The sequence below is a fragment of the Erythranthe guttata genome, chromosome 5 (genome assembly GCF_056151865.1).
Source record: "Erythranthe guttata isolate IM_541 chromosome 5, IM_541, whole genome shotgun sequence".
In the NCBI taxonomy this organism is placed as follows: domain Eukaryota; kingdom Viridiplantae; phylum Streptophyta; class Magnoliopsida; order Lamiales; family Phrymaceae; genus Erythranthe; species Erythranthe guttata.
Window position 1 is genome coordinate 6101161 of NC_142537.1, and position 72089 is coordinate 6173249.

The following is a 72089-nucleotide window of genomic DNA, read 5'->3' on the forward strand; positions in this document are numbered from 1 at the left end:
TCAATATTAATCAAGTTTTATCTTTTCAAAACCGAAAAAAAATATTATATATACATAGTGATTCTTTTTTTTTTCCATGGAACTCTGTTGAAGCTCTAGAGGAAAAAAAAATTATGTTGAGATATTTTTGAGATTTTTTTCCAGTGGAAATTTGTTGAAGACGTAGAAAATTTAATTTTATTATGTTGATTTTTTTACGTAAAAAACAGAAAACTCAATTCTATTGTTGTAAAGTTTTGTCCACGGTTGATGGAAAATCTTGTTTGTTACCGTTGAATTCGATGTCGGAAAAATCAAGATTGGAACGAGTGCACCAAATGTAGCGCTATGTTATGGACAAGACAGATGTTCGGGCAGCATCTTCTTGATAGATGAAATACAATATTCTATGCAAGATGTCATTTGGCAAATCCGATAACCTATCATTGGAGTTGGAACCGTCTTCCATTTTTGCCTTTTTCATGCTTCTAATAAACCCTAGTGAAATTATTAACTCGGAAAATCAAACCAGTATGATAAATTGAAATATTCTACAGGTATTCTAATATAATGGTTTAGACATTTTGCACACGACCTCCTTATGGTATGAAAATCGGCAAATAACCCCTTGTGGTTTTGACATTTTACACATGACAAGGGCACTTAATAAAGCCCATGACAAGGGCACTAAATTAAAAGAGAGATATCCAATTATTTTGTCTTTCAAATATTTTCATCTCATTCAAACTTATTTGCAAATAAGAAAAACTCTTTTATATATACCAAAATTACCCTCAATTCCTTGAAACCCAATTCAACTCCAGTTTCAAGATTTACACCCCAATTTAGCCCAATTTCACCAACTAACCAATTTTGACCCCAATTTCGACCCGCCACCATCGGAGACCGCCGGTGCGGTCTCCGGCGTTGATTTTTTTTTTTAATTTTCTTTTTTCGTAAAAAAATATTTTAATTAATATTACTGTCTCGGCTGCTTAATTACTGTCTGCAACCGTTATTTAACTGTCGGAGACAGTAATTTATTTGTTAATTGACTTTTATTTTTTTTGAAACTTTATTTTTTCTTATAAAAAATTATATTAATTAATTTTACTGACTTGGCTCCTAAATTACTGTCTCCAACAATAATTTAACTGTCTGAGACAATAATTTTACTGTATTAATTAAATTTATCGTGGCCTGCAATTTTGCTGTCTTCGACCGTAATATTATTGTCTCCGACCATAATATTACTGTCTCATGTAATAATATTACTGGAACAGTAATACTAGTAATATTACTGTTCGGGAAAATAATATTCATAATATTATTATCCCAAACTGTAACACCCCGCGTCTCCGATAATTTAAGTTTTAATTAATTAGCATCTATTTAGTTAACGTGATTTTATCTCTTATGTGCGTTTATTAGTTTAAGATTTTTATTTATGTGATAACCGGTGAAATTTCATATAGAATGCATTAGTCCGAAATAATTTTGGACGAATTTAAATTGATCATATTAGTTGATTATTATATCTAGAGATTAATCATACTCATTTATATTGCTAGTACTCATTTGTTAGGAGAATTTTAAATCACATATTTGCTTAAATAAAAATAAAAAATTCCTCCTATTCATCCCTCAATTTTGACCATGGTACAACACAAGACCAAAATTTTCCTTGAATACAACCCTCCTCTAGGTGAGCCCATGTGTATTAAGATTTTCCCTTTTTTGAATTTCTTTTTTTGGATAGTTAAATAAAATTGCAAAGAAGTCCCTCTAGATAATCCCCAAGTTTGCCTAAATTGCAAAAAGACCACTCCTTAATCATTAAGCATGCAAGCCTCCCACAATTCTATAAATAGAACCCAAGCCTTCATCAATTTTCTCATATTCTCCACACATCCTAGAGATCAAAGATTAAAATCTCTTTCTCCTCTTCTCCCAATTTTCGAAATTATAGTGTAGGAAAGCCCCTAAATCTCTCTTTCAAGAGTAAAATTCTTGGCCAAAGAAAAAGGAAAGAACACCCTTCCAATTTTCTAAGAAGATTAAGGTGAGAATTTTTGAATTCTTGCTACAAGTGCTTCAACACCAATAGTATTTTTCTTCTCTTTAATTTCTTGTTAATGTTCTTGTGGTGACCGAAAACTAAAGGAGGAAGAAAATAAAACTTTGTGTTTAATTTGTGCTTTGATCATCCATGCATGTAAGAATCTAAGCTTTAAATGATATAATCTTGAAGAACTAAGAATAATATTGTAATTTTATTTATGTATATATACTAGACCTGCGTGATCTTAAGGAAACTTCGATCCATGGTTTTCGTAAACCTGCGTGGTCGAAGAAAGTACTTGATCCATGGTTTATTTATAATCTATATGTGCTATATATATAAGTATATGTTTCTATGTGTATATATATATATATATATATATATATATATATATATATATATATTGACCTACGCGGTTGTAAGTGTACTCCCTTCGGGTCGAGGAAGCTTGCAATCCATGGTTTATGATCTATGAGTAATAAGATAATATACGAAGATAAAAACCGAGGACAAGATTAATAAAAAAAATGGAATTTTTTGTGATCGAATTGTTGATGGTTCGAATATTTTGGAAAGAAAATGAAATAAATGAAAATTTGGTGCTACTTGAAAGAAAACTTCAAGTCTCTTGAGAAAGAGGGCTTGAACTTTAATTAATAAACTTGGTGATAGTAATTACAAATAATCGAATGCTTTTAGTTGTTTTGCTATATGTGTAAATATGTGATCTATGTTCTTTGTTTGAGTTGTTGTGTGTCTTACTTGCTTTTGTGATTTTGTGACAAAACTATGTGCCTTTGTGAAATATGTGGAAATATGTGTGCTTATGTGAAAGCTAACTTTGAATATGTGAAATGAAGAATATATACTAACCTCACGAGCACGTTTTTACAGTTGGAAAATCTTGTAAAACATAGATCGAATAAGCACGGGGTATGAGGGACCGGTACCCAAAAAATGAGATGAAGAGTGTGTGGTTTGATTCCACTTATGAAACGGGTTCCAAATAAATGAAGGCTTATTGTCTATGGTTTTACTTTATTTTTCCAAAGGATATCCGAACAAAAAATGTTTTCTCACACATCACACATTGTATGAGCACTTGAATGAATGTGTGTGTAAAAGAATGACGACTCCCTTGTAAGGGATTTACTCTTATTCCTTATGAAATGATGAAAGGAAGGTCTAAGAGGTAAAATGAGAAGGTCTAAGAGGTATCCGAGAAGGTAAAGGCAAATTGGTAAAGTTCCTCAATGAAATGACGATTGAGGTAAAATCGAAATGTTTTTATTGTGTCTATGTGTGATTTGAGATGGGATATATACATATATACATATCATAAATATATGCTTGTTTGCCTATGTGTATTCGGTATTTCTTCGGAATTCTCATTGAGTCCAAAAGACTCATATAGGTGTTGAAATGCTTGTAGGTACTTTCAATCCCGAGCACGAGTCGTAAAGTTGGAGTCGAGTTCGAGAATCAAGGGATGTGTTCATATGGAAGGCGTGTGGAGCTTGTGTGCTCTTAATCTAGCCATATTGTTCTACTTGTATAGTTTAATTTTAAAGACTTTCGATACGGTCTTAGATATCTATCATCGTACTCTTCCACCCCTCGGGGGATTTTATTAGTAAGAACATTGCATCTAATAATAATTAGGATTTTGATTTCCTCTTTTTGCCAAACTTCTATATAATGCTTATCGGTTAATTATATGTTGTGTTCTGCCCTGTTGTTCGATAATCCGTATTAAATATATCTTCTGTTTAGAATTGCATGTAATTTTACAAATTCATAGGAATTTCTGTTAGGTTTATTTTGGTAGGTCTTTTGCATTATTTGGATAAGTTACGAATTTCTTATGAATTAATTTCCATAACTGTGCACATGCTGAGTCATTTTAGGACATGCATCAATATATGAAGTTTTTCTTACTCAAATGAATCCATTTAACTTGGACTATGTTCCTAACTCACTTATCTACTTCGGTATAAAATTTGGTAGTGTTTAGAACAGTAAGGAATTTATAAAGAATTTTCAAAGCTCCGTCCCCTGTTCTGGAATTTCAAACTGTACAGTTGCATGCCTTTAGTTATTTCTCTCAAATGGTTTATGATATTTTAAAACTGTTTTATAGGAGTGATTTAGACCCATATGAGAGTATGTGGTTAAATGTTCAAAGTATGTTCATGAAGGGTTTAAGAGAAATTAATTTTTTAAGTTGATCTACCTAATCTGTCCGAAATTCCTCTAGTTACTCTTGATAATTTAAATAATCTAGTCATTCATGTTCCTTTTTGTGATATTTGGTTAATTGTATAAGATGTGGTATTATGTGGACACTCTTCCTCTGATTTTAAAAGAAAAAAAATTTATGCGTAACTTTCTATTTGTAGAAGGTGATTTTTAAAACGAGCATTCCACACTCATTATTTTCTATAAGTGTTCCGCTAGCATATTCTAAATTACTAAGTAAAGTGTAATTAGAAAAGGGGTGTCACACAAACACTAATATTACTGTTCGAGACAGTAATTTAGCATCCATGACAGTAATATTAATGAAAATATTTTTTTATAAGAAAAAAAAGGTCAACATCGGAGACCGGCGGTTGATCAGCCGAAAAAAAAAGTCAACGCCGGAATCTGGCCGAAAAAAAATTATTTTCATAAAAAAAAAAAGAAAATTCAAAAAATTATTAAAATAGGGGTTAATGTGATATATTTGTTTAAATCCGGAGTCAATGTGTAAGATTGAGGAAGTTAGAATCTAATGGATGAAATTGATAAAAAATATATTATGGATGATATTTTAGACTAAAGACATGGAGATGAGTTTATTTGAAACTGTTTTTTTTTTTTTGGACCAATGTACATTTAAGTTCATTGTGATGTTCTTCCTTGCCATTTGCCCTTGATTAAATAGCAACAGTTAGCAAAATGGACAAACCACTTTCCCATTTCTCATATAAAAATTAGGGCAATGTGAAAATGTACAAATGTGCAAGGCAGTCAATATTTGCAAATTGCAATTTTAAAATTTCTACGGGCAAGATTTTACTTGTTGTAAGACCAAAATATAAATAAATTTACTAAGAGCAAGACTGAAAATTGCAAATATAGCCCCAATATTAATTTTGATATTATTAATTCAAGTTAGGCCTAGTTGCTATTGCAAGACAGAAAAAAATGAAAAACAAGAGGGAACTCATTTCACCAACAAAATCCAACCTCTTCTTCACATTCATTCTACACATTTTCTCCAAAAAATACTCTTTGATATTCTCCAAAAACCTCATCAAACAAAACCCTCAAATCTTCTAAAACTTGCAAATGAGGACATTATGGACACACAAGACACAATATGGATGATTCTAAGGTCGAAGAACGCAATGGGAAAGAAATATTGTACTTTTTTTTAGCTTTGTGATCGTTTTTCTCGTTTTTCCAAAATAATTTCCCGGATTCGACGTTTACATGTCAATATTTAGCTATAAAAACGACATTATAGAGTCAAATTTTTCAGTTTCTGAAAAAATCGACGCCAACATGTCATTTTAATTGCTCAAATATCGACACATAGATGTCGAATTTTGAACAAAAAATCGACACACAAATGTCGAAAAAAGTGCAAATAATCGACAACAACTTATTGTCGAAATTTAGTGAAAATTTTGACACCAGTGTGTCGAAATTTTACAAGGCGGTGGTGGACTTCATCGGCGACGGCGTCGGCAAGGCGGCGAATATGCAAGTGGTCCTCTTCTTTCTTCCCTCCCGTTTTTCAATTGTGTTTTCATTTTTTTTTAAATCTGGCTTTGCAAGAGTAATTGATAGAATTAAGTTTTATTTTGTTTGTATTTTACTAAGGTTATTATAGTCTTATTATGCGATTGCATATAGTCGCCTCCAATGTGCAATTATGCGTAATAAAATATTTTGAACTCACTACCATTGACTTTTAATGATTTTTTCACATTACCTAAATTTCAATTTTAATTAGTGTGACCCCCTAAAAATGTATTAATCCCATTTTACCATTTTCACTACAAACCCTAGCTCACTCACACCATTTCACCCATAACCCTCTGTATCCCGACTCTTCCATTTCTTCAACTCTCTTCTCTTCCATTTGTTGCGCCAAAACTCCTCTAATGGAATATGAATCCCGTTCTCTTTGCCGTCGTTTTGTAGCGAAGACCATGCCTGAGCTCAGGGGCAGACCTAGGGGGTTTTATTGAGGGGGCTGAAATATAGGGGTAATTTAAGAAAGGAATTTTTTTTTTGTTTTTAGGACTAAAGTGTACAAAATGAAAAGTTTGGGGGGGCGAAAGTGCATTAACTAATACATAAATACCAAAAAAAAAAAAACATCTTAAAAAAAATCTTGGGGGGGCGGGGGCCACCCCAGCCACAAGCATGGGTACGCCCCTGCCTGAGCTATGAAGGTGGAGGGGCATAAGATAAGGGATGACGACAGAGGGTCGACGGCAGAGGCACGACGGCGTATATCCATCGAGCGTATGTGTCCAACAACAGTCAGCGGAGTGGCCAAAAATCAAGAGAGAAAGAGAGACGACCAAGGCGCCACTTCGTTGTCGGCCACTCAGCCTCTGTCAGCCGTTGCCGCCAGGTCTTCAACCGCTATCCTCCTCAGTCGTCCACCGTTGCGAGCTAGAATTTTGGTGACGATGCGGGAGGCCTGAAGGAGGCTGGAGCAACGGTATTCAGATCTGAGAGGGCAACGTTGTTGTTGAGTCCTTCGTCCCTTCCACCGCCGTCAAGATCCGAGGTTAAAGTATCCTTCTCTCTATTACTTTATCTCCTCCCGATCTCAGTCTGTTTTCTGGTGTAAAATTCAATTGCAGCCAAAAAAATGGATGATGTTGAAGAAGATGGGCAAACAACAGTCCAATTGGAGAGAATCAGTTCATAGTCGTATGTAGTCATATGTAGTCGTGTGTAGTTATATGTAATTACACGTAGTCATGTATAAGATTTGTTGGTTTTTTTTCTAATGTACATTGATGTTGATGGTTGTTTTAATTGAAGAATTTATACAGGTGATTTTTGGATCTATATTGTTGGCTATTATAAGTTGACTTGTAATAACAAGATTCAAATTACGATTTTTTTTTTCTTTTCTGAATGTTGATTGAATTTTTTTTCATGAGTAATAGGTGATATTCATTTTTTTTTATAATTTGGTAAATATGATTGTACTACAATACGTAATCGGAAATATACAATTTTAAGTTGAAAATATGAAAAACGGTAATATAAAGAATGAATATGACTACAGTTGACTATAGTCAAATATAGTCCATATTCGATTGTAGTCATATTCGACGTAGTAAGTTATCGCAAAAAAAATCATATTTTTTTTAAATTAATTTTTTAAATAAAAATATTAAAATAAAATAAAATAAAATAATCGAAAACTACTAAATACATTCTAAAAATGATGATATATGTTGATTTATGTAAGGGAGGTGTATTTCGGTACAAAAAGTGTTAGAGGGTCTCAGAAAGAATGGATTTTAGGAGTGGAGTAGTTCTATTTCTTAGCGGATTGAGGGGCATATTGCTAAAGGCCCCTAAAAATTAACTTCTAGTATTTAAAATAAATATTGGCAATTTGCTTATATATATAAACCTTGTGAGTTGGTAAAATTGCCCCTCCAGTCTCTCGTGTATAGCTCACGTGTGCAACTCCAAGAGTTTTTTGGCCGAAAATTGACTTTTTAGTCGCGGGTGCAACAAACTAGTGAGGCTAGGTACGATTGCGCAGTTATTTTTTGTTTGGGGGGCAAACCATAAAACAAGCCAAAGTACGTAGGCAAAGTGCACTTAACCCATAATATAATATAGTTTTTACTTTTTAGAGTAAATAACAGATTACCTCCTAAACTAGGCTTAATTCCACTTTACACCCCGCAATATACCATTTTAGCACTTTGTACCCTCAAAACATGTTTAATTATTCAAAGTGCACCCTAGTCTATTTTCTCGACATAATTTTCTGTCGTTTACTTATTTTCTGATCGTCAACATGGTCATTTTTGTCTATTCAATTGATATATTCTTTAGGGTGCAAATTGGTAATGTATGTTCGAGCAAAAATGACTATGTTGACTATCAGAAATTAGGTCAACGACGGAAATTTTGGCCAAAAAATAAACCATGGTGAAATTAGATTAAACATGTTTCAAGGGAGAAAAATGCCATAAATTATTTTCAGGGATGCAAAGTGGTAAAATGGTACATTTTAAGGGTGCAAGTGAAATTAAGCCCCTAAACTAAGGGTCGTTTTGCACTTTGCTCCACAAACAAAAATCTTTACACGGATTTACCTAAACTCATTAATTCGTTCCACGGTGCCCCCTAAACTCAATTTTCCGGCAATTTTGGACGGAATATTAGAACACGTGCGTTGCACGTTACATTTTCGGGGCTAAATTTGTCCATTCACTTGCATCCTTAATATTAAATTATAAATAAATCAACAACAAAAGAAAAAAAATAGAGAAAAATAGGTAATTAAAGTGAACTCTTGTCTTGTAAACAGAATTGTTTCAAGAGTCAATAAATAGACAGGAAAAAAACAAGTGCGATATGTGGCCTATGATCCTAAAAGCTTAGAAATGGACTCACAATCTAGATCACTCCATTGCAATTGAACCTGGAAACGATCAAATTCCGGCAACAATGCAGATTCTGACAAAGGGTATAATCTCGGGAATATGATCTGGCCCGAATTGCAATTATACAACCACAAAAGCTCGAGGTCGGGATTTGTCTTTAAGGATTACATGCAGATCGGTGATTTCCCGAACACTATTTTTCGAAAGAATAAACCAATTCATTATCCGAATAATAATCGCCTAGAAATGCAAAATTCCTCCAAGCACAACCTCTGATCCTAGTGTTGACGTCAAAATTGGAATTAAACTAGTATTTCACCCGTGCGTTGCACGGCGGTCAGTTTCAAAATGAGAAAAATAAACTTATGTGAACGACTATCTCTTTATAACAATACCAATTCAAGTAAAATAAAATGGAAGAAAATAAAAAACATAACCTTTATCATTTAATTTAAAGTTGTAACATATGAAATTAAATTAAATATTACAAATAAGAACATGAAGCACGCAAAACACGATATCAAGATTAAGTGAAATCATTTAAAACATATGGTATAACACTATTGGTTGGATTGCAATCTACTACACCATGTGAATCTTCTGCAAAATAACTAAGGTAACAACAAACACGGTAGCAGAGAAGTAACACAATAGATATTCACATAACCTGCAAATTTATCACTAATGGCAGTCAATTAGTGATGCACATTACTCAAACAACAATAAAACTTATAAATATTGCAAAAAAATATGATGTATACGCCACTACCAGTACTGATACCAATGTTAATACCAATACCAATACCAATACTGTCACCAATAGTGATACTAATTCGACTAATACTAATACTAATATTAATAGTGATACTAATACTAATATTGGTACTAATACTGATACTAATACTAATATTAATACTAATACTAATACTAAATACTAATATTAATACTAATACCGATACTAATACTGATAATAATACAAATATTAATATTAACATTGATACTAATAATAATACTGAAACTAATACTAATACTCATATTCGTACCAATACCAATACTAATATTAATAATAAAACTAATACTAATACTAAGAATAAGACTAATATTGATACTAATACTAATAATAATATTGATACTTATATTGATAATTATAGTGATATAGATACTAATACTAATACTAATACTAATACTAATACTAATATTAATACTAATACTAATACTGACTAATACTAATACTAATACCGATACTAATACTAATATTAATATTAATACTAATACTAATAGTTATCCTGATACTAATACTAACACGCATACTCATACTCATACCAATATTAATACTAATACTAATACTAATATTCATATTGATACTAATACTAATTAATACTAATAATAATACTAATATTGATACTACTACTGATAATAATACTGATACTTATATTGAAAATGATAGTTATATTGATACTAATACTAATACTAATACTAATACTATGATTAAGACTAATATTGATACTAATACTAATAATAATACTGATACTTATAGTGATACTAATAGTGATATTATACTAATATTAATACTAATAGTAATACTAATATTAGTACCAAGACTAATACTGATACTAATAACAATAATAATCATGAGACTCATATTGATACTCATGCTAATATTATATTAATACTAATATTACTACAGATACTGATGTTGACACTAATACTGATACTCATAGCAATATTAATATTAATATTAATACTGATACTAATACTAATATTAATACTAATACTGATATTGATATTGATATTGATACTAATACATATATACTCATACTGATACTCATAGTAATACTAAAACTAATATTGATACTCATACTAATATTGATACTCATACTCATACTGATATTCACAATCATACTGATACTCATACTAATAATGATACTAATATTGATATTGATACTAATACAGATACTGATAGTGATACTAATATCGACATTGATACTGATATTGATATTGATACTGATACCGATACTCATACTGATACTGATACCGATACTCATACTGATACTGATATTGGTACAAATGTTGATAATGGTATTAATACTGATACTGATGCGAATACGAATACTGAAACTGATACTGATACTGATATTGATACTGATACTGATAATGATAATGATACTGATATTGATATTGATAATGATATTGATATTGATACTAATACTGATACTGATATTGATACTGATACTGATACTGATACCGATACCGATACCGATATCGATACCGGTGCCGATACCGATAACGATACCAATACTGATTTTGATATTGATTCTAATAAGTAGACTAATATTAATATTAATATTAATACTAATATTAATACTAATATTAAAACTAATATTAACACTAATATTAATACTAATACTATTACTAATACTATTACTAATACTAATACTAATACTAATACTAATACTAATACTAATACTAATACTAATACTAATACTAATACTAATACTAATACTAATACTAATACTAATACTAATACTAATACTAATACTAATACTAATATTAATACTATTTCTAATACTAATATATTAATATTGTTAATGTTAATGATAATGTACATATTCTAATGCTAATACGAATTTTAATGTTAATGTATGCTGATTATAATTGTAATACTAATATTATCCAAATCCTTATCCTATTCCTAATCCTAACCATAACACTAATCATGATTCTAATCGTAATCATAATTTTAATCCTAAACCTATTTCTAACATTAATTATAATCCTAATAATTTTACTACTAATAATACTAATGCTAATGCTAATGTTAATTCTAATTATAATTCTAATTTTAATTCTAACCATAATCCTAATCATAATGCTAATCATAATCATAATACTAATACATGTCACTAATTGTAGTACTAATCAATAATCATAATCTTAATTATAATTCAAATATTAATATTAATCATAATCCTAATTCTAATATTAATTATAATACTATATTAATCCGAATCCTAATCCTAGTATTAATACTAATACTAATTCCAAGAATATTAATTATAATCCTAATTCTAATGCTAATAGTACTAATCACAATCCTAATTCTGATTTTGCATCAATGTTTTTGCAATTATCTATTATTTTGTATGAAAAATAATTCTATTCAATCTCGTAACTTTTATATCAAATTCCTTATGTGTGGTACCCGAAACATCAAGAAACACATATTAAATATATTAGCAATTAATATTTAATTATATTATTAAACTGACATTAAAATTATTAAAAATAATATAAGGGTATAAGCAAACGTTAAGACGTGAAAAGAACGATAATCGTTGTTAATAGGATAAATTACGAAAATTCTCATGAAGCTTAGGCTAAATTGCGGAAAGCACCCCCACTTATCGATAATTACCAAAATCCCCCAAATGTTTGTTTATGCCTTACACGGCTCCCTTTATGGTGTGATTTTTTTACGGAATCTTTCTTATTCAATGTAATATCCCAAAAATTGTGGATTCTACCCTTGCATACGTGACATTTCTTTTATCTTACTTTTTAAATACAAAAATTACCTTTAGGGGAGGTAATAATAATACTAAAAAGTTGTGAATATGTTATTTAAGAAGAATAAATATTTCGTGTAAAGTCCCCCTCAGGGTAATTTTTGTCTTTAAAAAGTACCGTAAACAAATGTCGTGTGCATGGTAGAATCTGCATTTTTCGGGGAATATTCCACGTAATAAAAAAAATTCGTGAAAAATCATACCGTAAGGGGGCTGATGTAAGACGGAAACAAACATTAGGAAATATTCTCTGGTCATGTTCATGTAAAATGTATAATATCAAATGATTTATTTTGCAATATTTTTTTATATAGATCCAAGGTTATGAATTAAAATACAAAATTGTCGTTACACCATCAATCATACAATTATAATAAGTGAAGATTTTAAATTGAATTTAGATAAATTTAAATTAAATTAATTAGTATTAAAATTAAATTCAAAAATAAAAGTATTTATAGTTTCCAAGAAAATTGATATATTTATAGCATTTTATAAATGGTATGATATAAATATATAATAAAATATTTAATATTTTCTAATTTTGGAAAATGGTGACATGTTTTTTGATGATTTATTTTCACCAATCAATTTGCCACGTGAGATGAAATTGAATACATGTCACCAATTGAAATTGACAAATGTCAATCAATTAGGTGTGGAATTCAACTTTTATATATTATATAGATTACAAATTAATGGCCTAAATAATTTGGTTATTAATTTGGATCTCGATTAACAGTCCATAATAAATTTGGGCTTTTTATTGAAGTCCACACTAAATTTGGGCTTCGCAAATATATCGCATGGGTTATCCCAGAATGAATACTAAATTCTTATTCTTGACGTTAGCTATTTGGGCTCACAAAATATGACCCACATTAAATAAGTTGCAAGTATCCAAGTCCACGGGCCCAAGTTTCAAGTCAAGAAACCCTAAATCGAGCCTATAAAAGGAGGTATCAAACGCCACATACACATATACTAGGACACAAGCATCAAGCAAGGCGTACTTCAAGCATTCAAAAGCTCTCAAGTCTCGAGCTCTTGCCACGACGAAGAACAACAACCGCGGAGGTTATACATCTTCATCACGGCGCCATATCCACAAAGACCTGGAAATCCCCAAATTGATTTCTAGATATCCATATCTACTTCCGCAAATCAAGGAAGGAATCAAGCTTTCAATTCAAGAACAAGATTCGGCCCTTGGATTAAATTTAGGAGAAGAATCATAGGAATCAACAAAGATTGTAACCCATTTCGTTTCGATTAAAATATATTTATTTGTTCCTATGTTTTCTTCTCTTGTAATTTATTTTGCGGACATTTAAATTTGAGGTTAATAAATTGGCACGCCCGGTGGGACAACTTTGCCTCTCATCTCCTCTCCTACGTTGAAGCATATATTCTTTGTTCAAAAATCCAATGGCTCCAAAGAACCAAAACTCTTTAATCCCAAAGGCTGCCGAGATTGCCACTGCTGTTGGTTTATCATCCACCGGGGATAATACAACAACGTCAAATGGCTCAAGCTCCTCAGGCTCGGAAGAGATCGACTCCAAATCTCAAGCCTTCACCACATTGCCGGTCATGGTGGTTGATGCAACTTCCGTGGATGAGCAATTGGCGCACTTGACCCAAACAGTGGCTAATCTTCAAAAAATAGTCGAAGACAAAGACATGAAAATCGCTCAATTAATGGATAAGTTGGAACAGTCAGAGGTTGGGGAGTTTAGCCCGAAGCACGAATCTTACCCGCTTCGTGACGAGAAAGCAAAGCAAGTGGAATAAGCACAGCCCAAGCCGGACTTTGTGCAAGGCGCCGCTCATTCTTCGATGTCTGTTGTCACGCTATATGTTCAACAATTGCAAGAGATGATTGCCAATACCATCAAAGCACAATATGGCGGACCATCTCAAGTCTCACCCATGTACTCAAAGCCGTACTCTAAGCGGATCGATACATTGAGGATGCCAGCGGGATACCAACCCCCAAAACTTCAACAATTCGATGGAAAGGGGAACCCCAAGCAACATATTGCTCATTTCATCGAAACTTGCAACAATGCAGGGACTAACGGCGATCTCTTGGTGAAACAATTCGTAAGATCGCTCAAGGGAAATGCTTTCGATTGGTATGTCGATTTGGAACCCGAGTCCATCAATAACTGAGAAGAGTTGGAACATGAATTCTTGAATCGCTTCTACAACACGTGTCGTACTGTGAGTATGATCGAGCTTACCAATGCGAAACAATGGAAAGATGAACCGGTTGTGGATTACATCAATCGTTGGCGTGCACTGAGTCTAAATTGCAAGGATAAGCTATCGAAAGTGTCGGCAAATTGAGATGTGTATCCAAGGGATGCATTGGGGTCTTATCTACATCTTACAAGGGATTAAGCCTCGAAATTTTGAAGAATTGGCAACGCGTGCCCATGATATAGAGTTGAGCATCGCGAACCATAAGAGTGCACTCCCGCTAGATGGTAAAAAGGGGGAAATAAAGGATTTTAAGAGAAACGAAAAATTCTCTAAAACTTCGACCAAGGAGTCAATGGCCATAAAAACAGTGGGTTTGAAAATTCCTTCGAAGAACGAAGATGACAAAACTGGTGAACATCGAATATAAAACGACACGCGTCGACCCACGTTGAAGGAAATGCAAGAGAAAAAATACCCTTTTCCAGAATCGGACGTCTCCCATATCTTTGATGAGTTGCTGGCAAGGAAATTGATTGACTTGCCGGAACCAAAACGGCCCGAAGAAGTAGGAATGATGGATGACCCAAAGTCAACAAAGATTGTAACCCATTTCGTTTTGATTAAAATATATTTATTTGTTCCTATTTTTTCTTGTCTTGTAATTTATTTTGCAGACATTTAAATTTGAGGTTAAAACCTAGTATAGCTGTAAATACATAGAATCTAGGATTATACGACGTTTAGGAAGTTAGCTGGTCAATAAGTAGCATAGCAAGAGTCAAGAGACCTTCATAGATTTAACATATGTAAGTGAAATTAACTAAATTAAAATAAACTAAATTAAAAGGACAAAGCAAGAAAGCAATTTAAACACGAAGATTAATCAAAGTAAACAAGCCTAAGATTTTATATATTCTTCCTCCTATGTGATTATTAATCCCCCAATTTCTTCAATTATGCAAGTAATTAACCCGGATTATTAACCTGAGATGCTAAATTAATCATAACCCGCTTCCGCGTGTATTATGATTCTAATACTCTAGATTCAATCACTGTATTCCTACGCAATTAATTTTAGAACACAACATTAAGAACAAATCTCAATAATGGCTACCTAAGAGATTAACTATATTCCTATGTTAATACCACAAAGGCTCTTCTACCACAGGTCTAATTATTAACCCGATCTTCCGATTCATGCGATTAACAATAACATAAAAGCACATAAGGTGATCAAATTCATGCATTTAATAAAACAAGTAGAAGAAATAATCCGGAATTATAACTTGCATAAAATCATAGAAAAGCTAAGGGTTCATAAATCCCACATACGATTCCAAATAAAATCCTAGAAATAAGAAAATTAGCTACTCATGATTAAAGTAAAAACGCAAATAAAATAAATCATAAACGATAAAATCTATGCTTGGAGTCTTCGAATTCTCCGTCTTCGTTATTGTTTTGTTGCTCTTGAAATTGCGTAAAAGATGGATCCCCAATTGTGTGCTTGGCTTGGTCTTATATAGGGTGGAAAATTTGGAGAAGAAGGTAGTTTCCTTGTGCATTTAGGATTCCTTTACTGCGCCTTTTCGTCATCACGGACGACCGTCCCGAATTTTGTACTAAAACTAGGACGGCCGTCTCAAAACCAGAGACTGCTTCTACTTCTCAGACGGCCGTCCCAGTTTTAAGTGTAAATCTGGGACAGCCGTCCCGGGCTATAGTTCTTCAGATTTTTGATTTCTTCACTTTTGGGTTTTGGCCCATATTTTCTCCAAAATTGCAGTTTTTACCCCATACTTTTCCAATTCTTCAATTTGTACCTAAAATACAATAAATCAACTTTTTAAGCACCAATTATCGTTAAAACACACCAAAAGCTCCAATTAAAAGGTACGATAAAGTGTAAAAATATACACTTAACAATAAACAAAACAAATGATAAAATAAAATAAAAAATTAGAAAACCGTGCTATAAAAAATAAGATATATTATTTGACGGTTTGACTCAAGTTTGTTTATTTATGCATGATCCGAGGGAATCACATACGGCTGCTCTCAGGCATATCCTTCGCTACACTCGTGGCACTCTCGACCACGGTCTTCTCCTTTCCTCTACTCCGGACTTATTTCTTGTCGCTTACTCCGACGCCGATTGGGATGGATGCCCTGACACTCGTCGTTCGACATCAGGCTATTGCGTCTTCCTCGGCAACAACCTCATCTCTTGGTCTTCCAAACAGGAGGTCACTACTTCTTTGTCTAGTCCAGAGGATGAATATCGAGTTGTTGCAAATGCCGTCACCGAAATAACATGGTTACGGAGTCTCCTTTTTGAGTTGCTCTAACCTCCTCCGAAAGCCACCATCGTTTATCATGACAACGTCAGTATCGTCTACATATCCAACAATCATATTGAACACTCTCGCACGAAACATATGGAAATTGATATCCAATTTATCCGCGATAAAGTTGCTTTGGGACATGTTTAAGTCCTCCATGTCCCATTCGCCTACCATTATGCTGATATCTTCACGAAAAGCCTCTCAACCAAACTGTTTCGAGCAGGGGCGGAACCATGAAATTTGAATAGGGGGGACAAATTTATATGAAATGATACAACGTAGGGAAATTAAATTTTTAGACTAATTCATAAAGAAATGAAGCAAAAATAAGTAATATTTTATTTATTTAACGTAAATATGAAAAAGTATATAAATTTACATAAAAGAATAAAGAAAAAAAAAAGGAAGTGTCAAAACTTATATTTACACAAGATTGGGGACCAAAACCTATATTTTAAAATATTACTCAAAATTACTAAAAAAAATTAAATCTTTGGGGGTCCACAGCCCCCCCCCCCCCCCCCCCCCCCCCCCCCCGCCCCTCTTATGTTCCGCCCTTGGTTTCGAGAGTTTGTCTCCAGTCTTGACGTCCTTTCTATTCCCGTTTCGACTGCTAGGGTGTATTAGCCGACTATTGTTATTATTATTTATTATATTATTTTTGTAGATATATAATGTAATCTTCGCATGTATATTTCTCAGTTACCTTGTGTAATTGGTTAGGGTTTTCTACATGTAACTATATATATGAATAATATACGTGAGAGACACAATCCTCTATTTCTTTAATTTTATTCTTCCTATATCAACCGCATTAATATTACTGCCAACCACAACAATATTATTTTTTTTGGTTTTTTTTTATTATATTTACCTTTGATGTCTGGTCAACATAATAATATCATTGTATTACATAATAATTTGTTATGTAATATAGTGATTTTGTTAATATTATTGTACTAGATAGTAACATAACAATATGACTGTGTTAAACAGTAATATAGTTAATATTACTGTCAACTACTGTAATATTACTGTTTTTAATGGGGGCCAAAAAATGTTCAAGAAACAAATTGACAAAATTAAAAAAATCCGACGCCGTTGGAAACTGACGTTGACCGCCGATTAGTAGCGGCGACAACAGGAAAAAAAATTCAACACCGGAGATTGGGGTTTAACGGCGGCGGCAGACCGGTGGCGACAGTCAAAATTGGAGTCTAACTTAGGTGGTAGTGGTCAAAATTGAATAATAGATGAAATTTGAGATCAATTTAAGGTTAAATTGGGTTGAAGGGATGAAATATGAGTGTATTAAAAAGTGATGGGGTATTTTAGTCTTTTGCACACCTCTGAACTTTGTGTGGACTTTAAGAAAAAAGATTTTGGCATGAACCTCCTTATAAATAAGTAGTTCATGATGGGCTTATTTGTAATAGTCCCTACAAATTAAATAATGGAAGTTTGTTTTATTCTTCTTATAATTCTTTCTACTAGTTATAATTCTTCTTTTTTATCTGCTACCATCTATATCTTTTATGAGTTAGTGATAAGTGATGATATGAAATAAAAATTGTCAATTGTTAATACATTACTCATTTTCTATAATATAATTTAAATGTCCACTCTATTTTCATATAAAACAATATCTATTAAAAATTGATAATTAGTTTATACATGAAAGTATTCATGTAAAAACAAGTATATTTCAAGATATCTCCGATTGTGATATTAAAATAAGTGATCACATGAGAAAGAGTCTTTTCATATTAAGTTGAGTATTGAGCGTGTTTGATTTAGCTTATAAGCTATTCAAAACATCTTATAAGATGTTTAGAAGTTTATAAGCTCTTAAAAAGTGTTTGGTGACATTTTTATGAAAGATCTTAAAAATTCCAAAAATAAGTATTTGTAGATCTTATAAGTTGTTTTTCAAAAAGTACGTACCACCCACCTTTTTTATTTAAGATTTTTTGGTTTAATTACTTTAGCATTCAAAATACTAAAATACCCTCAAATATTTTAGCATATTACCTCAACACCCTCCTTCGTATAATATATATCGTTAAATATTATTACAGACCAGCGTAATATGTTAAACTTTAGGCAATATTTGACAAGAAATATTTCAACGCCATTGATTATTTCCTGTTAAGTACATGAGATCAGTGATTACCAGTACAAGTATTTCAACCTTTCGTTTTGTTTTGGTCGCACACTTTTCATGAATTTTATTGCAATCATAACATGTTTTTATTACTGATTTGAAACTACTTGGATTCTTCATTTGAATCTACTGGCAAATCATACGGATCATCCTAATAATTAAACTACTGGGATTTTATATTTTATATGTACGATTTTTCAAGATGATACGTTGCAATTTGTTTCGATATTAGTTTGATTTCTCTCGATCTTAGGTCCGAAATAGATTTTTTAATTTATTTGAAATATAAATAGATTTTTTTAATTTTTTTATCGTAAAAATAGAAGTTGATTAGAAGAATAAAAATATGGGTTTGTGTGTTAAAATTTGATTCTAGTTCTCTTCTACTGAGATTGAGATGAAAATGTACGTTGTTAGTCAGATTTTTTTATATTTTAAAGTAGATATCAAGAAAGAACAACTTCATGAGTTTTTATGTCCTTTTGGTCATTATGAAATTTAAAAAAATATACTAAACGAAACACGAAATTTAATGTTAACAGTGGGATTCGAACCCACGCCCTTTCGGACCAGAACCTTAATCTGGCGCCTTAGACCAACTCGGCCATATCAACATACATATTATCTTTAATTACAATATTTGATTTTAATTTTCCTTTTATTGATAATCTATACACACATTTTTTTTAATTATAAAAAATATATAAATTTCATAATATATTAAGTTGAATTTGAATTTCAAACATTAAAATCTATAAATATACTATATTTGCAAGAAATTATAATAAAAGATTCCAATTAATATGATATCAAAATATATGGAATGATTTACTTTTAATTAATGATAAAATATGATTAATATAAGGGGTCTTAAAATATATGTCCCTGTTGACAAAACTATTTAGAACTAAATGACAAGTAAAACTAAACTTTTGTTTCACATCATTTATTAAATTCATTCCAAAAATTCCCTTTCACTCATAAATTCAAAATTTGCATTAAGTAAAATACATACTGCATTTATCATTTTTTTATTATGCATTTAATATCTTATTTTTTTTATCTAACATATTTTATTTTTACAAACTTTGTTATCTTTATTTTTTCGTTTTCCACTCTAGCATTTTTACATTATTATAAACAATTTAATATTTTTCCTTATTTTTAACATTTTATTGAAAATTGCGATTTTTTTTTACGTTTTGTACATCAGATTTTAAACATACTATGGTATACTATAGTTTATTGGAAAATATGAATGTTTAAAAAAAAAACCGGTCGTAAACACTAGTCGATACCCATTCGCAGACACTAATAGTAATCCGTAGACACCCGTAGACATAAACGCTCATAAAAAAACGAAACCCTAGATCTGCAATCACAGCCGCTAGCCATAGCCATCGTCTTACATATCCCATACCCACCCCCCATACCCGACAACCACAACCACTCTAACCGCCTCTATACCGGTCGACTCCATAGCCGTCACTAGACCCGCCATCCATGATAACCGCCTTCATACCCACCGTCGCCATAGCCACCGCCGGCCAGGTCCACCACCCGTCACAGCCGTTTCTATAACCAAGCAAAGATCCGTCTCAAAAGAGCACACCAGTCGTGCCATTCACCATATTCGACTTTATAATCAACCCACCGTACCCTCCACCGCCATTAACACTCGGATCTGTAAAAAAGATAATAATAGAGAAAAGGGGAGAGGGGTTGGGGCGGCATTAGAGAGAGGAGAGAGAGAGAATCAAACATAGAGAGAGAATGAAATGGTGGGTATGGTGAATTCAAAGAGAGAGAGAGAAGGCGTGGGGTGGGGCAGCGCAAAGAAAAAGGAGAGGGAAAAGAAGAAGATGAGAAAAAAACCCTATTTCTTTACTAGTTATATTAAGGGTATTTTCGGTTAAACAACAATCAAAGGATGTGGGACAAATTTTATTTAGAAATAATGATTTAGTTAAAATATTCCATTTGAGGTTGTCATTCATATCTAATTAAGTTTGAATTAAGGGGTGTGAAACATATTACCCCTTAATATAATTTATATCAATCAACGATATACTCTCTATTTACCAACCCTCATTAAGAGAGTTGGTTCCTAGCCTTTACCAATAGGGTAAATGTCTAGGGTTCGAGTCCTCCCCTCCCCTACTTCCCCTTGTAATGGATTTGAATTTACTCAAAAATAGAAAATTAAAAAATGATATACTCTGTATTTGTTTTCAGTTTCATGTATGTTGATAAATTAATTTATTGATAGATTCAATTTAATTATTAATGATTTGTTAATAAAAAAAATTGGATATAAAAAAAATGTTAAAAAAAGTTTGTTTAATTTTAAAAAATATAAATTATTCAATTTGTATTCGGATATTACAAAATGTTGAAAAAAAACAATGGCTGTATTTTGAAAATTATTCAAATACACTAAAAAGTCCATAAATTATTCAAATGTATATTCAAATCATAAATTTATTAACACAATTATTTAAATTAAAATTTCAAATAAAATAATACCAAATTAAATAATTAAATAAAATAATAAAAAATAAATAATTAAACAAAATATACAATCAACATACTACGGTTTTTGGAAAATTAATTAAGTAAAAATAATATTTTATTGACTTTTTTAAATATAAAATTCATGATAAATATGTTTATGAGGTAATGAATATATATATATATATATATATATATATATATATATATATATATATATATATATATATATAACTAAAAATAACAACTAAGCAATTTAGTAATACATATAAGCAATTTAATGTCAATTAAGCAATTTAGTAAAATCACATAGGAATTTGACACATGTCATTAATTGAGGATATACATCATCTTTTTGTATTATATATGACTCTATGAGAGTATCTTGTGTAACTTGCAAAGGAATTTATTTATATCTAATCAAAATATAAAATCAGGGGGTCTTGCTAAGATGCAAAAAAAAAAAAAAAAAAAAACATGGGCTTGGAGAAATGTAAATGTGTTTTGAGGGGTCTTCCTAATTAACCCTTCAATAAATGTGTTAGAATGTGAGTTTTTTGCAAGCACCACCCTGTGTAATTTAGAATTGCCACATAAACCCTTGTATACAAAACTTTAGCAAAACTCCCCATAAAATTTAATCGAAGGCATTAAGGCCCATGCGAGCCGATCATGTGCTACATTCGCCGTATATGCGAGCGAGGGTTCATACTTTGATATGAAAAGATCATATTATATTAGTACATTGATGACAAAAAGGTCATTGAGGTGAAGTTGGTTGGTGGCAATTAGCGTGTTTTTTTAATATTTTAGTTTGAGACTTTTGTTGAACTGGTTTTTTATTAAAGATATTAATTATTCTTTACACAAATATATATATTATAAATCACCTCAGAACCAATAAAATACAAATCGAAAATACACAAATATATACATATATAACTACATGTTACTATATGTAACTAGTACTGTATACAGTCCTGTTGAACACTGTAATTTGAAGCAGATGTAACTTCAACCAAAAATTTTGACACCTTCAAGGAGATGATCAATGACTTTCATTAAGCTGCAATTACAAAATCAAGACAAAAAATTTATTTTAGTGCAAATCAACAAAAATAGAAGAAACATCAAAACACTCAAAAATCAACAAACACTAAGAGAGAGAGAGAGAGAGAGAGAGAGAGAGAGAGAGAGAGAGAGAGAGAGAGAGAGAGAGAGAGAGAGAGAGAGAGAGAGGCCATAGCTGCGAAATGCTGCGAATTTTAGACCAAACTGCCAATGATTCCTCACGCCAAACGCCTTTTACCAAAACTTAGCCGCCGCTAACCACCCAAGGTTCCGCGCTCACAAATGAAAAAAAATACAGAAATAAACTTGATAACATAAAAACGAACGAAATTGCCATCAAAATATAGATCTTGACGAGAGGAATCAAACGGTCGGCAACCTGTCAAATTCCGACTGGCGAAATACAAATTACACCTTCGGCAAGACCCACCGTTGTCGAAATACGCGCCGAGTGAAAAACAATTGTAGAAACAGACTCAGTGCTCCAAACTGAATGAGATCACCACCAAAAGAAAGAGCTCGACAAGAGGAATTCAACGGTAGTTAAACCATCGTATTTCCACCACCGGACAGAGAGTTATGACTCCGGGAAGCAACATCACCGGTTAGAGACCTTGGGGGGCGGGATTTGGATCTGAGAGTTGAGAGAGGAAGATAGAGACCGACATGAGTTGGCTAGAGTCTAAACTAATTTAAACGAGTATTATGGGTACTTCAAATCTGCCGAGGGGGGTATGTCAAATTATTATCCAAATGGGAAAAGGTTTGCACTAGAGTGTAAACAACATGGTGGTTAATTATATATATTTTCAATATGAGATGGGTCTCCAAAATATCGCATAGATTAATGGTATAATAGTGAAATATAGTTACCTTTTATTAATGCAAGACATATTAGATTTATCGTAAAAATGCAAATTTTTTTGGGTTTATTGCAACTGCACATGTCTAATGAAGGGTTTTGTCAAATAATCCCTTAAAAAATATATAACAAGATAAAAACCCGTTCACTAATTTTCTCGTTATTAGTTACACAATTTGTTAACGAAGTTTGATGTTCGAAATAATTGAAGGATAATCTGGAGAAAACTAGAAAAAAGTAAATTAATTAATCCATCATTAAAATTTGTAGGGTATATTACGGCCACCTCATGAGATAAGGTCTAATTACGAAAAAAAACCCCTCATGTTTGGGTAACTACAAGTCTACAACTACCCCTTCAACTATAAATCTTCTAACACATTCACCCTTATGGTTTTAAATTCAACATAATCTTCTAGATTCCGTGGAATATTCTCTAGTTTATACTCTGTTTTGTTCAAAAATGTAGTTTCGTATGCACCACAATCTGATATTTACAAGTTAAAATACACATATTATTTCAAAATATGGAGCTCGAATGAGATAAAACCGGGAACAAACTGGAGAATATTCTACATAAAATCTAGGGGTGCATTTGGATGGAGGGATTTCAAATCCATAATAACAAATCCCTCGGACTTGTTTGGATTGAGGGATTTGGAGATGGATTTCAAATCCCCACCCCTCCTTTTTAGTTGATTTTGGAGCAATAGTGATGGATTTCAAATGACTCCAAAATCGGAGTCATTTCAAATCCATACCCCAAATCAAATCCCTCCCCAAATCCCTCCATCCAAATGAACCCTAGAAGAATATCCCACTAAAATAACTTTTGGAATTTTTTGGATGCAAGAGAATTTAGTTAGGACTGTTTAGTAATTTCCATAAAATAAAAAAAAGATGGTCCCAAACCCTGAAAAAACCCTGCCAAGTGCAAACCGGACTACAGAGAGATCCCCCGCAGACTCGGTCAGTCAGTTCATTTCTGATTGCTACAATTATTATTTACCCTTTTTCACTTGTTCCTCTCTCTCTCTCTCTCTCTCTCTCTCTCTCCTCCTTTACACTTGTTCCTTCCTGAACCACTGTGTTTCCTTCTCTCTCCTTCACACCCCACACGCCCCGCTACACACATATAATTACTGATTTTCACTGTAACTTATTTTTTCTCACAACAATGGCGGCGATAACGAATCTACCTAGTGGGACGCCTGCTTTCACTTCTCAAGTTGATCGTCTTTCTTCTGCGAAGAATATCAGTGGCTTGTTTATCAAATGCGAATCGAGGAGGAGCCGTCAGAGAGTTTGCCTTACTAGATCAACCAGGATTACCAACAGCAGCAGCTATGGCGGCGGGGAATCCAATGCCGTCGACACTACGTTCTGGCCAAACGGCTCTGCAATATCCGCCGTAAGTTATTCGTGTAATAGACTTCTTTCAGATGTGAATGTGTGATACTCTCTGCCATCTCTGTAGAATCGGATTTGTGTGATGTTTGCTGCTTTGGGATTTGGATTCGAATTGTATGGTTAGGGTTGATTCTTGTGTCGGATTTGAAGAATTTCACTAATTGGATTCCATTTTGTGGAATGCATGTCAAATGAGAATATTCTTCACTAGTGTAAGATATGTAAGATATTTGAAAAGGAAATAAACATGCTTACTGAATAGAAAGTAACCTAATTTGCATTAATCTGATAAACGTGGTCTGTGTTAGTGTCTTATTTGGATTTTAAGAGATTATTTCAGCTACATGTTCGATCGGTTCATATCTCTTATTCCAATAGAGTTGTTGAAATGAACTAGCTACTTGTCTATCACTCATTTATTCATTGCTTGCTGGAGAAAACATACATTGTTCGTTGTCATATTTATCGTTCTTTTGATCGAAAAGTAGTTCTCTAGCCTCTACATCTCATTTAAGTGCTTTTTCCTTAACGTTATTTGGATCTCATTTTTCCATTTTTTTGTGCTTTGGATTTATAAACGAAAGAAAACACTATTGGTTTTTCGATTATTTCATTCTTTTGTCAGTCACTGTATGCCTTCCATCTTTAATGTTATGAAGTATATCCTAAAAGGAAAGTGAAATTATTTTAAATTTCAGTCTAGCAACGATGGTTTCCGGCTGCCTAGGGTTCGTGTAAATTCTCAAAGAAAAACAAAGATAGTCTGCACTATCGGTCCTTCCACCAGCTCACGTGAAATGATCTGGAAACTGGCAGAAGCTGGAATGAATGTGGCACGTTTAAATATGTCTCATGGTGACCATGCATCACATCGGAAAACCATAGATCTGGTCAACGAATACAATTCTCAATTTGAGGAGAAGGTTATTGCTATAATGCTAGATACCAAGGTATGTTTTTTTATGGCTCACCATGTTAGTTCTAAACCAACCTGTTTATACAGGATTTCACATACTCACATACACAAAAGGGACAATTTCTTACAATTTTTTGTTTCTAATTTGGGGATTGCATTCGTTTTTTGCCCCCAGAGAAAAATACTGTACGATGGTCGATGGATTTGAATTATTATGGGGCATTATGATTCATTTCATACATAACACCATAAACTTATGTTTAATTTGCGTATGAAAATATCTCTTTTACATTTTTCATCTCCATCAGAGTGTGGCACTTAATAGTTAAATTAGCATTAAACTGTGCTACAAAAGACCCTGCAGAATTCCATGCACTTGTTATCTCTAGATACAGTTCTGGAAGTGGTTATGAAATTAGTCATTAAATCAAGTTATGGTTGCATACTGTTCTACTTTCATCTTTCTCAATGACTGTTGAAACCAGCTAATAAGGCCCAATAACGTCGATCTACTGGCATTTTTATTTGCAATAACTATATTCGGATTATACTCATCCTGGTGTTTTGTTACTTGAGGTTGTTCCTTACTGTGTCTCTCTCCGTGTTGTGTGTTGGGGGGGGGGGGGGGGGGGTATTGTTTTCTGTTCCCGTATATTATTAACTTGAAATCTCAATGATTTTCATTTCAGGGTCCTGAGGTTAGAAGTGGAGACTTACCACAGCCAATCTTTCTTGACGAGGGACAAGAGTTCAATTTTACCATTAAAAGAGGAGTCAGTACAGCTGACACTGTTAGTGTTAATTATGACGACTTCATAAATGATGTTGAGGCTGGGGACATTCTACTTGTTGATGGTTAGTGAAAACCCCGTAGAGTAGTGCACTTGTCAGTTGTCAGTCATGTTCTCATAATTATATTCTTTATTAGCATGAATTGTGTTTTTTACATCGCTTTGGATGTGATATCTACTAACTGAAAGTGACTTTATTGAAGTTAAAATCTCCTACATGCTTTACATGCAGACTGTGTGAACACATTAGGTTGGATTCAGTAATTTGAATCTTCTTTCTTACCTCATTATCATCTTTGTCTTCCAGAGCTATCTGAAGGTGCTAATTTAGTTACAAGTATAAAGAGTTTTGAATTACTTCTAAATTGATGCTTTTATAAAGTTGAAGTGCCTCCTTGTTTAAGATCTAATGGAGTAATGGTGAATCCAAGGTCGTTTTTCTGTCATTGTAGCATGCTGTTTTCACGAGACATACAATGCTTGTTCCACCACTTAAGTTTTGATGCAATGTGGCTTCTTTCTGTTACTAACTAAAACTCAGTGAATTAAAATTAACGGGTCGCCATCTGTTATAGGTGGTATGATGTCATTAGCTGTGAAATCAAAGACAAAGGATGTGGTGAAATGCGAAGTAGTTGATGGTGGAGAACTGAAGTCAAGGCGACATCTCAACGTGCGTGGGAAGAGTGCGACTCTGCCTTCTATAACAGGTTGATGGACTTCTCAGTACTCTGATACATGAAATTTCTGTTTATATGGTTTTAACGACCTGATTGGAATACTTCTGTAATTATATTCAACATCCATCTCCACAGACAAAGACTGGGAAGATATTAAGTTTGGCGTGGATAACCAGGTAGATTTCTATGCTGTTTCTTTTGTCAAGGATGCTAAGGTGGTCCATGAATTGAAAGAATATCTCAAAAGTAAGCCCTCTCTGATCAGCTGATCCTTCATTCCGTTTCTTTGTCTGGTTTTCTTCACTGATCTTTTCAAATCTCATCTGCAGAGTGCAATGCGGATATTCATGTAATTGTAAAGATTGAAAGTGCTGATTCTATACCAAATCTTCACTCTATCATTTCTGCATCGGATGGGGTTAGTGTAATCTATTATTCGACATGGCAATTCCTATATTAAGCACTTGTGCTCAGACTATTCTTTCATGAATCAACCAAAAAAACTTAATGATGTGCGAAATTAAGTATAGGTCCCATCACATGAGTGATTGTGATTGTCTTGGGATCATGATTCTCAGGACCTCCAAACATGACCGATACTGTTGAGATGATAAATAATAAATATTTAGTTTAGTAGTGATTTTATGTAAAAGTAGATCAAGTACCGTGCTGCTACCTTATCATGAATACAAACGTGAGTTAGGTTAGATTTTAGGAGATCTTTTGCGAGGATTAATAACTAGATCCCCAGGGGTTTCTGAATAGGGGTTAGTGTGGAGTCATGGCAAATGAGTTCATTAATGAATTGTGGATAATTGTAGGAGATAATTAGGTCTGTCTTTGTTTTGTTTGTTTGCTTTTTAGGAAGTTTTTGGCGCTGATGAATAAGAAATATTACGACGGAGAGGAGAAAAAGTCCTCGAAACATAAACTTGCAAGCTTTAGGAACTCCCTATAACTAATCTTCTTCCAAAGTCTTCAGGACTTTCTTATTTTTCAAATGCCTGTGCAAATGAGATGTATTGCTTTTCTACTCTGTAAAAGTGCTGAAGTTTACTGCAATAAACTTATAATACTAGAACTCACTTAAAACCGCACGAACGACCAGATAGGCACATATCCCTACCAAACCTTGCATACTCCAATATTGCGGGATAGTCTTTCCGAAGATAATTTCATAACTGTTTTGTTTCTTTCCCCCATCTAGTTTTGGTGTATACATGCTATTTGTCAATCTTGAATCAAATAAATTGTATCATATTTTGTAAAGTGTATTCAACTCTTGCAATCATTGGTGATGATAGGCAATGGTGGCTCGGGGTGATCTTGGAGCTGAACTCCCAATTGAGGAAGTCCCTTTGTTACAGGTACTTGATGCTAGAAAATCAGAGTTACCATAATTCTCTTTAAATGTTTTACTATAATTGGTAGTCGTGGACATGATATTCCAATTTTAATATTCTTGAATTTCTTTCTGTCTGTTTGAAATTAATCAACTCTCAAAAGTTTAGAATTTCTTTCATTTAGTGTAAGGCCCATCTCCCGTAATTTCCCTTTGGTAAGCCATGTCAAAACTATTGGGGTTGGAGTTTTCTTGTGTGTGTGTGTGATTGACGGGTTGCACAAGCATCATTTTCCAAATTGACAATCCAGTGTTTGTCACATTAGTGGTTAATACTTCACTGATATGAAGGTTCTTGTACTATTAAGTGCATTTAAGAAGTCCTGTTTATTCTTGTAAACAGCGTGCAAGTATTCTTAACAAATACCAAATTAAGTATAATCACATGCTTGATATTACCTTCGTTTCTGAAATTTGTTGGAGAAACCAATTTAACTATCCTACTTCATTTGTTGTTTGATTAATTGAATTGTTAAATATTATATAAAATGCTTTTATTTTATTTGATATGTAAAAATATACAACGCCTTATATTATATTTTCCCCTTAGGACTCTTGGACCATGGGACCGACCCTACAATTGATATAGTCCAAGACATGAATATAAGAGAGAGGAAACATATCTTGTATGTTTTATAGAATTGGTTATATAATGGTTGTTTGTACGGTCTATGACTAAGTCTACTGTGTAATGTGGTGCCTGCCTTCCTGCTATAATGTTATCTCTAATTTGTATGAGAAACAATGGGTAGGATTCATGTAAGTTAGGCTAACCACAACAGCTCGTGGTGTTTAAAACAAGTTATTTTACTTTTAAACAGGAGGAAATCATAAGAAGGTGCAGAAGCATGCAAAAGGCAGTTATAGTAGCTACAAACATGCTAGAGAGTATGATTAATCACCCAACTCCGACAAGGGCTGAAGTTTCTGATATTGCAATTGCAGTAAGAGAAGGTGCTGATGCAGTAATGCTTTCAGGAGAAACGGCTCATGGGAAGTGAGTTTTCTTTGGTCCTTAGAGTACATAACTGTGACATGGTTAATGAGATATGCTATTGTTGTTTGAAAGATGCTGTTATCTTTTTCTTGACATTGTACCTTGAAGTGAATCTTTATGTCCGAATATTTGTCTTTGTTTGCGCATTAGCTTTCCAGTATTCCTTGGAGCACAAGTCTCCCATTCCGTTAACCATAAATCAAAATCTCTAGAACCATATAGAAGTCACTCAAATTCATCGATTTACCTTTTATTTTTGCCATCCGTTTAGCCTCCACGTACCGTTAATATATTTCATGTTTATGTTCATTAGTTTGTTTGCAAGTAGTTTATGTCTGTTTATGATGATATGATATAGCTCACGCAGACTATGATGACAAATTCTTCATCATAACATTATTTTCTGCATTTGTATTAGATTTCCGTTGAAGGCCGTTAAAGTGATGCATACTGTGGCACTGAGGACTGAGCAAAGCCTACCCATCACCATCAGTTCGCCAGGTCAATCTGCTGTCTACAAGGTGCATTTCTTTTAGAATTCCGATGGCAATTGATTGAGGAATGTTATATCAGTATTAACATATTGCACCTTATAGTTTCTGTAATCGTCATCTTCATCTCTAGCCTCTCCCTGTTAATGGATTTAAATAGAACTTTCCCTAGCCAATCAGAATGCTTGCATGGGGACTTTTTGCTTTTAGAAATATATATTTGTACTTGCATGAACTAGGTTCATTTCTCTGCAAAGATGATGTTTGCAGAAATGGGAGATACAGGATTAAATTTCTGATGATTATTTTATCGAAAAGGATACGTTTCAAACATTTGCATAAAACATTTCAACCGTCAGTTCCTCGTCCTTCGACCCAGATGCATATAATAAATTGAAAAATTAAAAAGAGCTATAAATTGAATATCAATAGATATAACAATTTGTTATTTGGTATTGTTCGGTAAACGGAAACCAAAATCTAACTATCTAGAAGATTGAAATCTAATATGAAAAATAAGTTTCTGTTTGATTTTTGTACACCATATTTTATTTTGGTTTTGTTGAATGACCATCTCATCTAAAAACTTAAGCTGTTAGTGACATGAATCATATCTTATATATCCAGTAGGTTTGGTTATCGAATCATGAACACTCCTAATCCAATTATTCTTGTAGACTTATTTTTCTGAACACTTATTTGTCATCCTAATCAACATAAAAATCCTTGCAACTTACATTTTGTAACTGTATTGAATTCGAAGAAATCAGTAAATCAAGTTGATGATTAAGCTGATATGTCGTTGAATTTTATTTGAGAATTATGGTAAGCTGTAGGCAAGCTTATAGTTTGTAGCGTTACTATTAGCTGGTTTTCTTATGTTTCTCTTTCTCTTTCTTTGTGGGTAAGGATTTCCTTATGCTTCTTTACTTCAATTTGAAATGAATATTAGCTTCACTAAACATTCAAGAGTTCAGGAGACATTTCTGTTTAATTTGGCATTGCGCATATTAATTTTCATGTCAATTATGCTACACTTGCAAAAATTGAGTATTTTACGGCAATATGCAGAGCCATATGGGTGATATGTTTGCTCTCCATGCAACCACAATGGCCAACACTCTGGCAACTCCCATCATAGTTTTCACAAGAACAGGTTCCATGGCTATAAATTTGAGTCATTATCGGCCATCTTCGACAATATTTGCTTTCACAAATGTGTAAGTTTTTATACTAACAGTATTTCCTATCACATGCATAAGTTCTTAATATTTGCGCGACAACCCAAAACGTCATTTAAATTGGGACGGGGCCCGAGGAGTATTTGTTTGTTTCTGTCTGGACGTAGGATGCTGGATTATTTTGATCCTTTTCTTTACGTCACATATATTTTCCTAGCCTGCATATCTAGGTTCCGAATTTGAAATTTTTTATGTGTTTCAGTGACTTTTGGATTGAGTGTGGGGGGTAAAATATGGTTTTTGTACAGTTAAAAAATCAGTTTAAACCAAATGAAATTTTAGCGACATAGTTTTGAATTTCGATATTCCAAACTTTGTGGAGGGGGTGAAGTGTTTTCCATTTCTTAGCTTCTCGAAGGTGAATTGATTAATTCATTGTGATGTAATTGGCTGTTTATATGTAATCACACCTGTTCTAGCATATCTTAATATTTAGTTAAAACCTGCTTTTATTCACAGAGAACGGGTGAAGCAGCGACTTATCCTTTATCACGGTGTTATGCCTATACATATGGAGTTTACGGATGATGCGGAGGAGACCTTTTCACTAGCGGTGAAGCTTTTATTGGTAAAATGATCTTTCTCGGATTTTTCTCATTCTAGCTTGGTTTATTTGTCCGTGATCATGTAATGTTAGATGTTTTTTTTCCATTTAATCTTCAGAGTAAGGGTCTGGTGGTTGAAGGGCAGTACGTCACTCTAGTCCAAAGTGGAGCACAACCCATCTGGCGTCGAGAATCAGCTCACCATATTCAGGTTCGCAAAGTGCAGAGCTGATTTATGTACTAGAAAAGCTTGCACTGTATAAAAACCGTCATCTTATTATTTGCAACATGTTGAACTAAAATTGAATGAATAAAATAGTTTGGATTTTAATTTTATTTAATCATGTGGAACCGTTTGAGGCTTTTGAGGGTTCGATAATGAACCCTATCAGTTTTGTTTCGATATGAACGTACACTAGCGAGAGCGACATTGAGACCTACTGTTTAGAAGTACAAGAAATTAGTTTAAATTTGTTATAGCGTGATTGTGGTTGCTTGCTTCTTTTTCTTGAGCAGTAAACTGAGTCGAATTGATCACTTTCAAGGAAGAGATTAATATTTCACTTCATTTATAATGTCATCATATTTTATAGTTTTCGTTAGGCACTAAATTAATTTCCAGTGTAATTGGAGGTTCTACACTTCCCCATATACTGCAATACCATTAGGCTACGTTTGGATCGATGCAATTGACTTGTTGAAATCCACCGACATGCCTCAAAAAATAACTAAGAATGAGGGCTGTGGATTTGAAATCTATTGTCAAATTACTCGATCCAAACAAATTCAATTGATTTGTTATTATGTGTGTGTGTCTGTGTGTGTGTGTGTGAGAGAGAGAGAGAGAGAGAGAGAGAGAGAGAGAGAGAGAGAGAGAGAGAGAGAGAGAGATAGATATAGATATAGATATAGATATAGATATAGATATAGATATAGATATAGATATAGAAGAATATGGATGAAAATATTAGTTATCTTACATAAAATCTCCCATTAGTACAATAAAACCAATAAAGTCAGGTGGAAAGAAGTCAAGAAAGTCCTTCCAGTGAAAGCTATCCCCCTTGTCTAGATGTTCAACTAACTTCAGTTAGGCAAACATTTCTGAAGTTAAAGATTTTGATAGAAATAGCATTCAGCATTCCTGGACAAGATATTTCCTGTCTTAAACCATGACCTCTCCAGACATAAAAAGTAAAAACTCTCTCTACAAACACTTAAAAAGTCGATCCAAACATCACCTTATTAATTCCTTTTTCGGTACGTAATAATAACAATCACTACACTCCATAATCCTGGTCCTTGTTATTTTCTCCACCCTTCTCTCCAAGCTTCATACTTTTATACCACGTAGCGCACGCAATATAGATAACCAAATCGATAGCTGTCAATCCCGCCAGCAGAAAATAGAATCTGTCCAAATGACCCTTGTTAAGATTCCCAGGTATCCACCCAGGCATATTATCCACCGTCGATATTTTCATAACAATCGACACAAGCAAGCTGCTAACATAGTTCCCGAGAGAAATCGACGTCATACAAAGTGCACTCCCGAAGCTCTTAAGTCCATCAGGTGCTTGTGCATTGAAAAACTCCAACTGGCCGACGTACATAAAAACCTCCGAAGCACCTATTAAAGCGTACTGCGGCACTTGCCAGAATATGCTCAACGAACTTGAGCCTTGGCAGTGTTTGCAGTCCTTTTGAGCATACTTAAGCCTATAGCACTCCACTATTCCAGCTGAAATCATGGCTATAATTGCTATTACCAGACCGATCCCCATTCTTTGAAGCTCGGTGAGCCCTTTGCCTCTGACTCTACGCACTAAAGGGTCTAGTACCCTTCGGAATAGGAATATGAAAAAGGCTACGCTGATTATGTCGAAGCTTGACATGCTTGCTGCAGGTATCCGGAAGTTTGAAATCTTGGTGTTCATCGCATCGCCTTGCTCGACAAAGAGCGACGCCATTTGAGTGAAGACCACCGAGTAGATTATGGTGCAGAGCCAAATGGGGAGTAGCCTCGCTATGCATTTGACCTCTTCGACTTGGGAGACTGGACAAAGGCGCCACGGGTTGTACTCGTTTTGCTTCAGCTGCTCCATATCTTGGGTAGTCAGGTACGCTGCTCTGTCCAAAAACCTGCATTTTTTGAGACGACACTCCCCATCAATACTTCTCAAAAAAAAAAAAAAAAAAAAAAAAAGAAAGAAACCAAAAGAAAACGCGAAATTGTGTTATTATTACTTACTTGAACCCGTGTGTGTGGAGCATTTTCCTAGCACCGGCGTTTGATTTGTCGACGCATTGGTCTTCATCGTACAAACTATCCTCCTCACCGGGCGGAATATGTACTCTGCACTTCTTCGATGCTGAAACTATTACCTGAGAAATTCTTGAAAGTGGATTACCGGAGGGCTTGAAGTGCCTGTACTGTTTGGTACCCCCCAAAAATAGGACGAGTGCCAAAAACGCCGAGGCGGTAGATGCCCAGAACCCAAGTGCCCACATTCCTTCGTCTTCGAAATACCCCAATATAGTATTGGAAAATAACGAGCCGAGGTTCAAAGCCAAGTAGAAGTAGCTGAAGAAGGAAACTTTGGAATGGCTCTCCTTCGAATCCTCTTCGTCGAATTGGTCAGCACCAAATGTAGCTATATTAGGCTGATACCCTCCGTTCCCTAAAGCAACCATATATATAGATACATAGAATAATCCAATCACCCAGCTCGAATGTGGTTTGCATGGTGTCGTTTCGTCTCCGCAGCCTTTTGGTGTAAGCAGGAATATCTGCGTTGCTAGTGATAGCAGTACAAGACCCTGTGTGACGAGAAGCGATCGGAATTAGATTCTTTTTAATTACTTCTAGAATATGTTTTTAAAATAAATAAAATAATGAATGGATGGATACTTACAACGACAAAAATGGCTTGAAAGATGGCGCAGGTTTTGTATCTTCCCCAATAGGAATCGCTAAGGAAAGCGCCGACTAGAGAGAATATGTAGACTGTTCCGGTCCATTTGCTGACACTGTTTGCAGCTTCGGCATTGTCTTGTTGTAGGACCCTTGTTAGGAACAACACCAAGTTTATTCCGACTCCGAAAAATGCTAGAGTAGCTAGACCTTGATTTACTGTATTATCGAATAGTTCAAATTTCACATTAGTTTAAGTGAATAAAAAAATAATATTATGAATTTAGTATAGTTTTGAGTATTAGTAACTATTACGAAAAAGGGCTGTAATTTCTACAAATTACTTGTAGAAAGTAGCTTCTAGCTTCCGGTTTCTTGTTAAGCTACGTGTCTAGAATTAAGTTAAAACACACGAAAACTTAAAAGTTTATTCTCTAATGATTTGATGATCAAACTTGGGTATTCTTACAATTAATCTCCAGAGCTGTGCATATTTTGCAAGTAATCTGTCATAGTGACATGCCACTAAGTATTCAGTGCATCACATGCACTAGCAATACGTTGTTGCATATCGCCATCGAATATTATTAGAGCGAAACGAGAAAGTTTTCGTTTAGCATTTACTGTTCATGTGCAGGTCTTTCTTCCTTCTGAGCAAAGTTTAAATAATTGTATATACTGCTTTTAATTTAGGTACCTGGAATAAGAATTTTTTTTATTTTATTTTTTTTGAATTTTCTTTTTCTCATGTCATTAAATGTTAGCTTAGCTGTCGTGGCACTGGAAATGGCATCTATTTGATTTTGACCATATTTAGATAGGTACTTGATTGATGATTCAAGTTCTAGGAAAAAAACACATTGGTACACCTATGGTATGGATGAAAGTGATCACAAAAATATGGGACATATGTACTGCAGCAGTCAAATCATGTTTAAAATTATTGGAAAAAATATATTTGAGAAGAATAATTTGAAAAAACAAAGTGATTGTTTGTTTGTTTTTTAGTGAAAACATTTTTTTATCGTACTGGTTAAATTTTGTTTACGGTGACAGTCATATCATGTCTGGAGGAGAGATAGACTTTAGAAGTTGTTTTGAGATTTTTTTTTGAAAAACTAAACAAAGACGAATTCGTTTCCTGGAAAGAATAAAAGTGAAATGAAAACAGAGCCAAATACAGAAATGAACGTAGGAGAAAGAAAGGGCATCGATCGTTATGGAAAACCTAACTTGAAATGATTGGTATTCATATATATATATATATATATATATATATATATACATAGGGAGGGCTCTCACAATCAAAAATTAAGGTGACAATTAAATAAGGATGGGCAAAGGAAGTGAGGTATAACTAACTTGGATGAATTGGACTCAACTCCAACTCTTTTTATTAGATCAACAAGAATTAGTGTGTGTGTGAGTTTTAGAGAGAGAGAGAGAAATTTAATTTTCTAAAATATAATTCTTTATGTTTTTGTCTAGGAATGTTCAAAGATTGTGCAATCAAATAACTAAAGTTTTGGCAAGTACTCTATCAGTCTCATACTACATGTGAAGAAGCTCAATAAATATGAATAAATCATGGTAAAATAATATAGTAAATATTCTCGTCATTAATTGTTTTTCAACTAATCAATTAATGTTTCTGAAAATTCTAAGGTGACAAATAATTTTGAGATAAATTTTTTTTCCACAAAGACAAATAATATAGAAAATAGAGAATAATTAATAATGATAAGTATAGTCATGGGTGCACTCATTTTGTGCAAATATAACCCAATAATAATAATAAATAATAATAGTGTTAATTGGATCAACTTGACAAATCATTTTCTACTCATTAGTGTTTTAGCCATTATATAACGTGTCTCATTTTCCATTTCTAGTGGTTAAGAAATAAAGCAAGAATTAAAGCACGAAAATTTTGAAAAAAAGCTAGCCTACCAAAATAAATAAATAATAAAAATAAAAATAAATTAAGAGAGGAAAAAAATCTAACGAGACAAAATTGCCCCCCCCCCCCCCCCCTCTCTCTCTCTCTCTCTCTCTCTCTCTCTCTCTCTCATACATACACGTACAATTTATAGTACTTTGGGATGTTAACGTTGCAATTGAATGTTCTTGTTTTATATCCCACTCATAAATTAAATCACATCATATATTTAATTCATGATAAAAAATAAATAAAAAACAATATTTTATAAATCTAGAATTCATTTAGTAGTCTTTTAAAATACTATTCCGATCAAGAATATTACACCATTTGGTGTGTGTGTGTGTGTGTGTGTTTTATGGCAGCACTTGCATGCATAAAACACTTGTACGCTTTATATCGTTCTTGTAAATTTATTTATATTTTAATTTTTATTATATAGTTTTGCCCACACCAGAAAATCTTTGTCATATTCAAAGTATGTCAAAAATTATATTAATTTATAACTCACAAATAAAAAAAAAAAAAACACCAAGCCAAATACTCGGAATCAAAAAGAGGAGCATACACCTAAATACTATCTGCAACTCTTTATCAACGTCACACAAACAAACACACACAAAAACACACACACAGTAGATACTTACAGAGTATGATTGTTCCAGCTCCCCATTTTCCGGTTTGTTGTCGAATCGCGGGACGACCGTGGAAATCAACACTCCCATCCCCAGTGCATTCTTCTTGCTCTCCCTTCGATTTACGAGCCTAAAAACCGCATAAAAATACATACATATAAGATTATAGTGATATGGAATTAGAGGTTTATGTTTTTTGCATGTCTTGTTTCATTTGCATGTGAAACACATAAAATGATTCCTGAATTTTCTTATGCAAAAATTTGGCTTGAATTTTCTTATACAAAAAATTGCACATAGTAAAGTGTGTTTGTGTGTGTGTGTGTGTGTGTGTGTGTGTGTGAGTGTGTGTGAAGAAACTAGAGAGAGAAAGAGTACTAACATCCTTGGACATGATTTGTAAGGATCCCATAATTTGAAGAAGATGAGAATTTTCTTTTTGTTTATAGTTTTGAATTAAATGCAACTTTGATGGGAGAGTTGTATGTATATGTATATATATAGATATAAGTAAGTTTTATATATGTGTGGAATAATGAGAATCAAGAAAATGGGAGGGTATAGTATATATAGAGGTTAAGGTGGTGAAATGGAGGGCTGAGATTTAAAGATGAAAACTTGGAAAATGAGATCTCAGATGGCCAAATATTTGGATTTTGGAATACTAAAATACAGTTGTTCTTGTCCGTATTAGAGTAGTAAGAGGTCAAGTTCATCACTCGCGCACTTTAATGTATAATAATTTAATAAATATAAATCTATCTTGGGGCTACCTTTTTTCTAAATATTTCATCTCCTATTATATGTTACTATATAAATGGATATATGTATGTTATTATATTATAAAGTGCTCTCTATCCCAATTTTAAAAAAAAAAAATCTCTACCTAAATCCTATTTCCCTTCTATTAACCTTTGACACTCACGAATACGTAAAAGACTCTCTCTCTCTCTCTCTCTCTCTCTCTCTCTCTCTCTCTCTCTCTCTCTCTCTCTCTCTCTCTCTCTCTCTCTCTCTCTCTCTCTCTATATATATATATATATATATATATATATATATATCTATATATATATATATATATATATATATATATATATATATATATATATATATAAATTCAGAAATGGAATTGAAAGTAAAACTAAATGAGTTTCGAAAGAGATGACCTAGTGGTTGGAGACTTAAAGTAACTGCATATGTATCAACTGACTGAGATTCGATTTTCCTTGCCAACAGTCGCTAGGTAGAATTTGGGCTCCTTCGATCCTACACCCGGTGAAAAACACCGGGTGAATTTTCTGCTGCCACGTGTCCCTTCTTTTTTATTTTTCTAAAACCCCTAAAGGTAAACCCTAGCGGGGAATATATTATAAAATACAAAAAGGAGACACGTGGCAGCAGAAAACCCACCTGGTATTTTTCACCGGGTGTAGGGTCGAACAAATCGTAGAATTTGTCATACATAGTTAATCTAGTTTGATTTACGTCTCTTATTTACTTTATAAGCTATTATACAAGAATATATGTTTACTCAGTACGCCAATATCGACTGCGAGTTTCTTTACTATTGAAAAGGGAAAAGAAAAAGATAATAGCTAGTCATGAGTTGGACCCAATTCATTTCAGAGTACCCCACCAACAAATCATACAAAGACCTAATTTTTAATTTCTTTTTATCTCTATTGCATCATTTATGTGTATAATTTGGGTGGCCTCATTTTGAGTCACGAGCCAATTACTCTTCCTAGCAGAAATTCATTATTTGCCTTATGTCAATTTTTATGCATGTAAATTCATCCATGAATATATATTTATATGATTGTTAAAATTAAAGAATGGTATGGGTCTGTTTGGATAATTATCGGCCAATTATCTATCTGATATAGTCACTTGATTTTTGCTGAATATTGAAACTTATTACCGGGTCGATTATAGGTCCGATAATGGTTGGCAACCGACTTTGTTGAATAAAAAATAGGTCGGTTGGAAGTATTATCGACCATCTATTTATTCAACTTTTTTTAGGGTAAATAACACTTAACCTCCATGTGATTACAAGTTTTTGCAGATGACCCCCTTGTGTTTGTAATATCAGCACATAAACCCCTTGTAGTTTATTGAGTGGAACGTCGTGCACGACAGCCAATATAGGACACGGTGATTTACGGTGTTTTTCTTGACGATCTAAGCGCGATAAAGAAGAATAAACACCAAAAGAAAGACGGGTCTACGATGTGCATTCACCGGTTGACATCATTGATTTATATATGGTGTTTTCCGTCTCATTGGAACCGAGTGAAAGATGAAAAACCCCAAAAAATAAGATCAATAATTTTAGGCAAAATTCACTTTGTACCCCTGAATTATGGAGTGTGACGCAAACACACCCCTCAATTGAGGAACGTACCAAATACTCCCTCATGTTTGTATTCCATTTAATTATGTTGACATCACCTATCGACATTCTTGTTTCCTTTTTGTTTTTCTTGATTTACCCCTATTGTGTAATAGTTCAAAGCTTATATGTCCCTTATTTTTTTTACCTTTACTTTTCCTCATTTTTTCCTTTGAAATTGGTACATTTTTGCTCTTTTTTTCCTTAACTTCATTGTTATGTGTAATTCCGGTTGTTATCACTAGTTCAATCTCATATAGCAATCCTATACCATACCACATTAGCAACCGGATACCTAATTTCTTTATATAAACCATATATCTCAAAATAGGAGATTAAATCAGGCTACACATATAACTCAATGTAAGTCAAACCCCCAATATATTCGAACTCCGTAAACAGGTACCCATAATGAATTTTAATTACAAAAAATAATATGGAACTATAACCTACAAAAAAATATGCTCAAATTAATAAAATTAATATAAGCTAAACAATTGCTTAAATAGTCATCCAAATATTGTTTGCAAGATGAATTATGTTGAAAAAAAATGAAGGAGATAGTGACTTATTATTTATTTTTATTTTTATTTTGGTACATTACGTAATTGATCGGTATGGTGTGTTTGCGACACACCCCATAATTCAGGGGTGCAAAGTGAACTTTACACAACAATGTGTGATGTTTTTCTTTACTACGGAAGCGCGATGAATAAGAAGAAACATAAAAAATAGGATTGCAAAGACAATTAAAAGAAATAGTTTATGGTGTTTTCTTATGCAGCGGAATCGCAATGAATAAGACGAAAAAAAAACAGATTGCAAGAAAAAATAAGAGTAATAGTTTAAGGTGTTTTCTTTTGTGACCGAAGCACAAGTTATAAGAAGAAACATCACAAACAAGATTGTAATGACTAAATAAAAAAGATCATTATATTATGATATTTTTCTTGGCCTCAGAAGAGGCCAAATAGGAATAAACTCCCAAAAATCCAACAATATGGCTCTGATACCGTGTTCAGATACTTGGAAAAATATCCTAATACGGTATCATAAATATAATTTTATAATAATAGACTCTTAATCATATATTAATAACAATACTAAATTGGGGCGTGCAAATCTCACACGAAAAGTTAATAAATCCCCACATAAATAAAAAGAATAATTCTCTCTACGCTCTATTTTCTCTGACTTCTCTCTAGGATTTCAAATTAACAAATTAAAAATTAATTGAATAAAAAAAAGAACTTTATATCTTCTTACCACAACCCACGCCCCCACCAAGCCCCACCCCACCCCCAAAACCCTCCACACACCCCGCGTTTGTCATGGACACCAATTCTATGGCAATAGCACCTTCTTCCCTCACTAACCATGACGACCCAATCTTACCGACGACCACTCCGGATGGCGATCCAATTCCACCAGCACCACACAACTTCTTTACTAAAATTTGTTTTCCCCAAAAAATAACCGTAATATAAAAAAATTAATGTTAATTCGAACATAAAATAAAATTAATAGGTAAAGATAAAATAATTACTTTTATTGTAGAATAAATTTGTGAGGGTTTTTTTCAAGTCCGCCTTATGAAGTTTTTATGCAAGCATGAAGGAAAAAGAAGAATTGAGTTGGACTGGTGTTGAGAAACGTTTTTGGACTATAATGCCCTTATTGCAATTTTCGGCCAAACTGTATTCAATATTTCTGGCATGCATTTAGCATTTTCACTGATTTTTTTATTTTTTATTTTCTTAAATATCTATTTTTAATTTCGTATTTTTTATTTATTTTTTTAATAATCGATATGTTTACTGTACTGAAAATAACCACATATAACTGTAATAAACTATTGTCATTCGTAGTTATGTTCTTTCTTTTTACCCCAAATTTTTAGTCGACCAATTGTGTATACACACGAATATTGGCTTATACAAAAGAAATTCATAAACCCCAACAATAAAAAATTACAATTTCGATATTTATATTATAAATCACCTCATAACCAACAATTACAAATAAAAAATACACAAATATATGCATATGTAACTACATGTTACTATATGTAACTAGTAATGTATAGTAATGTACAGTAATGTATACAATCTCAATAACACTATAACTTGAAGCATATGCAACATCAACCAATATTTTGACACCTTCAAGGAGCGGATCAATGGCTTCCATTACGCTGCAATTACAAAATAAAAACAAAAAAAAATATATTTTTGTGCAAATCAACATAAAATGAAGAAACATCAAAATACTCAAAAATCAACAACCACTAAGAGACCGAGAGAGAGAGAGAGAGGCCATAGCTGCGAAATGCTAGGAATTTTAGGCCAAACTGCCAATGAATCTTCACCCCAAGTGCCTCTTACAAAACCCATGCCGCCGCCAACCACCCAACGTTCCGCGCTAGAAAATGAAAAAAAAATTATAGAAAAAAATTTATAATTAAAAAAAATGAACGAAATTTCCATAGAAATACAGATCTCGACGAGATGAATCCAACGGTGGGTAGCCTGTCAAATTTCGACTGTCGGAACACAAATTACTTCTTCGGAAAGACCCACCGTCGTCGAAATACGCGCCGACTGAAAAATAATTGCTGAAACAGATCCATTGCTCCATACTGAATAAAATCACCACCAAAAGAAAGAGTTCGACGAGATGAATCCAACGACAGTTAAAACATCGAATTCCAACCACCGGAGAGGGAGTTATGACTCCGGGAAGCTTTATAGACGATTGGAGACCTTGGGGGGCGGAATTTGGATCTGGGAGTTGAGACATGAAGAGAGAGACCGATATGAGCTGGCTAGCATTTAAAACTGATTTAAAAGGGTATTCTGGGTACTTTAAATCTGCCGAGAGGGTATGTCAAATTATTATCTAAATGGAGAGGATTTGTACCAGAGTGTAAATAACATAGTGATTAGTTATATATATTTTCAATGAGAGGAGTCCCCAAAATAATTCCTTTATTTTACTATGTTGAAAAAAATAAGAAATAATTTATTAACTATTGAACTTTGAATTTTTATTTCTTAGGCATACATTTTTTTGAGTTAGGCTTCAAAAGACTTGTTAGTACATAAACTTTGTTTTTCTAATAATGCTATACAATCTCATATAAATATTTGTAAGGTCGGCAATCAGGCGATATAAGTGGAACTTGGATTAGTTCAAACTCATATACTATCGGACCTCGTTACGATAGGCTCAAGATCACATATCATTGAGCCTCTTTAGTATAAGCCCAACCTTGACTCATGTATTTTTTTTGGATTTCGAGTTTATATTGGGTCTCATTACTATAGAACTGTAATGAGTAATTTTTTTTATGAAAAATAAGTAATAAACAAGATTTACCTCCATTGAAGTCAATCCAAAGAAGCGCTAAACAATCTTTGCAAGTTATTGCAAAAAAAATAAAAACAAGACGGAAATAAGTAAAGAAGAAAAAGAAGAATAGTATCTCTTATTATTGGAAACGTTTTTTTTATTCTCAAATCTAGGTGATAAATTTCAGCAATTGAGTTTGTGTGAGACATGCATTTGATTCATATTTTACCTACTGTAAGTCTGCAACCGCCATCACTCAATTCTTTTTTTTATTTATTTTTATTTTTATTTTGTTTCGAAATAAAATAATCTTATACGGTTGTAACTTGTATGTTGAGCCATATCACTAAAATAAAATATATTATATGTTTTATTATTAACTTAATCGGTCAGACCTTATTTGGGTTGAGCCATAGCATGCTCAAACTCGGCATATAAATAAAGCAGGTTTAGAAAAATTACTCAAACTCGACACGCCTCACTAAAAAATAGACTCGACTCAAATATAACCGAAATTTAGTTAGGCCCGTCTAATTTCTCGGTCCTAAACATTGGCATCTTACTTTATATAAGAATACGCATACAATTTAAAACAAAAATATCTTGCAGCTAATGATTCTTATTTTTGGTAAAGTAGTTTGATTCGGTTCACGTTTGACAAACCATACATATATGTGTGTGTGTAATGTAACATATTTCAGTCTAAAACTTGTTATAGATTGACCAATGCCGTAGTCTAAGTAACAGAGCGAAGCCATAATTTCATCACTGGGGGCCGAATATACATTATAATATAGGGACAATTAGTGAAACCCCCCTCTAGCATTTTTTTAATAAGGATGGATCTAGCCTCTTTTTCTTTATTAGTGATAGGTCCAGTTTTTCTCTTATTCCAAATGTACCCTCCCTACTAACTATCCACTACTTTAATGATTTTATAATTTATTTTAATTATAATTTTCGTTTATTTATTTATTTATCTTTTATATTTATTTAAAAAATATTCTTTACTTAAACATAATTAATCTTTTTGTTTTTTCTGCTGTTGGATTTGCAAATCAATTATAATATTTTCGAAAACAACTATAAAATTTCCGAAAACAACTATAAAATTTTCGAAAACAACTATAATATTTCTTAAACGACTAAAATTTCATTTTAATTTTCCCATGTTTTGGCTATTTTGTTCATAATCAACTATAAATTTTCCGAAAACAACTATTTTTCTTTCTCGTTTTTTTCTCCAAATCAACTTTAAGAAAACTCTAAAACCACCACGAAAAATAGTTGTTTTCAATAGCAAGTTTACCAAATAAGATCAACTAAAAATTACAGAAATCAACTATAAAAAAATTGAGATCACCTTTAAAATATCGAAAACAACAATAAAATGTTGTTTAATGAAATCAACTAAAATTATCAAAAACAACTATAAAATTAGTGAAAACAACTATAAATTGCCAAAATCAACTATAAAATCGAAAACAACTACAAATTTTCAAAATCAACTACAAAGTAAACAACTCCGGTTTTAGAGAAAACTTCTATAAATTCATTTCTTCTACTTTGCCAAGGCCGAGATAGGAGTTTTCTTCCAGAGATAGGGCCAAGGTACAACTCCCATCATATGAGTTTTCTTCCACAGATCTTCGTAGATTTCGAATGTGCCATGCATAAAACAATCCCGATGTCCGCAACTATTTCATACATAAAGACAAACACAAAACAATTCAATAAAAATTCAAATTACAACACAGAATAATATCCAAAATATGTAATATATCAACAAATTGCTGACTTTCTATTTAAACAAAAGCAAGACTCAAATCACAATTTAAACAAAAAAACAAGACATGATAGAAATCGAATCCTACTGTAATTTGACAATTGAATCAAGACAATAACATCATAACAATTAATTTAAAAAATCAATCAGTTGCAAAATAAAAATAATTAAATAATGAAGGAATTTAATAGACAAACCTAAATAATCTCGCTTGCTTCGATCCGGATCTCGTCGTCACCGGCATTACACCGTCATGAAGGCTAAGAGGTCGTCGATGTCGGATCGGAGTCAAGTGACGTTGGAAGTTGTCCCGAAAAAAAGGCGGAGAAATTGATTGGAGAAGAAGCCTCGTCGTCTTCTTCACAATTGCCCTTGACTATGGGATTCGCACATAAAAAGGCTGTTGGGGGAGAAGAAGAGGGATGAAGAAAAATAGAGAAGATCGTGGGACGGAGGTGGGGGAGCGGTGGCAGAGAGATGCTGCATGGCGGAGGTGTACAGGGAGAGAAAAAGAGAGAGATGCGGCTGGTGAAGAGAAGTGAGGAGAGAAATAGGGTTTAATGATAATTAAGGGTAATATAGAGATATCCTTAAAATTCGGATTTATGGTAAATTGAAATATATAATGAGGGGGTTTTCACTAATATGCAAAATAATGTTATATCCATCCTAATATAACTAAATGTATCGGGGGGTTTTCACTAATAATCCCTATAATATAATGTAAAAAAAGTAATGACAACTATAATTGTCATGAGAGTGGCGAGTCTAGAATATTGTTACACAGTTGACTTAAATTTTTAGGGGATTGGGGGTATTGGTCCCAAAAAAACTTAGATTTATTTTTTGGGACAAAACTAGAAGATAGAAAATGGAAAACTTAAAACTTTTTTGCATATAATTTGATTTTAGGTGCACTAAATAATAAAAAATCGTGGAATTAATAAATATATTGGTGTAATATAATAGATTTTTCTCAATTGATTCAAAGTTACAATTCGTAACTTTATGATCCTATTTGTTAGATCCATTTATTATTTTTCTTTGTTTTCTTTGATTCAAAACACTTGATTTTATTTTTTATATAACTAAACTGTTGAAATGTAATAAATTATATATACATTTATAGTAGTAACAAAAAATAAAATTTGAGGGGGCCCCATAGACCCTTTGACTCTACACTAACTTCCTCACTGCTTAGTGATTCTGTTTCTCCCAGCCACACTGGAGTATGAGAAAAGTTGTCGGCGATTTGAATAACTCCAAATGCTTGCATCTAGGGGTGTCGGATGGATTAGATCGGAAGTAGCCTTGTGGGAAAATTTCCAAAAAAATCGGAAGTATAAAATCAAATCCAATTCTAATTCCAAAGATTTCAGATAAAAAATTCATTCTAATTCCAAAAGGCACGGAAATTTCAGAATTTTTGAAAAAAATCGGAAATCACATAAGTTATTATAAATTCAAAACTTAGCGAAAATTTTCTGAAAAATTCATATGTTTTTCATAAATAAGAACATCCACGTCCATAAAAGAAAAACTAATAACTACTAAATTTCAGTTCATAAAATAAAATAAGTAAATTACATTATAATATTAAATAGAACTTCTAACAACAATTTAATATGTCAAAATTCTAAAACAAAACTTAAATCAAATTACCGTTTCATAAAACAAATCAAAATATAAAATAAGTATTATATAATATATATTATTCATAGGTGTATTTATCATAAAAAAGGGAATCTTTCGGAATTAAATTAAGAAATTAAATCAGATTGGAAATTCAATTTTTTTTCTTTTTTGCATAATTCCAATTATATTCCAATCCAAGAAAACGGAAAAAGTTGAAAATCGAAATTTCAGAAGTCGGACTCAAAAAAATTGTTCCAAAATTAGAGCTTTTCGAGTTGGAATCGGCGAAACTTGGAATTTCCGTTCCAACTTGCACCCCTACTTACATCATTTGGCTGCATATTTTGTTATGGTGATTATTATTTAAAAAAAAAAAAAAACTTATTATATATTAAGCTATGCTTGCGTGAGTATCATTTATGGCTATATGTTTTATTTCATAACTTAATTCGGGTCATTACAAATAAGCCCATCAAGGGATACTTATTCATAAAGGGGTCCATATGTGTGTAAAAGATGAAAATAGCCCCTTACATTTTTAATATGCTTCAATTTCATCCTTTAATTTAATTTAACCCCAATTTGACCCTAAATTTCACAAATTATTCAATTTTGACCCAAAACTCAAATTTTGAGTACAATTTCACCGTCGCCGCTGGTCTCCGGCGTTGACTTTTTTTTTTTCCTTAATTTTTTTTTCTTTAACATTTTTTCGCCCCGTTTAAACAACAATATTGCTTTGGTTGGCAGTCATATAATATATATTACTCTTAAACACAATAGTATTAACTATACTACAGTTTAACACAATTATATTATTTTATTAGTCTGTAGCATAACAGAAGTCATTATTATTGTGTAATAGAGTAATATTAATATGTTGACCGTTCAACAACGGTAAACACAATAAAAAGTCAAAAGAATTGATGTTGATGTGGTTGATAGTAATATTACTGTAAAAACAATAATATTACCGTCAACCACAATAATATTATTGTGTTTACAATAATATTACATTAGTAGACAGTAATATTATTACGTTAATCCGTCAACAGCTCAAACAAAACAAAAAACCAAAAAAATAAATAATATGATGTGGTTGACAATAATATTATTGTATTTACAGTTATTTTACCATCAACGATAGTAATATAATTACGTTGACTTGTCAACAAATCAAACAAAAAAAAAACCAAAAAAATTATAATATTGTCGCTGACTCTAATTATACTATTATACTGTCAACGAAAGTACAATTACATAAACGTTCTATCAACGACAATACAATTACGTTAATTTATTGTTAATGACAGTATAGTTACTGTTAATAACAGTACAATTACGATCAACGTTTAGCGGCGGGCGTAAAAAATGGATAAAAGATTTATGAAAGACAGCAAAAAAATAATTTCAGAAAAAAAATGTAAAAAAATAGTCAAAATTGGATTTTTGTGGTCAAAGTTGATTAAATTGAGGTTACAATTAAGAATTGGGTAAAGAGTTGGGGGTAATTTTATCATATACATTAAATTTTTCTTATTTATAATATATATTAACGGGATGAACCTATTGGCGAAAGAGATATAACCCCTGAACCTAAAATAATAAAGATGGTCGGCCAGAGAGTTATGCACAAAAACCCCAACTTAATTTAATAGGAATATTTCAATAGTTTTACCATCTAAAGAGTCTTAATTAACTCAGGTGGTTTGTACAAAACTTGCTTAAAAGTAAAAATTAGTCATTGTGAGAAATTGGTATTAACTATTAAGTGCTTATTTTTAAACAGGAAAAAATATGTTCAAGTGTGTTTTTCATATTATAGCTATAAATAACTTATTTTAAGAGAAGCAAAATCAAAAGTTAATTTTGCAAATGAGCCAAAAAATAGCTTATAAACAATTTTTAAAAGCTCTTGCAAATACCGTCTAAGTAACCTGTAGGACCTCAGGTGCTATATGATCTTCTAAAATTAATTAGTGTCAGAAAATGCGTATACCCTAGCCATATAATGCAGCCAACACACATAAACACCCACGGCTTTAGGTTGTAGTCTAATAATATCGGACTCTACGACGTGGACAACTGTTTTGTTGCCAGACTAACAATCCCACTCAACATACCCTAGCTTTTACCACATGGACAATTATTGCAGGCTAACAATCTTGTCCTCAACAATTGCTTCCGCTCGGAACCATACCCGTGACCTAGTTATAATACCATGTAGACATCGGCGGCTACTACTAGTTCTAAAATTGAATTAATGTCAGGAAATATGCATACCCTTATTTTATAGTTCAGTTACCACACACGAGCACCCACGATATTTGTTTTTGGTCCACCTTTACCTCGTCCATCTTCCACTACTTGGACAACTACGTACTGTCAAACTCAGGCTAACACAATGCTATGTAACACATTTTGTTTGAGCTAAAAACATTGCTATGCATTACATTTCGTTCGAGCTAACCACAAATACCAATTTTTTTAAGAACACAAATACGGTCTTACTAAGCTTACATATGACCGGAAATACATGCATGTTTCCAAAAAAAGTAATGATCACCTTTAATTATTTCTTTTTATCGTAATACTTAAAGTCTAAAGTTTTAGTTATAACCCAAGACTGTACAACGTGTTATTTATTACACATGTTGTGCAATTTTTTGTGCTTTAATTATATTTTTGAGGTGTCCACTAATTGTGTTTCGTGGAAAGGAACCTTTGATCACTGATATTAGGTGGTGGACGATAAAAGTTTCCCAAATTTAATTTTTTTAGGAATTAAATTTGACAGTAATAATGTGAGTTTGTCTAGGGTGAGATACCTCGTAATCTAAACTTATATGAGATATGCATTAATCATTATTAATTTTGCAAGATAAAATCTGGATCTTAGGAAAATAATATGGCTGGTGTTACAAATAATGAAGCATTTTACCAAAGTATTCTTTTTTTTTTTTATTAAATTAATATAAAATAGATTAACATCAAATTGTCTAATTTACCCCCTACTATATTTTAATTAAATAATTAATTTAAATTCATTGTGACCGAGTTTTATTTGATATATCGGAAAAAATGCATTCATTAAAGATAGAACTTGAGACATATTAGTACATTCAACACTCCCAACCATCCAAGCACAGACTTAGTAGAATGCATTTAAATATAATTGTATATATCGGTAAAACATAATATAAAATGATAATAAATGTAAGTATTTAAATACTGTTAAATAAAATATTAATTGCGGAATTCATTATTATTAACCGATATTAAATAAATTATTAATATATTTAATATAATAAAGTTTGAAAAATATAAAGAATTGCAGTTCAATACGCGAAACATCTATCATTAATTATATAATATTAAAAATATTAATAAACTCCACCATTTAAAAATGTAAAGAATGTTCAATTAAATACAAAAAAATCATAACTTAATCCAAACTCACTTATATTATTAAATTGATAGTGTGACAAATCCAAATAAAAAATAAAATAATATGTTTATTTAGAAGAATTTTTTTTAACTCATTCCAATTACTAGTTTTCTTATTCAAAAAATTGAATCGATTAAGTTCAACCATTGACAACAACATATTAATCGAGTTAACTATTTATAATTAAAGTCATCCTTTTCATTCAACTTTAACAAAAAATAATAATAATAATTTAATTCGTAAAATCGTAAGAATCAAATCGTAAATCGTGAGATTTAATCTAACCATGAACCGATTAAATCTTACGATTTTTACGAATTAAATTTTATTACTTTTTTATGATAAAATTCAATAAAAAAAAATACTAAACTTTAACTATACATAGTTTGATTAATACGCTATTGTAAATTGTTGAGTTTAACCGATTCAAATATTTGAGTATTGTCTACGAATTGAAATGAGTTGAGCTTAACCGATTCAAATCTTTGAATATTGTGTTTGAATTGATAACACATGAGTTCAATTGATTCAAATCTTACGACTTAATTAAATCTTACAATTTACGATTCAATTCAAACTTCAAATTCTTTCGAAATTCATTTAAAATTACATGAGTTGATCAGCATTTCCTTAGATTTTTAAATTATATTGTATAAAGATTTGTTAGTATGGGATATTTTTAATATATAATAATAATTATATGAGAATTAATAATTTATTTAACATTATTTATATACGTTTTATAATCATTATACACTGTAGCTTTCTGATATATATCCGTATTGTTAGTTTATTTTCAATTATGCGTTGTGTCTCAATATTAAGTATTCTTTTATGCTTTAAGATGGTCACAAGTTCGAATTCAGCCTCATGCAATTCTGGATACGTTTTTAATAAATTTAAAACATCGCTTAAATAATATTTGTTGTTGGTATGCCAAATTTATAAGATAATAAATTAATTTTTTTTTATAGAAGCCATCTTATATATAAATTAATAACTCCTCAATACATAATAATAATTGTGTAATACATATTACACTTATAATTAATATACAATAAAATATGATTTTATCATTTTTGTTTCATATAGAAGTTGGCATCACTCTCATCACTGACTTTTCCTAATATAATAACAACTTTTTCGTGTAATTGTGTCTTAGCTCAACAAAATATTGTTTAATGTTATTATGTTCTAAGGGATCTGATAAACGTTGTTCGAGCTTTAATAATAACGTTTCGATTTCAAAAGTGATTTTGATAATTTTTTATTCCAAATTTTGCAAAACCCGAAAAATAGGATTTTGAGTATTCCGAGTTAGTTTTCTAATCCAACTTGAATCACCAAAATTGGATGTCGGACGAGAAAGATATACATGAATCAATGGATATTGTCCACAACTTTGATGTATTGAGGTATCTAAAATTCAAAATGTGACTCATTCATGCATAACTTTGTCATACGGCATCCAATCTAGCGGATTTAAGTTGAATTAGAAAACTAACCCAAAGGACTACAATTTTCGTGTTTCGAATTTTGCCAAAATCAAAATAGAAATATGTTAAAATCAGGTTCGAAGTCAAAACGGTATTAGTAAAATTTAAACGACATTTAACATTTCAGTTGCTCTAATTATAGGCACATTATAAATAAGCTCATCAAGGGATACCTACTCATAAATATGTCCAGATAAAAAACTCTTTTACAAAAAAGTCTACATATTGTCCAGAGATGTGTAAAAGATTAAAATAGCCCGTCACATTTTAAAATGTTCAAATTTCATCATTTAATTTAATTTAACTTCAATTTGAACCCAAATTTCACAAATTATTCAATTTTGACCAAAAACTCAATTTTTAGTACAATTTCGCCTGTCAGCGTCGGTCTCCGATGTTAACTTTTTATTTATTTAATTTATCCTGATTTTTCTGCCGGTTTCTAACGTTAACTTTTTTGAATTTTTTTAACATCTTCTTGCTCTGTTTAAACAACAATATTGTTGTGTTTGACAGTTATATTAATTGTATTACTTTTAAATACAGTAATATTAACTATAGTACAGTTTAATATAATAATATTGCTATATTAATCTCTAGCACAGTAATACTAACACGACAAAAGTCATTATTATTGTGTAATAAATAATATTATAATTTGTTGACCGTCCAACAAAGGTAAACATAATAAAAAGTCAAAAGAATTAATATTGATGTGATTCACAGTAATATTACTGTCATCCACAGTAATATTACTATCATCCACAATAATATTACTGTAACAAACAGTAATATTACCGTTAACCACAGTAATATTATTGTGTTTATATTGCGTTTACTGTAATATTATAATAGTAAACAATAATATTCTTACATTACTCCGTCAACAACTCAAACAAAACAAAATATGCAAAAAAATAATATTGATGTGATTGACAGTAATATGATTGTGTTTACAGTTATTTTACCGTCAACCAGAGTAATATAATTACATTTACTTGTCAACAAATCAAACAAAACAAAAAAAAAACCAAAAAAATAATAATATTATCGCTCACTGTAATTGTACTGTCAACGACAGTACAATACATTATAATTACTGTTAATGACAGTACAATTACGGTGAACGTTTAGCGGCGGACGTAAAAAAAAACACTAAAAAAAGTCAACGCCGGAGACCGGCGGCAGAAAAAGCTGACAAAAGCAAAATCGAAAAAGTCAATGTCGAAGACACGCGTTGACCGAAATCGGCGGCAAAAAAATAATTTCAGATTCTCTTTTTGTTTTTGTAAAAGTCAAATTAAATTGGATTTTTGTTGTCAAAATTGATTAAATTGGGGTTACAATTAAGAATTTGGTGTAAAGGGTTGGGGTAATTTTGTCATATATATTAATTTTTATTTATTTATAATACATATTAAAGAATGAGCTTATTAGCGAAAGAGATATAACCCCTGAACTTAGAATAATAAAAATACTTGGTCATAGACTTATTCACAAAAAAAAACCCTTATTTATAAAGAGTTTTCTTTGCCAATGAACTTTATAGTTGAACTACATCTTAAACTTCATCACCTCTATTAGTTTTTATGTTGCTCTTAATTATCTGTTCATCGATCAATATCTTTTATCATCTAACAGTTCATCCAAATTCTTTGAAGCCATGCTATTAATTGATCGAATTTTAGAGTGACGAACTCAATTTGCAATTGCATTTGCATGAGCATCTATAATTCAAGCTGAAAATGCATTTAAAATATTTATCTTATCTTAAATTTCTTCCGTGTTTCATAATCTTCAAAATAAATTAATAGATTATTGAGTAAAATACTAACACGCAAGTACACGTGTCGCAAACAAGGAAAAGTAGATTTGAGAGAGTCTAATTTCGATCCCACATGGAATACTTGAATCATCTAATCCTAAGTACTGAATTCTACCAACTATATTCCCATTCAAATACAAAAGTTGTCGGTATTATTATCAAGCTAATACGCAAAAATATACGAGATAAAATATCAATAAAAAGGCAAACCAGGATTCTATCTCCCCCGTGCAAGAATTGCTCACCCAAAAATCGCTTAATTATGTAATATATCATTCTTGCTTATTAACTTGAGACCCTTATATTTACCATGACTCGCTTTCATGTGTATTATAATTTTATTATTCAAAAACAAATTACTATATGCATATGCAATCCAATTATGAATAAAGTGTTAAAGCATAAGTCTCAATAATGGTTACCTAAGGTGAATATCGGTATGTCTACGATACCACATGCAATTAACACACTAACCCGGTGTAAACTACTCGAATATTCTTCTACTTAACGTCTAATTATGAAAATGTGTCGAGTCAATTCCAATAACAAATAAAACACATAAATTGATTAGGTCCATGCACTAACAATCATAACAAGTAGAAGAAACAATCATAAAAATCATAATTGCATAATCTCATGAAAACGGGTTCAAAATCACTTCATAGGTTTCCAATAAAATCCTAAATTAATAAATTAGCTACTCATGTTCTCTTCTAAAAACATCATAAAATATTTAAGAACATAGATTTAAAGAAGAGAAGAAGAATAAAAATTATGCTGGAGATTGGTCAGATCTCCGCCTTGTTCGTAGTCGTATTCTTGTTCTTTCGTGCAAAATTTCGTCCTTAATGGGGTAGAGAATTGTTACTTTTATAGGATTTTCTTGATAAGGAAGTAGTAGAAACTTAATATGACTCTATTTTCACATTTTTCTCCAGCAGGACTTGTTAACCGATTTTGACCACGTTATACTTCGAATTTTGTAAAACTCTATGAGATAAGAGTTGTAGCCATTTGAGCTACGTAGCACACATAACTTCAAATTCTTAACGTTACTGCGTTTTAGACACGTTTTGTGTCGGACACTCGAGGACAGTTGCCGAATATCTTATGGGTCATTTTGCAATTTCTCAAAAGTGAGAAATATGTTTGAATAGCAAATTTTTAAATGTTGTTATTGCTTCTCTAATTATTTACACGATTTAGTGATCAATTGCAAATTGATAGTTGATAGTAAGATTTATTCTGAATATGTTTGTATCAAAATATATGTATAAAAAAATTATATATAAATTAAAACTTATATAAATTTTAGTTGCATATTTATACCCCTTTAGTCTTAGTATTTACACGTTTCCCCCAAGCTCTCATATCCTTATTTCTGGGATATGTTGTTGCCGTGTGCATTCTTTGTTTCTCCGTATTATCGTTTCCGTGTACGTGCTACATAGCCTTTAAGTTATCATTCCAGTGCCGCTAAAATTTGGTTATTTGGAGCCACAATGAGAGATGATAGAAATCATAAACAATGTCAAAGTTGTTGCGGGATTCCTTTTTTCAAATTTAATTTTATTTCCTTATTTGCAACATTTTCTTTTTTTTTTCGATCATTTTTTACTCATGGACACCAAAAACTCGTCATTCACCTATAAACCACAAAATAAACCAATCAACGCACATATACATGATAAATCGAACAGAAAATCCTTGTAAAAGTAACGGTATTGAGTAATTTCTACACTCAACATAGATCGATGACAAAAAATCAACAATATATTCATTAAAAATATAAACAGTAGTTTTCATATGTTAATACTTTATTGATTAATACGTAAATAAAAATAATTAACTTACCAATGATTTTATATTTCACTAAATTAATAAAATTTGGTTGGTGCGAAGTATATTATTTTATAGAAGTGTAACTCTATAATAATTAAACAAATTGGTTGAAGTCATTGAGTCGATCCTCAATTCTGTGTTTCCTAGATACTTACTTTTTTTTTTTCACCTTTTGTTTTCCCTTTTCCTGGTTTTTGGGATGATGGAAGTCATCAGTTGCCCGGATGCACTGGAACCGAATTGTCATCCATGTAATTAAAAAGTTGATAAGGTATCTGATAAATGTAGTTTCAGTTTTAAATATACTGTTTCGACTTCAAATATGATTTTAATTATTTTTTAGTCTGAATTTGGAAAAACTCAGAATATGGAATTTATAGTTCTTTGAGTTAAGTTTCGAATCCAACTTGAATCACCAAGAATGGATGTCGGAGGAGAAAAATATGCATGATGCAATGAACATTTCTAACAACTTTGATGTTTTGAGTTATATAAAATTCAAACCGTAACTCATTCATGCATAATTTTGTCATCCGAGATCCAATCTAGATGGATTAAGTTGGATCAGAAAGCTATTTCAAATGACTACAATTTTCGTGCTTTGCATTTTGTTAAAATCAAAATAAAAAATTGTCAAAATTATATTCGAAATCAAAACGGTATTAGCAAAATTGAAATGACATTTAACATCTCAGTATTTGAATCCCATTTAAATATCTCTTGATTTAGAATAGTTAAATATAATAATTAATTTTTACATTTTCTTAATCTAATATATTGTACAATCAGGGTTTTCTCAAGGTGCGACGGCCGAAATAAATAATTTCATAGCGTGAAATAAAAATCGAGGGGATCCAGGGACAATACCCCCGATTTATTTTAAGTGATATTTAAATTAAATAGTACAATATTATAATAAATATTTATAGACCGCCATTGAAAGAACATAAATAAATAAAAAAATTAATAATATGTTCAAAATATGATCATGAACTCTTTATAATTACACTTCTTAATTATAATTAGTGATTACTCAATATAGGTAGGTAAAACGAATGTTCAAGATTGCCGAATAAAATAAAAATCTTGGAACAGTAGATATAAATTAGATAGATTTAGAAACTTAAATAAAATAAAGAATAAGATTGTAAAAGAAAATTCTGATATATAGGATTAATTTTGGCAAAAAGTTAAATTCAAAAGTATAGTATTGTATTCTTTAGAAGGGCCAACATTAATATATTTTTTTGCTCCTTCGCTCATAGTGTAATTAGACCTACCCATTAGCTGTTAATTAAAACACATCAAACAACACTTGCACTTATAGCTAGTCCAACATGTAAACATGTTGATAGCTTGTAAACATATTGATATTGGGCATATCTTATCATAGACCAAATATGTTTTAAAATGATTATAACGCAATCACCAGCGAAGCTAGGATTTTATGTCCAATGAGCCAATTCCACTAAGTGTCGCGTCGTTCCAACAACTGGCTGGGAGCAACGATTGCGTACAGTAACTGAGAGTCCTATTACACTTATGTATCAGACTCGATCCTGTATTACTATACACGAAAACTTGTATATAAAACATTAAGGATTTGAGAAATATTGGGTGGACCACGGCTCCGTTGGCCTATGCTGGCTTCGCCGCTATAGCCGACGATATTTTCCATTTTTTATAATGCTAAAGTACACTACTTTACTTTTACCAACATTTGCTCCTTTTTCTCATTCCATATTGGCCTTAACAATAAATTAACAAAGCCATCTCTCATCACTACCATCTTCTTTCTTGCTTTTTGGCCCCTAAATATACATCACTTGGTTCAAATAAAAGACCTGGTGATATCATTGTGGGACCTCAATCATTTTCTTTGGGTTTGCATAAAATGATAAATATTACTAATTTATTTCCATCCACCAAAAATCCATTGGATATATCATGGTGCATCAAACATATAGCTGAAAGAGACATGAAATTGCCAAAAACAATACTATTTTCAAATAGTGCAATATGTTTTACTCCATGACAAAAAAAAAAAAAAAATTAAATAAATAAATAAATAAAAAGAAAATCAACGTATCATGTAACGTGTGATACGAGCCATTAATTGAATAAAAATTGATTTGTGTCCACCTAATTTTTCCTTCTTTTTATGTGAGTTGTTTGGAGTAACGAGTCAGATCCCAATAAAGAAGAATATGGGGTTTAGTTTGTTTCATACATAATTTAACAAATTAAATTCATCAAATTAAAAAATAAATAAATTAAAAGAAAGTTGTCACATAAGGAACTAACTTAGAAACGTCACATATGTATGTATATGTGTATATATATATAAATTGGTGGGTGATTGAGGCAGACAAGGACTTGCTCTCATCCAATGTGCATTGGCTGTGCTCGCAAACATATATCTGATCCGTCGTCAATCAGTTAGGTCATTTTATTCACAGCCAATAAATAAGTAAAGTAACAGTCAATCAATTATGAGGTGAAATAAACCAAATAGGTCATCGACATCTAGATGATACACCGAGTCATATACATTGGATAATTTTTACGGTAAATTACAACCACCTCCTGAGGTATGGTCAAAATACGAAAAAAAAATCTTTTGTTTGGATAATTATATCTACCCCTCTCAACTATGAATCTTCTTACACCTCCATCCTTATGGTATCAAATTCAGCATAATCATCTAGATTCCGTGGAATGTGATCTAGTTTGTACTCGTTTTGTGTACGAATACAGTTTGTGATGCACCACAATCTGATCTATACAAGGCAAAAAACACTTCTTATGACCATCTTGCTTCAAAATGTGGAGTTCGAATAGGATAAAAAGGGTAAAAAAGTGATAATATTCCATATTTAGAAGATTTTACTAAATTTGAAACCGCAAGGGTGAACGTGTAAGATGATTTATAATTGACGGGGTGGTTGTAATTACTCAAACAAGAGGGGGTTTTCGTAATTTGACCATACCTCAGGAGTGGTTGTAATTTACCCTAATTTTTAATTATTGATTTGGTTAAATAACCACTCATTAAACACACATACACATGAGTGTATGTGATTATGTACATATCAACAGTTATTAATCACCTAATGTATTTCATCGAGTGTGACATGAAATAAATCAAATAAGTGTAATACATACTTGTTGGTTAAACTCTCTAATTAAACTTTTGTTTCCTAAATTATCATTCTAAAATTTCCTTCATTGCCACTTGGAAGTTGGAATGCATAGTTTTTTTAATAAGTATTCATTTGCTAAACTTAATCTCTATTCATTGATCTAATCTCTCATTTAACCCTATTTGAAATGTCACATTGTTCTTTAAAAAAAAAAAAACATCATATTTGTTTGCTAATTAAGCTCTCTCACTAGGACCTATTTATAGCTAAATTATCCTTTCATACAACTTGAATTAAATATTTATTTGTTATTATTATTTATTTATTTTTAATTATTTCATTCATTCATTCATTCTTCTTCTTCTTCTTCGTCTTTTTTTTTTTTTTTAATTTGTTTTTAAATTCAAATCAGGTTACACATTGGGAAAGTAGGAGGATGACATGATTTAAACTGTAGACTTTCTACCATAATAGTAACGTCTAGGTACCAAATCTCCTAATTAGGGTTTGGGCGTAAATAGGTTCTTGTTTGTTAAAATCTCTGTACCTAAACTCTCCTTTAGCACTACTTGGAATGTATAGTTATTTGCTAAGCTCTCTACTGATCTTTCGTTTAATTTGCTAAACTTCTTAACTAAACTTTCCCTATCTAAACTCTAATTTAACACTCTGAGTGCCATATTTGTTGCTAAGTTCTGTAACTAAGCTTTCTATATCAAAGCTTATCTGCTGAGCTCTCTAACTTATAAGCTCTACGAATATATCTCTACTCCGTCATTCAATTACAGTACTTGGATGGCATATTTATACTATGCTCTAACTAAAATTTTCATCTTAGTTCTCCTATTGAAATGTATATTTGCTTGTCAAGTTTACTATCCAAACTCTTATTTGCTAAATTCTCTCTATTTAAACATTCTTTCAACATTACATGAAATATTCATTGATTCGATATCCTTCTAATTAGTATCTCTATCTTAATCCTCTTTATCTAAACTAGTATCTCACCCGTGCGATGCACGGGGATCACCTTCAAGAATAAAATTGATATTCAACAATTTAGGGTCAGAAAAAATTAGTATTCTAACTTAAATATAAAACTAATATAAGTTAAGATATTGGATGAATAAAAAAATCGGTCCCAAAGCAAGTTGAAATTTTATAAAAAGAATGAATAACATATTCCGTTCGACATGTCTTGCAGCTAAAATTCTAGAACTAACTAAAACTAATGGAATCAAATCCACTGCACTATCTCAAAGATCCACAGATCAAACAGTACATAGCAGTTAACCTGCAAAGTTTTCGTATTTTGCAAGAATACAGTGCATTACTGAAACAACAATCAGTGCGTAATTAAACAATATTTCGATTATAGTACTTACCAAAAACGACTATACCGGATATGCTAGACAAAAAAATCACTTGCAAACATACCTAAAGATAGAGAGCACATACATACATTAATAAGACAAAATATGATAATAAGTTGAATAATGGATGGCATGCATGATATATACCTTCATATACGTTGAAATACTTCTTTGTACACCACGTTGCTAGTAGAACTCGATGATTCACTGAATTCAGACTTGATTAGGATCTTTATGCCAGATCTACTCTTCACTCTCGATAGTGCAACGTACAACTGACCGTGGCTGAATACAGGTTTGGGTAGATACAAACCGACGTGTGAAAGTGTTTGACCCTGACTTTTGTTGATGGTCATTGCAAAGCAAACCATCAACGGAAACTGTCACCTCTGGAACTTAATGGGCAAAGTAGAGTTCGATGGGACCAACGTCATCCGAGGAATGAAAACAACATCACCGATATTTTTACCGGATAGAACCTTGCAACTAAGAACATTAACTCCCATCCTAACAACTTGAAGTCTGGTTCCATTGCAAAGGCCTCTCGCCTGGTCGATGTTTCGTATAAGCATAACAGGAACATTTTCCTTCAATTTCAGCCTATGTGAAGGGAGACCGGAGCAAGACACGGTGTTGAGAAATTCGGTCGAATATATTTCAGCATTTTCTTCCGAACTCAACTCATCCTTGCACATACTATCCGCGCTAAGGTACAACTTCTCTTCGTCGGGTAGTAGAGAACACAAGTAGTCGTTGACAGACTCCACACAGTCATTAGTCGGTGCAAGCACTGCCCTCCCTTGGAAATAATCTGGATTTGATATGTTACTCAACAAATCCGGATACACAAACTGCAATAGCTCCAATAATGGATCTTCACAATCGGGAATTAGCATGTCCTCAGGAATCTCAACGGACGCTTCACCATCGTTATGCTCTCCCGCCTCCCCATTACCGATACTCAGTATCCAATCAGCAAACTCCTTTATTTCTTCAACTTCAGATGGATTAGAGCTTGATTGAAGCCTCATATTCGTATGCAACTTAAGAACCGTACAGTCTTTCCAAAGCTGAGATGAGTTGATCGTAGCGTGAACAATGTCTTGCCTTGATGCCTTCAACACAACAGGTAAAAATTTTCTGAAGTCTCCGCCAAGAACAACCACCTTGCCGCCGAACGGTTTGGGAACATGCGTGATAGTTCGCATCGTCTTGTCTAGCGCTTCGAAACAGTATCTATGCATCATCGGGGCCTCGTCCCATATGATAAGTCTCGACATTTTGCCTGCGGACTCTGTTGTGTAATGTTGCAGGTGGAACCATCGTGCACAATGATGGCAGTCCAAATCTGGAGTGAGCGGTTCGGCCACCGGGAAGCAGCAAAGATGCTATGCCACTCGAAGCAACATTAAGAACTATTTCTCCCTTGGAACGAATTGCAGCGGACAACGTTCTCCATATGAATGTCTTTCATGTTCCTCCGTGACCGTAGAGAAAGTACATCCCGCCGCTATTTTTCGATACAGCATCCATGATGGTATCGTAAACCTTTCTCTGCTCGTCTGTGATAGAAGATAGATATTGTTTCATTTCTTCAGCCATCGCAAAGACGTCGTAGTCCAACTCATCGAGCACTAATCGATTCTCTGTGTCATTCGACGAATGTAGTGGCATTGGCATAGAGTCAAAATTCCGCAAGCTCTTGCCGTTGCTTTGTAGGATTTTCTCGATTTCAATCAACGCATAGTTCTTCAAACTATCATCTGATAGAGTCAAACCTGCAAAATGTATAGTTTGTAAGACAAATGTGTTCACAAAATGAAAAAATGAAACTTAAAAATTGTAAAACAACATAAAAATAATCGATACCTGGATTATTATGGCGCCTTTGGTGCTTGTATGTAATGTCATTGGACAAATTCGACCAACAACTCTCCCAAACATATTCCGGTCAGCTCAAACTGTTAGAAATCAGCATAACACCAAACAACAGTCTGAGAAAGTGGCCGTTTGCCCAACCGTACGCCTCTTTGATTGCACCAATGTACTCCTTGTCATCCTCAAGCAGCCCCAAAATATAGCATGCATCCTTAAACGTCGCGTAAACATTGCCACCAACCGTTCGTATGTCTTCGTAACTGGTGCACCCTCTCTGGATATTGAGAAGCAATCTCAGATAAAAGTCTTCTCCCTTTCCCGGGGGTACAGTGGTGACTCTTCCAATAGAAAACCCCTGCTTTCTCGGCACCCATACGCGAGAATCCTCCTTGTACATATAATGCTGGGGAAACTCTCCATACCGTAATTCCCTAGCTGGTGGGTACTTCTTGTTCGCCTCGAACCACGCCAAAAACATGGTTTGCTTTGCTGTTGGTCTTTCCAGGACACTCTTTAAAGGTTGGTTCTCATTAAATATCAGCGGTTGATTGTCGGGGAGATGGAAGCTCAATCTAATGACAGGGGGATCCCTGTAGTATATATCGAATGGAAAAATCCTCCACATCGCCTCGCACGCAGATAAATATCTACAATCATAGTACATCTTGATTTCATCACGTACAACAGAAGCGGCGTCCGTAGACGGAGGTTGAAAAAATGTTGCTGTGACACGATCGTGTCCTTTGTTGACGTACTTGAACAAATACTTTATTAACTTGCTCTGGTTGCACAACTCGATGTTGATGTGGGCTCGGTACTTACTCAATAATGTACGGTTGTAAGGAACCACAAAACCATTGTCAAGAATTGTGTTTTTCTTCATAACCGTTCTTCCATCGTCCCTTCTCCTATATACAGGGTAACTACATCATCGGCCTTAGTTCGTTGTGCAAACTTCTTTGGAAACCTTTTCGTGCAAACGCTATTCTTCATGCAAGGTGAATTCAAATTCGCATGACCGCACGGGCCGTGTATCATGTATTTCTCAACCAAGTCGTACATCTTTCGGTCAGTTGTTTTGTCTGGAATTTCTGCACAAATTATCCGATCGATGTCGGCAGCGCACTTCGGTTTGGCATCGTTATCCAACCACAACAATATATGTGCGTGAGGCAGACCACGTTTCTGAAATTCGATCGTACATACGTCTGCAAAAAGAAATGATGAAGTTAAATGATATGCAAGCAATAAACCATTATTGATATAATGAATATACCGCATATTGAATTTTTAACATTGATGCATTACTTACGCGCTCTAATTCGTCCGAAAATATGTCCCTTCTTGAAATCCGCCAGCAAACTGTCCAACTTCATTTTAAATACGCGACATAGAATATCAGGACGATCCTCTGGTCTGAGACTTGTGTCCTTCAGGAACCTTTGTATTTCAGGCCATTGTGGATTGCATGTAATAGTTATGAACAACGATGGAAAGCCAATCTTATTATAAATTTGCAGTGCATCGATAAAATTGTTGAACATGTACCGCGGTCCAGGAATGAATGAACCGGGAAGAACTATGCGCTTACCAGCTGATATGCCCTCAGTGTCCCCTCTCAAAATGCGTTCTTCAATGCCTTTGTACATGTCCACACGCAGCTGGTCCTGGTTGTATCTAATGAAATTCAACCTTTGTGACTCAATCATAGAATAAGAGTCCACCCCAAACTGTTGGAACAATTTTTTTGAATTCAAAAGTACTGAACTGTCGCTGCTTCTTTTTTGGATTCGGTAAGCAAAGTATTCTCGCATGGTTAATTTTTTTCGTTTTCCCTTGTTACCTCGAAAAGAGTCTCTCAACCCAATATCCTCTCTATAGCCGTCTTCCCCATAAGGAAATATGAGCGGATATTGGAACGGCAGGTACAGTGGGTGTAGCTCACTAATGCGTTGCAACTTCTTGGACTGAGTCTCCATCACAATGTCCCTAACCCCTTCTTGCGTATCAAAATCTCCAACTATCAACGCTGCAATTTCTCTTGCGTTAGGGAGATTATAAGTCCTGCCATCGGTGCTACGACTTTTGAACAACTTTAGCTTAACACCTTGCAGGCCTTCACTGGAAAATCGATCCCGGGAAGCTCTGTACGACTGAGCAAGTACGTTGTTCTCATCGATCATATCCTTCAAGTATGCAACAATTTGAGGATCAAGATTGTTCGAGTTATTCCCAGGCTTGCAATTTCAAATGATTAAACAATTTCACTCAAAATGCATTATATATATTGCGAACGTAAGCACAAAATGAAATGGATTTTACCTAACAGCGTCAATTCTCTTCTGAACTTCATTATCTGTATCGAAGATGTAAAGTTGTGCAAATTTTGGTCTTGCGCCTTCCTCCGGCAACATACTTCCCAACAGATGGTAATTCTGACCTTGAAGCAGAAATGTGTATGGTCCAGCACCAGTATTAATAGATGTTTGTACCTTTCCGCCAAGTGATGTAAACGCAAATATCATGTTGTAAGAACAGATATTGTCTTGGAAATGTTTGCTCTGCCTATCCGTACCGAAAAGCAAATTGGCTAGAGCAGGTGGGGGATTTTTCATATCAGGTAGTTGTACTTTATCTTTTTGACAACATAGAGAAAACTCTGGTCTCGATGTGTTCCTATGCTTATCAAGACGTTCAGCGTACCACATCATTGCACCACACGATTGACATTCGTATGACTGGTCTCCCAGATCGTCGTAATCTGTTATAGCGCAACGTCGAGTATAAGTAATTCATAGAGTTCGAAGGCAATATAATAATATAGTTTTAAAGAATATAAAACGTTAATACCATCATAATCAAATGAATCGTCACTATTGTCGTCGTTGGAAACATATTCAGAATCTTTAAATAAAAATCATTTTTTTTATCACTCAATGAAATCTCGTCTTTTGCATTTGAATGACCTATTTCGCCAACCGTGTGTGATTGTAAAAAATAATAGTTACCTCCACTGTCCGATGTAACATCTCTTACTGTTTGAGAATCCTCGTCCACAAATATAGCTGGTGTACTGTCCATACTTAATCTACGTGCAACCGACTGTATCATTTTTTGACTCCTTGCAACTCTCTTTCCAATCCTTAACATTAGAAATGATAATTTAATAAATATATGGAGAACATATAATTAGAAAATTTATAATATTCACCATATAAATTAATACGAATGTGCATAAAAAAATACAAACGTACCTTTTTGTGGATCCGTAAAATGAATCTAGATAGTTAACAGGAATCTCATAAGTGCCAGATTCAGGATTGTAAGAGTATCGGATTGTGTCTGTTTCAGGATTTAAAAAAAGCAAAACCATTTAATAACTATGGTCTGTAATTGTATGTATTATTGCAGTTAGAAATATTAATTAACAACTTCAGCTTCGTAGTGTAACGTGCTCCCACTGACAGCCAAATGGATATTTTGTGTAGCTAAATTTATACCATTCAACTTGTCGGCTGATGAAAAACTTGCAGCATTCTGTCTATACATAGGAAATTGGATTTTTCTCCGTCTACTCGATGGGGTTCGAACAACACCTAGTCCACTAAATGCCTCGTCAGTCAATTTTGTGTTTCCAATATTTAATCCATGCACGTCATTATTTTGTCGGTGTTCTACAGACTTTTGATGACCTGAATTACCTGTTTTGTTAATATGATGACACAATATATTAAAATATTAAATTTACTTTTATAAATAACTATTTTATATATGTTTGACTTTTCTTGATATTGTTGTATAATGTTTTTAATATAAAAGAACAAAAAATAATGATGTATGGAATCATGATTATAGTCTTATTATGGTAATAAAAATTTAATATTTAAGTTAATAAGAACGAATTATGTAGTGTGTGTGCATGCCACAATTAAAAGGTTATTGAATTCAATCTTACCATTACTTATGTCCCATGTAGCACAACTTGATGGAGTTTGAACTCCCCCATAAAATGCGTTTTCCTGCGATTTTCCGTGTTTTGCAATAATTCCCTTTCCTTTCTCAATTACTTGTTTTTCCCCTTTTGGATGACGAATATAATAAATAGTAGGGAATTAAAATAAATATATAAGAACATAATTGTCATCACATGAAATATATTAAAAGCAAACTGGTTTAAAATATTAAGTATAACCAATTGACTCACCAATTGATACATCACTTAGAATCCAACTCGATGGTGTCCGAACAACACGTCGTGTATTAAAAGCATCGTGTAACAATTTTCTTTTTTCAGTAGGAGTGTGTTGTCCATTTTCCTGATTATCTATAAAAATAAACATGTCACATGTTTAGTTCAATATAATTAAAAAATATGTAAACAATCTATATAATTAAAACGTGTCCATGTTGTTTATCAGAAGGTCGATTTCGATTTCAAAGATGATGTCAAATAAAATTATTATTCTATTCCTACGTTTTAACAATTAATTTTTGGTTTAAAACATCATGTAAATATACATGGCATGATTTATTTCTCATACGAATTCAATAACTAACCATTCGTTATGTCTGTAAGAACGCGACCCGATGGCATACGAACACTACTCATTCCATAAATTGAAGCTTCTTGAGATTTTATGGACTCGTCCATGATTTTTTTCCCTTTATGTTAGCAATCTGGTCTAAAGTGGGATAATAATATATAAAACATTATTTGACAATGCACAATAACAATAAGTGAATATACCAAACTATATTGGTAAGTATTCGTATAGTATACACACCATTGGTCACTTTGTCTGTATTCCGTTCTCCAGGGTGCTGATTCTCCTTCATGGAGTATTGATGAGCAGTCAACACATATGAATTGTTGAGAACTGTGCACCGATAAAAGTTGAAATTATATGAATAGTTATACAATAAAATTATTGGATATATAATAAATAGTACAATTCTTACTTTGTGATGTATTTTGTGATAACATATTATTATCAAAAGCAATTGGTCTCCTTATTATTGATGATCTCTTAGCATTAGCGCTACCTGAATGCAATTAATAAATATTATTACATACTTATTTGTAAAAGATTTGATTGTATAAAACTATTTATCATAGTCGATCAATAACAAATATATTAAAACGTACAATATATATTGTAAAATATGAAGAGATAAGTTACTTATTGTTAAAAGTTACCAGCAATGTAGATCTTTCTCTTAGGTTTTGGAACATTCTTGTCAACGGGTTGCAATGAACATTCTAAATACATACAAAAAAGAATAAAAAAGTATATTGAAATACAATATCATGTAACATGGTAAGAAATTGACAAAAACGAAAATGGTTTGAAAAGTTATTTGGACCTTTTCAATTACCTATACGAACATCAAACAAGTGAGATGTGTTCGGTGATGTCGGAGTTTTGTTGGTTGAATCCATAAGAGAATGTGTTGACAGAGAGGTACTGTTGAGAAGTACAAATTAAAGCACAATTTGCATTGTATAAAGTGAATATAGAATACTGTATATACATAAATAAATATAGAAAAGTAATTAAGTGGAGCAAAATGGAAATAACTTAGTTGTACCGTAAATTTATGAGCAGTCAATAATATAATTCTCACATACGGAGCTGATCCGACGAAAACCACATGAACAAAGAGTAAGGAAAAGATCAAGAACTCATATATGCCATTATATACAATAACAAAAAATGCAAGAAAGAAGGTTCAACAAAGTATTTAATACAAACCTTCTCAATGCAGATGAATTTCAGCAAATGTTGATGCAAATAATGAATGAGATCTCATGGGTGGGTATTTGAGATTATATAGATACGTGGATAGTCAAAATTTTGTGGGTTTGTTACAAGTAATTACACATTATATTTATAGTGAATCAAATCATTCACTTCCAAATTAATCGGATTTCATTGCTTAATTGAATAAAATCTGTAATTTCTTGAAATAACTTGATTGTAATCAAACAATTACCTTAATTCTTTGTTATATGATATGATTTCATTACCATATACAGATTAATAAAATCCGATGTTCATTATTTTTGTCATTAATGTATAGTTAGTATGTTGGTAATTATTGTCAATATAATAATGAACTAATATCCAAAACAAATAATAAAAAAATACAGTGAAAATAAAAAATACACGGACTACTTAAAATATAGTCAAGCTTAATCAATTTTGTGATATGGTGATTGCTATATCATAGATTATATCAAATATTTATTTGTACGTAGATATAAATCCAACAAAATTTCGAAAAATGTTTAATGATTAGATAATAAATCCAATATGTATTTATAAAAAAACGTATATCAATATATTAGGAGCAAGGAAAAAAGTTATTAATGAAACAATAATATCAACATGTCATTTAAAAGATTTGATTGCGATATTAATCTTTGAAACCGAATTGTTTAGTGTTACCGTAAATTAAGCAAAAATCATGCAATTTAGAAAATTTAAAAATGTGAATGGAAAATTGAAACGAATTTAATATATCAATTAAAAATATGTGGAATAGGAAATTAAAATTGCAATACTTGTGTACACACAATATTAGTCTATTTACATTAGTGGATTAAATGTGGAAATCCTATTATAAAAGGCAATTAAACTCAATTGAAATCTCTCCTAAAATCTTGATCCGATCAATGGATTTCCTTAAAAAACGTGTGATATGTATTTATATTCAAATTATCAAACTTGTGGAATATAATTATATAAGGTAAGTAAACTGAATTGAAAATAAAGAAATAAATGTGGGGTCAAAATTGGAGATGTGAAAACATCAATTGTGTACCTTGTCTTTATATATTATATAGATAAGGTCCTGTAAAACATTTCACCCAAAAATCTAGTCAGGGTTCTATCGGATATTGAAAAATCTCACCAAGAAAAACTCGCCGATTTTTTTTACCAAAGCTCTAGCAACGACGTAATGTAATTTAGTGTGCGCTTTGTTGAGGTGCAAACCAAGTGCCAGATCAATTTAATATGGCGAATGTCATTGGTTTATATAGTGGGGATATCTACTCTATTGTTACAATATCTTTTGTGGAAATTTAAGAGCAAAATCAATTGAACTTGGCCCAAAATTGGACAATATCCTATCATTGTGGAGTTCGTGGTATCCCGTGGGACCCCAATATTGATATCTGAGCCATGGTCCAAACTTACCATGTGGTAGAAATTGTCATAATCCTCGGTGCCGAACAAAGATAGAGAGCTCCCAGTGCGTAAATGGCAGGTGACTCGGTGTTTATATATATATATATATATATATATATATATATATATATATATATATATATATATATATATATATATATACAAAAATATAAAGAAAGAAGAGGTAACCTTCTTGCCAAGACTTCAATCCAGCTAAAATAAAAGATTTATTTCCTTTTTATCGTCTTGTTCACCGCACAATCATTAATTTACAGCAAACAATATTAAATGTTATCATCAAATTTATGTATCTCTTGCTCTTCCTTTTTATCTTTTATTTTTGTCTTTCTTATTCTTTAATTGTATGCAATTTTGTTGAGGTATCATTATGATATGCCTAATTGGGCCAACCCAATGGGCCTACAAATGCTCTAATAATTGGGCCCACTACACGAAAGCCCAAACACCTTCAAAATAAGGCTTGGGCCCAGCAAAGCAAACCCAACCCAATAAACGACCTATAAATAGAGGTTTTATTCATTTTATTAAGGTACGTCCTATTAACTGAGCAATACTACAATACGTATTCTCTGGACTATTTCTATGATCAGCACGTCTAACTTGAGCGTCAGAGAGGTTTTCGCCGGATCAACCCCCGGCCTAGCTTATGTGTTCTATGATCGAAGGTACCTCTGGATCATCAAGTTGTCAAGCTACTGATCTCCTTTGCTGTCCCAGTTCATTTTCTACATCACCCTAGGTGAGCTACATATTAGCATCATCATTTTGGCGCCTTCTGTGGGAACGATGCAAACCAGATCACGTAGCCAACAAGATCCTCCTGAGGCGTCTGCTCGGAGAAAAAATGACATAGCTAACGACCTCCTACCTCGTGGAGGCTCTGGCTTGCCACCTCCTCCACGTCCCATGGATCCGCCTCGCGAGGTTCAGCTGATCCCCCCTCGGGACCCACCACTCGCCGATCCACCACTCCCTGTTCCTCGAATGGTTCAAATAACCGAGGATGCGCTTCAACGCATGATAGCAGAAGCTTCAACTCGCGCTGCCACAGAGGCCGTGACCCAATATATCGCCACGATGGGAGCAAATGCTCCCAACGCGATATCAGCACCTGCTCCACATGTGGAGCCACCTATGGCACCACCGCCATCGACTCCCTGGGGGCTTACATCTGCCCCCAAAATATTTCGCTCGCTGAGGGTTATCGACTCCCTGGGGGTATACAGTGCGCCCAAAACATTTCGCTCGCCAAGGGTTATCGACTCCCTGGGGGCTTACATCTGCTCCCAAAATATTTCGCTCGCCAAGGGTTATCGACTCCCTGGGGGTATACAGTGCCCCCAAAACATTTCGCTCGCCAAGGGTTATCGACTCCCTGGGGGCTTACATCTGCCCCCAAAATATTTCGCTCGCCAAGGGTTACCGACTCCCTGGGGGCTTACATCTGCCCCCAAAATATTTCGTTCGCCAAGGGTCATCGACTCCCTGCGGGTTCACAGTGCCCCCAAAAGATTTCATTCGCCATGGGTCATCGACTCTCTGGGGGTCTACTTCCGCCCCCCTCGAACGGTTCAGATAACCGAAGAGGACCTTCAGCATATGATCGCCGAACCTTCAACAAGATCAACTTCTACTTGCTCCTCTAACGGTTCAGATAACCGATAAGGACCTTCAGCGTATAATCGCGGAAGCTTCAACTTGTGCTACCACTGAAGCAGTGGCACCATACATTGTCATAGCAGGAGCCAACGCTCCTCTTCGTGAGGCCCCACTTGGTCCTCAACATGATCAATTTCTACTTACTTCTCGAACGGTTCAGATAACCGAAGAAGACCTTCAGCGTATGATCACAAAAGATTCAACTCGTGCTGCCACTGAATCAGTGGCACCATACATCGCCAAGGTTGGACATCTCACTCCAGTGGTTCGTGATCGCCTCATCCTAAATGGGGGGCTATCCCATCCTAAAGTTGGGCATCTCATCTCAAGGGTGGTACATCCGCCTACCTTTCAACCCCAAGGGGTTTCACATACCATCAAGTGTTTCACGTCCCTACTTCAAAAATAGAAAAAAAGGGTCTAACACGCACGCGCGAACCAATGGCAGAACCGTGCGCATCCACCTCAGACCATAGGTCTCGAGCGCCTCATCCTACAATGGGCAGTTATCCCCATCCTAAGGTTGGGCATCACCCTTACCTTTCAACCCTAAGTGGGTTCACATCACATCTCAAGAGACGAGTATAATCTCCCTACTCAAAAAAATAGAACATCCCCAAGGGGGTGCACATCCCATCTCAAGGAACAAGGATAATCTCCCAACTCAAAAAATAGAGCATCCCCAAGGGGGTGAATATCAACCAAATAAAAAAAAAGGAGGGGGGGGGGGGGGGAGTAAAATCGCGCACGCGAGACCCTAGAAGAAGATGAAAAAATAAAAAAAATAAAAAAAAGGGAAAAAGGAGCAGCCGAGCCGAACCAAGCCGCGCGCGCAGCTCCACTTAAAAAAAAAAAAAAATGAATGGTGGAGCGCGTGCACTGCACGCACGCGTGACATAACACGCGCGCAATTTGACCAAGAAAAAATGAAAAAAAAAAAAGAAAACATTATTAAAACAAAAGGAGCAGCAGCACGTGACTGATTGCCACCATCACATCACCCCTCCTTTTTGTCATTATGCGGCAGCATATGTCACACCGCGCACGCCCCCCTATACCTCATAAAATCGCGCGCGCGAGCCTTTTCACACGACATTAATTCGCGCGCCCCTCTTCTTCAGTCACGTAAATGCACGCAAATTTGACTACTCTCCATCAAATTGTGCGTAGATTCCACCACCCTTCATCAAATCGCGCAAGGATTTCAACGCGTTCCATCAAATTGCGCGAGCTCTTCAGCGCGCCTCACCAAATCGCGAACGCTCTCACACGGATAAAAAAAAATTATTATTTCTCCACACCACGCCAACAATTAATGGTACACCACAACACCGATCTACTCTCGACACGATCCGGTACCCCTTTCAACTTGGCTCCCACATCGTCTCGAGAGTGGGGGGCTTGCGAGACAACTTCCACGAGGAGCCAACTCGATCAGTACTACCAGCCGCAGCGAGACAACTCCCACGAGGAGCCAACTCCCTCAGGTCTCAACGCCACAGCGAGACAACTCCCACGAGGAGACCACTCGCTCCGTCCCACAACCCGCAGCAAGCCAACTCCCACGAGGAGCCAACTCGCTTGGTACTACAACCCGCAGTGAGGCAACTCCCACGAGGAGCCAACTCCCTCGGGTCTACAAAACCACAGCGAGATAACTCCCACGAGGAG

General features: G+C 33.2%; 4 protein-coding genes and 1 non-coding gene across 5 annotated transcripts; 1 reads left to right on the plus strand and 4 right to left on the minus strand.

Annotated features, from left to right (window-relative positions):
* Positions 1-19501: 19501 nt before the first annotated feature.
* On the minus strand, positions 19502-19582 carry TRNAL-AAG (transfer RNA leucine (anticodon AAG)). The gene has a single exon. It is a non-coding gene; the product is annotated as a tRNA-Leu (tRNA).
* A 4775-nt stretch (positions 19583-24357) lies between these two features.
* On the plus strand, positions 24358-32453 carry PKP3 (plastidial pyruvate kinase 3). Its single transcript, XM_013001907.2, has 12 exons — positions 24358-24823; positions 25521-25772; positions 26428-26593; positions 27105-27239; positions 27345-27455; positions 27539-27627; positions 28514-28576; positions 29433-29608; positions 30027-30129; positions 31171-31319; positions 31800-31908; positions 32004-32453. The coding sequence occupies exons 1-12, from the start codon at positions 24590-24592 to the stop codon at positions 32115-32117; spliced, it is 1701 nt and encodes a 566-aa protein (XP_012857361.2). The 5' UTR covers positions 24358-24589; the 3' UTR covers positions 32118-32453.
* Positions 32454-32840: 387 nt separating this feature from the next.
* On the minus strand, positions 32841-37917 carry NRT1.5 (nitrate transporter 1.5). The gene is made up of 5 exons (XM_013001918.2): positions 37756-37917; positions 37386-37503; positions 34801-35018; positions 34137-34705; positions 32841-34027 (listed from the first exon to the last, which is right to left on the minus strand). The coding sequence occupies exons 1-5, from the start codon at positions 37783-37785 to the stop codon at positions 33166-33168; spliced, it is 1797 nt and encodes a 598-aa protein (XP_012857372.2). The 5' UTR covers positions 37786-37917; the 3' UTR covers positions 32841-33165.
* A 21666-nt stretch (positions 37918-59583) lies between these two features.
* LOC105964430 (uncharacterized) lies at positions 59584-60947 on the minus strand. Its single transcript, XM_088817874.1, has 4 exons — positions 60055-60947; positions 59835-59952; positions 59680-59731; positions 59584-59588 (listed from the first exon to the last, which is right to left on the minus strand). The coding sequence occupies exons 1-4, from the start codon at positions 60945-60947 to the stop codon at positions 59584-59586; spliced, it is 1068 nt and encodes a 355-aa protein (XP_088674000.1).
* Positions 60948-61137: 190 nt separating this feature from the next.
* On the minus strand, positions 61138-62428 carry LOC148770502 (uncharacterized). Its single transcript, XM_088817875.1, has 2 exons — positions 61630-62428; positions 61138-61445 (listed from the first exon to the last, which is right to left on the minus strand). The coding sequence occupies exons 1-2, from the start codon at positions 62426-62428 to the stop codon at positions 61138-61140; spliced, it is 1107 nt and encodes a 368-aa protein (XP_088674001.1).
* Positions 62429-72089: the final 9661 nt, after the last annotated feature.

Excerpts from the sequence above, each read along its gene's own strand:
- NRT1.5 (XM_013001918.2), bottom strand. The coding sequence starts at position 37,785 with ATGGGATCCTTACAAATCATGTCCAAGGAT. Across the intron at positions 37,504-37,755 it reads TACAAATCATGTCCAAGGAT|GCTCGTAAATCGAAGGGAGA; the intron begins GTTAGTACTCTT and ends TGCGGTTTTTAG. Across the intron at positions 35,019-37,385 it reads AGCTGGAACAATCATACTCT|TAAATCAAGGTCTAGCTACT; the intron begins GTAAGTATCTAC and ends TCGATAATACAG.
- LOC148770502 (XM_088817875.1), bottom strand. The coding sequence starts at position 62,428 with ATGAAGAAAAACACAATTCTTGACAATGGTTTTGTGGTTCCTTACAAC. Across the intron at positions 61,446-61,629 it reads TGTTATGCTGATTTCTAACA|GTTTGACTCTATCAGATGAT; the intron begins GTTTGAGCTGAC and ends TACATTTTGCAG.
- LOC105964430 (XM_088817874.1), bottom strand. The coding sequence starts at position 60,947 with ATGTCGAGACTTATCATATGGGACGAGGCCCCGATGATGCATAGATAC. Across the intron at positions 59,953-60,054 it reads TTGCCCATTAAGTTCCAGAG|CCACGGTCAGTTGTACGTTG; the intron begins GTGACAGTTTCC and ends ACCTGTATTCAG. Across the intron at positions 59,732-59,834 it reads GCAACGTGGTGTACAAAGAA|GTATGTTTGCAAGTGATTTT; the intron begins GTATTTCAACGT and ends CTCTATCTTTAG.
- PKP3 (XM_013001907.2), top strand. The coding sequence starts at position 24,590 with ATGGCGGCGATAACGAATCTACCTAGTGGGACGCCTGCTTTCACTTCT. Across the intron at positions 30,130-31,170 it reads GTCAATCTGCTGTCTACAAG|AGCCATATGGGTGATATGTT; the intron begins GTGCATTTCTTT and ends GGCAATATGCAG. Across the intron at positions 31,320-31,799 it reads ATATTTGCTTTCACAAATGT|AGAACGGGTGAAGCAGCGAC; the intron begins GTAAGTTTTTAT and ends TTTTATTCACAG.